Genomic DNA, 72089 nt, shown 5'->3' on the forward strand with positions numbered 1-72089 from the left:
GTGATGGTGGTGAGGAGGAGGCTCGGTCAGGTGCAGGTGTCAAGGGAACCTGGGCTGGCTGTGGCCGTAGTGAGGACCCCTGGACTGGAGGTGGCTGCTCCAGTGGGTGTGACACTATCATTTTAACATGTTTCTGCAGCTTAGGCCTTGGCTCAGTTAAGGACAGTTGTGTGGGGGAACATTGTACAGATACCTTCTGTGGGAGGTTGTGTTGTGCAAGGCCAACCCTGCTACCCCTCTTCCTCCTGCATGGGTGTTCCCAGGAGATGATTGTCTTAAGGTCCTTCACACGCTCTTGTGACTCATCATCAAAGCAGCGAACAGTAGGTTCTGCAAGCCAAGATTGGTAGAACCTACTAAGAGTACCTTGCGGATCATTTTCCTTTAATGATGCCAACACGCGTGCCTCTCCAACATCTAACTGGTATGCCTTGTGTATGTATGCCTCTAAGAGGTCTTGGAACCAGCTACATATCCCACCACGTTCATTGCAGCAAGCAATGAATTTAAAGTTGCTCTGGGTGCCCTCTGCAATAGGCAGGTACCCACAAGCTACCATCTTCCTTGCACACGCGCTGCACTAAGATGAAAATTAGCGTCAGCACCAAACTTAAATGGTAAACAAACCTTACTTGATAAGAGCATATGGTGATAAACCACCAAATGAAGTTGGGCTTGCTAATATGAAACTTAGCATCCTTTAGAAATGCAGGGGTGAGATCATTGGCAGTCCTGTACACGACTGGTGCTACTAAGGAAATATGAGATGACATGTTTGTGGGATGAGGACATTTTAGCTGGGGCGGGTTGTCTTCAGAGTCGGAATCCTCATGTACTTTCCTTTTGCCCGCAGCTCGGACGCATTGTTGCTCTTTCACAGTATCGCTCTCATCTAGTCCATCCACCAGTAGCGCAGAATCTGCCATGCCTCCAGAACCACTGACTCCACCTGTTATTTTCACAGCCTTGATGTGTGCCAACAGTGTTGTCAATATCCTGATAAGAAGCCCTGCGCTTTGGACATTCCACTCCCTGCCTTTACAGTTCCATCACCCTTCTAGTACATCCATCTTTTGATTAGACATAGTTCTAAACACATCGACCTCATTAGAACCCTAGACCATGCTACCGTCTACGCATGGGGTGAGACTACACATAAATACCCCTTGGAAGATACTCGGCCCCATCCTGATGCCTTCCTGAACCAAAGTTGGGGCCTTCTGCACCAAGCTAGAATCTATACCGCTCCTCACCATGACTCAAATGACCGCATCACATTTGTCAAAATCATGTCAGGCATGAAGATGTGGGCCATTTACGACCTGGAGGATGCTTCAGCATCTCGTGATGAGGCAGCAGACACATTCTACAGCCTCTGCAACATAGACAGCAACCTTTGCCAACTTCCGAAGGGCTTAGCGGTAGAGGTCGTGGTTCTCTATGTGGGTGACATGCTGTAAGCTTCAATGGATCTCCTGTAGCCTACCCTGACCCTCATGTCTCAGATTCATGCCACCTGGGAAATTTCACAAGGTCTATATGCTGCTGATGACATTTGCTGTGGGTGGGCACCTCCTTTCTTACCTCACCATGCACCTCTCTGAGTGGTCGTGCTTTCTGGATCAACTGCATGGGTCTCTATTTACCAATCAGGAGCATCAGGACACCCTTTTAGTCCTCCATCGCATGGTGGTCGCCATTCCACGGCTGTCCCATTGTAGTAGGTCACACTTGACTTCACTGGTGATTAATATTCATGACTGCCTCGTTGTCGTTTAGAGCTCTACCATCACACAATGGTAGCACTCTGTACTATGGTGCTCAACCCGGGTCAGTATATGCCACAATGTACTAGTGAGGATGACGACCTACCCCATCGGCCTGGCAAGGGGGGGAAGAAGGCCAAGGGCCGGAAGGCGGTCAAAACTTCTAAAAATAACTTGGATTCAAAGTGCTGCATTAACCAGGCCAATGAAATTGCGAACTGCGTGCTGCAGGTCCTTAAACTTGACAGTGCAGGTGCTGTGTCAGTCTTGGACGACCAACCATACAATGAGGTAGGAGATGAGGTCGAGCTTGGAGGTGCACTCGCACAGTTCCAAGCATACTGAGTCACCACGGTCTGGTGACATGTAGCCATCCCAAACCGATGAGACCTGCTGACATATTTTGATACTCGTGATGTCTGCACCATCCCCTGACATTTTTGTTCCTGTGCAGTGTTTTGCTTATTAAGTTGCAAACCAAGACATGGGACTAATCAACATTGTCAACTAGTAGTGGTACATCAAAAGGTAGAAAACACTATATGTTGTCTATTACAAATACCATGGTGGGCAAATCTTGTGTTGAGGTTATGAACCACAAATCAATTCAACATTCTCTATGGTATGGTTCTAGAAATTTGTGTTACAGAAAGCTAGACCACTTTTACTGATTTACTGTAGGTTCACGCTGGATTTAAGTGTCTGCAACATCTGGTGAAAGGCTGCTTGCCTAGAAAGGCATCTGGTCTATAATGAGGTTGGTCTGAGCATACTTTGGACGGTACATGGTCTGGTAGTCTACATGTGTGGACATGTCATGTCTTTTTACTTGCATAATGGCCCTAGTACTGGTAAAAGTGGTGATGTCTGAAGGCATTTAATGGGCATTTGCACTGGATGTCCTTCCTGCACAGTCTGCAGATGGGGTTATGGTGTGTTCGAATGATATAATTTGAGCCATGAAGAAGACCAGGGTCTAGATACACTTTTAGGTTTGGGAAGACTCTTGATTGCAGGCACGTGTGTCTAGGGTGACCCCCATAACCTATGCACTGAAGATGGCTCAAGAGTTGGATCAGGGATAAACTGTGTCGACAGCGGAGCTTGGTGGTGAGACTAGCAAAGTGCCTTGATTGTTTGATGCTTTAGAGTTTGGGGCATTCTGGATATTATAATTGGAGAGTTGTTTGAGTGCTGATGACACGCATTGCGAGTGTGCATCACTTAGGAGTAGTAGGGGTATGCAACATGGTCCCTTGCTGGGCTCATGTCTTCCCATCTCTTTCATGTGCAGGAAAAGCGGTGCCTACACTGTTCTACTACTGGTGATATAAATCACATGCACATACTGGTGACACATGGTTACTATCTACTGGTGACAAGGTGTCACCTCTATTAACAAGGATACTGGCATCATGAGGTAGACTCATAACAGGTCTGACTATGCATTGAAATGGTGAAAATTTATTGATGCAGTCAGACTGGTCGATCTCAGAGTGGCAAAGTGAGGAGTTTGAGATTTGGCAGGTGGGCCAGAGCACTAATCATTGATTAGGGCAACATGCCTCGAGAAATCAATAGCATGGGGCATCTGAGCTGGAACAATTTTGGACATTGTAATCCTTGGGAAAGAAGATCGTAATTTCTTGTGCATTATGAGTGTATCGACTGTATTGCAATCTCATATAAGCAATGCCTGTATGGCCTTGTCTATTTTACCTGTATGTATTGCAAAATGTATGTATTTGGTCACCAATTATTTGCTTATAATCCAACCCTGCCATCTTCATCCGAACTGGGTAAGTTAGATACTGTCCAGGCTGGTGTGAATGACAAACAACAAGGCCCTCAAGCTGTTGTCTGCGACAGGATTGGGTGTCTGTTAACCAATAGCATCGCACATGTGAAATCTTTTCTCTTCATCCAACCAGTCTACGGTAGACTTTTACTCTATCATTCCTCACATCCATTGCACTCATTATAAAACCTCCTGGTGAAGATGAGGAATCTAAACTGTGGGGAAAGTTGGTGCTAAGCTAAGCAAACACAGATAGACCCGTGCGCGAGTGAGATCGTCGTCCCAAGGGCAGCTAACTGAGTAAAGGAAACCTCTCTTTGTAAAAAGAGGGACACCAAACAATTAATGAAGTACTAGGGCTAAGTAATGCGTGAAGCAGAAACAATGTGATGTATGGAAGGCGAACGTGTGAGTGCGAAAGGCGAAGGTTGAGGTGTGTGATGCGAAGGTAGCGTGCACGAGCGAAGGCGAGAGACAAGCAAATGAGAGAAGCAAGGGAAAGACAAGGAGAGACAAGTATTAACACCCCAACTAAGGTTGGCTGATGCTGAGACAGAGACAGAGAACCGAAGTGCACAACTTTAGATAGTCACTTGCAAACAACAAGTAAAATTCTTAGTATCTAGAGACACACAGAGAGTGGGCGGAAAATTGACCCCAAAAATAGAGTAAAGAGATAGTATATGTAAAGATGGCTAAGCGCCGCTAGGCACACAGGTCTGATGTAGCAAGCCAAGTAAGCTAAATATAGTATGCAAGATAGATAATAGGGTCTCGGCTGCATGCGTAGCACTAGGCTGAGAATTAGTGATGGAAACAATTAGTCAAAATGGAAATATAGTGAGAAAACGCACCAATGGACATCTAAGGACATGGGGAGGACAGATGGACAGGTATGCGGACGATGCTAATGCGGATGCGCAGTGCGAGTGGCTGCACGTGGAATCTGCAAAGTAAAATATATGAAGCGCTACTGCACAAGATGTATCCTTGGGATTAGAGCTGGAGTGTGTAGGGAATGTGGGAGAATTCGAGGGAAGTGCCTGTGGAGACGCAAGGCTCTACACCAGTTCAGGTGACCCTACATGGAAATAACCTGTAAAATGCATGTGGTCTTGGTGTAGTCTCAGAGACCCTCAATCCTCCAGAGGCCAAACTTGCCCCCAATCTTGATCGCATATACAACTAGTTCAAAGCAGAAGAAGGATAGATCTGCAAGGAAGCTAGAGAAAATGATTGGTTGCATGTTTTCAGATTCACGAGGACACACTCGAATGTTGAAGTCATTCCACCCTCATGCAATCGACTATGTTTCTAGTGTTGTCAGCACTGGGATAGATTCTGTTAAGGAGGACCCACATAACACCTTTATTTCTGAGCTTCTTTTGACTTAGGATCGACAATAGATGGTGTAATCAAGCTCAAACATCTTGTGCGGGGAAAGGAGGTTATGAACTGCAATATCGTGTGGTGTGTTGTGTTAGAATCTTGAGATCTTTGAATTGGTAGCTCTTTTTGCTGTTCAAAGGTGGGCAACATTAATACAGCTTACTTCTTAACATGTCTGAGTGGTCCATTGAATTTGCAGGGTAGTGTGCACCATCCGTCAATACATGTCGGAGTTATCTATACCTGTCACTGCGAGAATTGGCTTGACATCCAAAGTCAAACACAGATTTACCAGTCTGTCTGATAGAGTCAAATAAAAAGTGGGAATCAATTCTTTTGTAAATGACTGGAAGATATACTTGGTGAGTGGTGACTTTTTTTTTCGAGTCCTTGTTTATTATCCAGCAATGCAGGGCCTTATGCTGGACAGTACCTACAGTATGTACTTATTTAATTAGTAATCTATGTATGTGATGTATGTGTAACTTTTGATATGCTTTCGCGAGGACAATGGACATCTTATCAGGGCATAAGCGTAGGATTTGGGTGGTTTTCCATGTAGCCATCCTATTCTCTGCTACATCTCTGGAGGTGGGGTATTTCCGAAGGTGTTTGCTGGGTGTCTGGTGCATGTGATGTACTTGAGCAGTGCTTTAATATCTTTCATGTCGTTCAAAAGGTACGTGAGTTGCTGCGCTTTGGGGTCTAGTTCTATTCTCATGGCATTGCATTGTCTAGTGTACGTTGGGCAGGCGAGGATATGGTGGTGGACTGATTCCTGTCATTTGTTGCAAGATGGGCAGAGTGGGGAGGGAGCTTTCGAGATGCGATGCAGGTGTTTGTTCAAGGGGATGTGTCCAGTGCATAGCTGCATTAACCATGCTGCATGGCATCTGGAAAGTGTGTATGAAACCTTCGCAAAATGATTGGAGGGGAACAAAGGGTCTATATCCTTGTGAGTGGTAACTGAGGTTTTGACTCACTCTGCCGATGTGTACCTCATTTACTTTGAAATCCAAGAGCCCAGTTGTTTTCAAAGAGAAACAATCACATTAGGTTGCAGCGTACTGTAGAGATATGCACTTAGCTTCAACATCATCTGGGTATGACCAATTGAACCTTAGCTTCAAATCAGTACCACTACCAGCTGCTGTCAGCAAGAGCTCACAGTTGATGGTGATAAAGAGAATTTTGGTCATGTAAAGTGAGATGCATAGCAAATACTCAGTACAAGAATTTTTGGGAATATTTTTGCATTTTTTTCATGTTTTACCATGTGTCACAATTTACCTTTGATGACTTCAATTTTGTGTGATGGTCACACGAAATAGCTTCAATTTGTCAGACATGTGATGCTGTGATGAAGCTAAGTGTGTATCTCTACAGTAATAAGGCTGTGAGTGATTTGCCTTTTGTCTTTCCCCTAGCTGTTTTACGGTCCTCCATCCGGACTACATAAATACAATTTGCGCATAAATTTACCCTTTTGGGGTGAGATGAGCCAGCGTGACAGAGTTTTGACACCATCATGCACATACTACAGCCGCTTCTGTATTTGGCATTCAAAATGAAGCTTAGGCAGCTGCTCACACACTTCAGACGTTGTGCTTTGGTGCTTCTCTGATCGATATCTTTCCTTTCCCTCGCTGTCTTTGGATCAGTCGCATTGAGCATCAACTGTCTGTAAGTGAATTAATTTTAGCTACATAGTAATTTATTGCTTGTCACATGACTCCCAGTGCTGATCAACTCTTAAATTTCAATAGGCATGCCTATACTCAAGCTTCAAAGCTTCCTGGTTCAGTATTTTGATCTTCTCAGAATTTCCCAGAGTCTCAGCTAAAGCCAAACACCAGTGTGCATATTCACTAAGGAATTCACAGGGTATCTAGTCCCCTTAGATGGATCGAGTGCAGAATGTCAAAATGCCTACCATCCCTCTGGAATGGCATGAGGTGGGTTGTATGGTGCTGGGATACACGAGCATCAATTTCTTATGGCAGCTTCAGTCAGACGACATTGTAGCTTACTCACAGAAGGACCCTCAAGTATGCATCATAGCTTTACTGTGAAATTAGAATTGACTAACAATTGCTGCACAGACTGGAAATTCCTCGGCTCCAAAGGTATGCTCCAGGCTTCAATTGCTTGAACTACTTCCGAATGTCACCAGGACCAGCTGCTTCACCATCCATATCTCGATGTCATCAATGTCATCATCAACCCTAATCTTCTTGTCTTATGCTGTCAAATTTGCCAAGCCATATAGGAAATGCCCATCCAGCAGTTCGGGTTGATGATGGCAAGTACTGTCATGCCATTGCAGACATGAAGATTGCCTTGGCTCTTCCACCCTCTGTGGCTGGGGGTAAGTATCAGACGGCTTACAGAGGTCTGATGGTATATGATGGATTGGCTTGTGATTCATGCACATTTTTCTGCGGTTCCAACATCACATCATCACCTTGCCTAAGCAATGGTCCTCTTGCAAGATGCAGCAACTGAATAAGGGGTCCAACAGGCAATTTTGGAGGGTGGCCAGAGATGATGATGTGGCATGTGACTATCAGAGGATCATTGACAAGATGTGAAAGGATATGGCTGATGTCACCAGGGTCAAACAAGTTCCACAGGAGAAATGCATGGTGAGCTCTTGGTTACTGACCACCAAGTGGCATGAGCATGTTGCCGGTCATGATGTGGCATTTCTATGAAAGCTTGTAGAATTTCCAAAGATAGATGATCCAATTATGCCTAACATTGCACGCAAGGTTGAGGCATATTTCGACAGTGCCCTGAAGCTGTTGGAGGTTACTGATGAACTGGTCCTGCAACGGTTGAACTCCCCCGACCCCCTCAAAGAGTAGGTCAGCCAATTAGCATACACACATGCTGATTCAACCGCCTGTAGAGGTGTGAACAACACACCTCTTCACTGTCATCAAGAAGCAGCAACACAGAGGGACTATGTGTGTGTGGTGACATCTCTGCTGGCTATGCTAATGAGGACAGATGAAGAAACGGACTACTCGATTCCATTGCTGGAGGACCTCATGGATGCAATCACGGAGCTGGAGGATGCATTGATGGAGACAGCAGATGTGTAGAAGGTGATTCATCACATATTACAGTGACATATTTCTGTATTATATGGGTCACCCGACCTACATAATATCCTGTATAAGACAGGCCAGCAGATGATGGGCCAATGTGATGTATATCCTTGATGTTGACGGATGGGCCGGGAGGGATATTATTTTCAATGGAGGTGGGTGGGCCCATAGATGGGTATGCTGAGGGTACTTGTCATCACATACATGAGTGGGCCCAGATATATACTATATTAGATGGGTGGGCTGGCTGAGGGTACATGGTGTCACATACACGGATGGGCCCAGATATACATTATCTTAGATGGGTGGGCCAAGTGTCAAGGAAGGTGGGTATCAGATAGATGGGTGGGCCAGCCGAGGGTACTTGTTATCACATACACGGGTGGGCCCAGGGATATATTATATTAGACGGGTGGGCTGAGGGCGGTATATAATATAGACAGGTGGGCACAGGTGAATGATAATTGTAAAACAATGCAGCACCAATTGCCGAGTAGCTAATTCAGGTGAAGTGTAATGAGTTTCTGCAGCTGCAGGTTCATTATTGTTGCATTGCCATACAAGAAGCAAGGTTCTGACTACCGAAATTCGAGTGAAGCATACCGAGTTCTGAGACCCAGATGTCAATAAACGAATATCTGATATCCAGCACACTTCCAATGATCTGGTATTTCATTGAGCAACGGATGATAATATATCTTCGACAGCCAACATCATGGAAGGTTCTCTTATCAGAACCTCATCATCACCACCTACCAAATGCCAAATGCCAAGTTCTGACTACCGAAATTTGAGTGAAGCATGCCGAGATCTGAGCCCTGGGAGTCAACAAACAAATATCTTATATCCAGCACACTTCCAATGTTCTGGTATTTCGGCTCCCTTATCTGATCCTGACTATCTACACTTCCTTTAACACCAACCTCTGGGCATCCAGCATTCAGCTTCTGATTTCCCAAGATCGACTTCATCATGAATGGTTCTTCCACTTCTGCAATTGAAATAAGCCTCTGGTGCACCTGGGACCTGACAGTCACTCATGAGGCATGTGAATATACTGCACAGAAATTCAATGCAGAGAAGACAGGAGGAGACCCGGTGATACCTTCTCCTAACCTAGACACTGATCTAGTGATGGCCTGCGATCAATTGGTAGATAGCCTCATAAAGGCATATAAAAATCCGAGTGGGTCTTCCTGCAGATTCAGAAAATTCATTTGATCATTCAAATTCCTTCATCACAGTTCAGATGAACATTGACATTGCAAGATCTAGCAAATTGATCTCCCCAAAGAACACCAGGCACAATGAGGAGAAAGAGGAGAAGTTGCTTAAGAGATATCCTCCTGGCCATGAGGGAACAAGGTTTGTGGACATACCTGCCACAATTCTAGATGTGTCCGGCACCATCATTGCATGGTACCTCCCAGACGCCCTGACAGCCAAAACACAGGTGTGTGATATACATTGTTACTCAATATATATTAAATACCAAATGGTAACCACAGAAGGAAATTTGTGCAGCCACTGATTTGCTGTCTCCGAGTCTGGAAAGAAGGATGAAGGTCAATGAGAATTGGCAAACCAATCTGGAGTGGTTTGAAAACAGCTCGGAAGATGTTGGCTTACCTGCTGGGTGCATCAATTTATCTCCGGCATGGTTTCAACAGGGGCACGAGGTAGGATCTGATAGGATGATGATTTTGGTAGTTGAACTCACCAATCCCATAGAATCTAGTGGACCCGGAGGTATCTGCATTATTAAGGGGACCATTGTCTGAGGGAATCCTGAACACCATTGTGAGGCTGGCAGCCATCACATCAGCGGCACTCAGGATCATGCATCTGGAGCAGTACTGGGCAGGGTCACAAACATTTGCAAGCCTCGGAGAAAAGGCAAAAAGCAAGGAACTGCCTGTTACATACTTGGATAGTATCTGTCGATGACGCTCAAACAGAGCATGTGTCGTCAATGGTCAAGGACGTCCCTGGGCTAGCCCAAGGTTAGGGGTCTTACTTGGCAAAGCTTCGGCAAGTAAGATTTAACGCCTATGTCCAAATTGGGTAGCTTATGTCAAGCGAAGCTCGACAATAAGTGTATCTGCCAAGGCTTACAACACCTGAAGGTTAATCGTAAGATCTGCATTAATATAAGAACAGAAGTCCAACTAGTAATAGGGGCTTTGCTCGTCAACGAGGTCGATGAGTAAAGATCGAGACTAAGGACTTATCTGCGATGAGCAGATAAGAAGATAGAATATAGACTGCTAGCTAGGCAGAAAGGATTACTCTTGTTAGGAGTAGGAGGTCAAGAACCAAGTAGATTAAGTTAAGGAACTAGATACATGGTAGCAAGTTTATATAGAGGAGAGGAAGTGTATTAGTGGATGATAACTCGTACTACCAGAAAGGGAACTAGTCAAAGGGTGATACTAGAAAAGGAAGGCACATTCGAGGTGAGTCATAGGTGAACTGGAATGTGCAGATAGGAAATGAGTCAAAGAACAGAAACAGGAAGTGAAATAAGCAGGGGCACGATCGTGCAACTGTGGAGCTAAGTATAAGTACAACGTACGACTGCTCACCGAGTCATAGATCAAGAAAGGAAACAGGGCAAAGGGGATGCGGTGTGCATCATATCATAGGTTACCATTGGGACGGTAAGGGTAAAGGGGACTGTCCACAGGATCAGTCAACGGGTGGAACAGAGCATGGGTATGCTTTGTCAGAGAAAGGGTCCGGCCAAATGTACTGGCTCTGCTGGAGTGACAGGTAGAGGGCGAAGGGAAATGCAAGGATGATGAGGATAACAAGAGCAAGGTTGGGGTAAGGGTGTGATGCAAGGGCAGAGACAAGGAGGATGAGGAGAAAAATGGTAGGCGCCCAAGCATCTAGATGTTCTTGTAACACTGCCAAGAATGTCCGAGATCCTCCAGTACAGGGCATCCATGTTTAACACGCTATCTGTCATTTCCAATTGTCAAACCCCACATCATCGAGACCATTTATCAATTCCTGAATGCTTCAATATTCTCACCACTGTGGGGAATTATTCTAATGCTTGGATGAGTATGCCAAGCCTTCAGCTAGAGTTTAGGTACGATCCCGGGTGTATGATTGGATTTTCTGGAAGGATTGTCAGACATGGGGTTCATGAGGTGGAAGGGAATTGGGTTGGGTGGGCATGGTATATGAGGGATTCTGTTTATATTTATGCTAGTGTAGAGACTCATGTGTCTCACCATCTGATATAAGACCTTCAATCTGTCTAGAATGGCAGTGTAGATTTGTATCTCTGCCATCTTATCACGGATGCCCTCATGTTGCTCCTCAAGTAATGTCAGGAGGTGTTCTCTAATCCACCTCAGTCCAATCAGTGATGGAACTGCGAGTCCAACATGAGTGAGGCAATGTTGCTCGAAGAATTGACCATTCCATTGACTGATCCAGTGGAAAGGATTGCAACAATGTTGACTCCTGCAACATCCCGTGCAATAGAGTGGCTCCCCAAGACAATCTTGACATTTGTAGACCCCATCCTGGTCGCAGATGACACATCTATCTTCTGGAGGAGCTTCTGGATCCAGGAGGTGATGCAGATATGATTCCTGCCTTGGGAGCCATTGCCTCAGGTAGTCATTCTGGCTCTGCATTTGTTATACTTAGCAAGGTTTGAACCACACTCCAACAGTTTACCTTAACTTGCCATTGTTTTTGGAAGCTGCAAATGCTTGAATAAGCCTTGGTCTTGCTCATAAGTGTTATCAGGACAGTCTTCCCAAGTAGGTGGTACCCAAACAGGCTGAAGTGTTGGTGATTCTGGGGGAGAGTTAGGCATGGACCTGTAGGCATGTCGTCTTGCGCTTGCAAGCGGGACCTTGACCCAAGTTTTCCTACCTTTGCTGCCCCTTGCTTCTACCCTGTGGGATTTTTGCAGCGGGGTGCATAGACCTATCTTCATCTTATTTTTAAATGTTGCAAGAACAGCATTAGCTCAGGAAGGTCGTACAAATTGTTATTTCAATGTGATGTTATGCAGTATTGGTTGTTCATTACAAATTTATCTCCATTAATGGCATGATGTCCGATATGGGTTGATTAACCAACTGTTAGGCTTTGGTCAAAGTTGAACTTTGAACCAATATTAATTATGCCTTGCTAACCCTCAGCACATTCACCAATCAGAGTCACCATGGCAAGATCAGGTCATTCCACTCGCTTGTCTCCTGGAAAACATAGGGCACGTCAATCCCAGACACAGAAGCTCATGGAAACTGAAATTTCCGAGCTAAAGAACTACCTTCCTGAGTGGACTTCTGCAAAAAGGAGTGAGAAGCAGGCAGTTTTGACTGCAATTGCCAGGGCTGCCAGGTTGTTTGCGCCAAAGGTTGACCAAGGACAATGGAAAAAGAGGAAGCAGGTGATACATCCTTGTTGCGATGCAAAACAAAAATTTTAATGTCTTACACTTCCTTCAATGCTCAGATGTACAAGACTTGGTTGTTCAACAACAAGAAAAAGAAGGAAAGGAAGGACATTTATGGGTTTTCCGGGTTTCAGATTTCGGGCTCGGGGATCAGAAAATGACATGTGGCAAACTGTTGAAGACAATGTAACATTTCCATGTCAAAAATTTTGCAAAATGTGGGTTTCCACTCATTTCGTGTTTTGGATTTTGGGCCTTGGCACTCGGCATTCGGATCTCGTGTCTCGGCACTCAGTCAATTGATAAGTCACTGATAAGTTTCATGGTTTTGTGATTGGACCTCCATGAATTTTGTAAGAAATACCATATGGTGTATTGTGTCCAGTGTTGTGTTTCGAGCTTCAGGTTTCAGGCATGGGCACTCAGCGGTACTAGGTGATTCAACCATTCAGTTTCGGATTTCGGTGGTCTGGGAGTAACACTTTCATGTCAACAATTTTGCAACATTTAGTCTTCCACTCATTTCGAGTTGCAGGTTTCAGGCCTCGGATCTCGGTACTTGGCACTTGGTGAATCAATAAGCCAATGATAAATTCCAGGGTTTTAGGATTGGCACACGGTGAATTTTGTAAGAAATTCCATATTGTGTATCACTTCCTGTCTCAGGTTTTGTGGCTCGGGTTTCAGGCTTCGGCACTCGGCACTAGGTGATTCAATCAGTCAATGGTAACACTTTTGGTTTTGCAGTTCAGCTCTCAGCACTCAGTGATATGTCTCAGGACATTGATATTTCACACATTCCTGCAAGTATCCAGTTTCCAGTCTGGAGCTTCCGGTCATCAGGCATCCGGAATTTGAGATAGTGATTTCTCATGGAAAAATGGATGTTGTACCATGGGATTCAATTTTTGGGTATCAGGACTCAGTGATCCGTACATGTTAGACAAGTGCTTTATATATCTATATAGTAAACCAATACCTTGGCCTATACATCTACACAATATCTCCCTATCTCGGCCCACCAGTCTATATCATAAATAATTTCCTGCACTCTTGGCCCACCCGTCGATATAATAAATATTTTACTGCTCGCTCGGCCCACCCATCTGTACAATTCACAATGATTTCAGCCCACCCGTCTGCAGAATGATTCCTATACATCAGCCCACCCATCTATATAATGCTGATTGCCTCTCATCTCCCTTCAGCCTAGCTGTCTATAATATACATGTCCATCCTACTGTACATATTCCCCGGATGGGCCCACCCATCTCCATTGGTAAAAATATTCATCCTGGCCCATCTGACATCATCAAGCACATATATAACATTGGAATAGATGGGCCCACCTATCTCCATCAGAAATAATATTTCCCCCAGCCCATCCATCAACATCGGGGATATACATCACATCGGCCCTTAGTCCGCTGGCCTGTCTTATATGGGATATTATGTAGGTCAGGTGACCCATATAATACGGAATTTATCACTGAAGGGGCTCAATTGATGCAGTTCTCACCAAGATTTGGATGGTCAAATGGACAAAGCAGGAAGGAAACTCAGTTCCCTGTCCAACAGAGCAATTTATGGCCCTGAATACCTTGGAGGCTGATGGAGGCCACAAGCAGCCGGTCTATGTCACCAATCCTTTAGCAAGGCTAGAGTATTGCATATGTTTTGTCTGCCTGAAGGAGCTAAAAATCCTTAGCTCCTCAGTGTATGGCGGTCATGATGAAGCTGCTTGCAATGCCCTTCAAACTTGTTTCACTGAAAAGACCAACTCACCTTTTAGTCGCATCCGCTTGCTTCAGCATTGAGCTTCTGCAATCGCTTACAAGACTATGAGTCTGCCTTGCATGTGGTGGCTGGACAGACATTCATGGCATGAGATGCTATACCAGGGCAATAAGATACACATCAATTCATTGTGGCAGATGTTTGCTTCGATGGAGGAGCAGCTGGTGGAACTGTGGGAAAAAAAGGTTTTGGTTGGACTGAGCATACATGTGGCCTACTAGGACATTGCAGGTGACAACACTAACCACAATGTGGGCTATTCCTTCCTATCTGATCATTGGAACATGTGTTTTGCTAACAGAGATCAATTTCTCAAGGCTCTCACTGGTGACAAAGAGCTCTTCAGTCAATAGAGTTTTGATCCTTGAATGTCCGGTTTTGATCCAATACCATGTCCTGTTCCTGTACCTGTAATAACTTCGCTGTGCCTAAGAATTGAATATAAGAAGTTTAAGCGCGCGATCATTGGAGGAAGATTCAGAACTAAGGAAAAGTACGGATTGTACAGAGTACCATCCATCTTGTCTTTGTTGATTTGCTGTCAGCTTCTATTCCTTCGGATGTTCGGATTGTATTCCCTTGGTTCTGAAAATATCAAAGTGCGTGGCACACTACCTTGCATAAGAAGAAGGAGTCTATATGCTTGCGTGCGGATCATATGTGAGTGATTTTGGAATGTTCGGAGAGAGAAGGGAGAATAGAGATTGCCGGATGAAACCCGGAGTAAAACAGAAGCTATCATACTAGAGATGGTTTTATTTGTTGAGTCCAAATTTGTTATCTTCATCTTACGGCTCTTCTACCGCTTCACTCGCAATTTTGTCCAAGGCTTCACCGTCCATACCAGTGACTCTGGTGACTGAGACTTTGGTGTTGCTTCTCAGGTAGTATGGTAGCAAGCAAAATGCTGCATATCGTAACTCCAATACTGTTCCATCTAACTTGCCTAATATGTACAATCCTCTGAGAGTCCGGCGAAGGACAATCATTGGTCTGATGTACCTTGGCTTTGTCTCCCGGTTGAGCTCATACTCTATCTTTGAGTTCCGCACAAGCATGAGGGTGCCTGGAATGAAATCTTGATCTTGGATGGTGTTTCGGAACTTTGTCTCAAATTCTCGGATAGACTGGAACCTTGCTTTTGTGACTTTGTTTACTCCCTTGTGCCTGAGGTCATCATGTGCCTCTTTGAGTAGCTGATACCGCTTCGCTTTGGGGACAACGAGCTGATGCTTCCCCTGCATATGTTTCCTCCATAATCTGCCATCAAAGATGAAATACTGATGATATGCGCCAACAAAAGTTTTGGATTCTTCGTCTGAGGGTCGTTCTCAGTCCTCTAGGAACTTCTGAATTTTATTCTCGCATCTTGTGCTTTGGCGATCTCGGAGCACAGAATGCAGATATTGTCGGAACTATCTTTAAGTGGTACCTAAAAATGTGGAAAGGACAGGGGGGCAGGTTAGCGGGTTTGGTACAGACACGGTGTATAGGTAGTGCAGGTTATCGGAATCTATCCATGCAACAGCATAAGTGCGGTCATTGAGAATCTCCATGGAAAACAAGTATGAGTGGTCAAGCCAGTCCTCATGATCATCGCTTTCATCTGGATCTTTGGGTGCACAAGGTCTCCTTCAAAGTCCATCTACACCGGTGTGCTTCACTGCGGGAACATAAATTAGCAAGAACTGGAATAAGAGAATACCAGCAATTCATTGGTTGATTGTCACGTTAGGTTGGAGATTGGGGTTATTAATCATCTCTTTGATATACTTAGCATTGACCTCAACCGTAAGGTTGGTGACACCAAAAATAAAAACTCGGACTGTGCAAAGTGTGCAGAACTACCTGTATAACTCGAGTTTCGCTTGCGAATAGCAGCTCTCTACTTCCATAAGCATGATGGATCTGAAGCAGTTTGGGTAGTGTTTTCCATCTTCGCCGACCTGGGGAAGGATAAATCCTACAGCAATGTTGGAGGTGTCAATGGTGAGGATGACTTCATAACCACATTCATAGTTGATCGGATGGAGTGCAGGAGACTCTAATATCAAGTCCTTGAGTGTCTGCATCGCTTCCTGCTGTTCCAATTCCCATATGAATACTGCATTCTTGTGCGTAAGGTTGACGAGAGGTCGGGCGATCTTGGAAAAATTCTTAATGAAGATGCAGAGGACTCCGCATCTTCCAAGGAAGCCCCACACTTGCGTGACATTGCTACATTTGGGCCAATCTCGGATCTTCCGCACTTTGGACTCTTATGGAACTCTGCCTTCGAACGTGCATTTGTGACTGATGATGATAGCAGTCGGCACAGCTAAAATGAACTTAGTAGTGGATACAGTAACACCAACACCTTCGAGTCTCTGGAGTACTTGCTTGATTACCCCGCAATGCTCCCATATGAACCAGCGAATTCCTGAATGTATGAGCTTCAGTTCTTCAGGCCATAACCAATTTGCCGGGTCTAAGTCTAGGTTGTCAGATCTCTCTTGCGTGTAGCGGATGCCCAGAATGAAGTTGGGTGGAAAGAATGGCAGTGTAGGCATGCCAGCCAAAGGGTCATCAGGTAATTTTATTATAACTCTATATTTTGTGGGCATAGCTGTTTGTACAGTTCAGACTTTCTTTGTGACTGGCTTGTAGACCAGTGCGTGCTTGGTTTTGTCGAATGAATATACAATGTTAAAGGCACAGACAGATGAGCGGTTAATGACCAAATGGGTTGTTATGAGATAATTATAATGCGCCAAAGTGCGTGCAATGAAAGGAATGTGCAGGGTATTGGTGCTCCATGAGAGTGAGGTTTGCGCAGATAGCATGAGGCGGTGATTAGTTTTGGAACATAAATAATAAGGAATGACGGAAGATGCGACAGTTTGTAAGTCTCCCCGCGATAGTGGATCATCAGTACTTAAAAACCCTTCAGACTCAAATGGTCCACACACAACATATTGTGCCTACACTTGGTGCATTTCTAGCCCATGGGTCTGTAGGTATCTTGATAATTTTTCCAGTGTTTGGGTCAGTGAGCATGATGTCCTGATCGCCGTTTGGAATGTCAGTTGTTAGGCAACTAGTTAACGTGAGGAATGGTCTGCTGAGTAGTATGTCAAAATTGGCCGTTGGGACGATCTGAACCTGGAACATCATATCTCCTGTTCCGAAGTCTAGTGGGAAGTTTTCCATGACACCTAGTGTCGAATCCGTCGACATGTTGACTGATTCCATGGTCATCTGGTAGTCCGAGCAAAGCAGAACTCCACTGAGCGATTGCCAAACTGCTTGCAGCATTACAATGACTTTGGCGCCTTGATCGAGGACACAGGAGAGTACCCAGCCCCCTCTTGTAGCACCTCGGATACATCGCAAAGCTTTAAAATGGTCAGCGACAATACGACCATCATTGGCTCGCTTCATATGCTCGTCCCAATTGCTCCGTCTGGGGAAGACTACTGAGCTTGTTTACCAGTACCGTACCCACCATGACTCATTTAGACATTGTAAGGTCTTTTATTGCCTTCCGGATATCTGGCAAAGCTGCAATGATGTCCCTTATTGGCAAACTTACGTCTGTATCCAGAATCTTATCAATGACCCTCTTTTCTGCATCCTTGTCTTCTAGCAGGAACACATAGCAATATTGTGGTGCTTGCAATGATGACGCGGCAGTGGCCGGAGTTGCGGTTGGTGCCTTAGTAGCTGGTTTTAAGACAGAGATTCCGGGGTTCGGTGCTTTCCAGGTCTTTGCCTCTTTCACTTGCAGAGATACAATCTCCTCTGTTTGTTCTGAGGTTTTTGACGACGGACCTGGCTTCTGGCGTGATGATACATTGATGCCATCGAACCATACACCTTTACCTTTGTTTGTCTTCTTCGCGCGCTTGGCGGTGAACACCGCATATTCTTGGTTCGCTAGTCGGATCCTTTCTAAGTGCTCAAATTCTTCCTCATCTTCTGGTGGTTCGCTGTGGGTGTGCATGAATGCGGATGAGTCAATTTCCCCAACTATCTCAATGTCTGGAGCTGCACGGCAATATAACCCTGCCTGGACCTGAATAGCATTAGCTCCTGTTGCTGGCAATTGACCGGCGAACATGTCAATTTGTTGCTTCATCATTCCATCTTCTCTTCTGCCAGGAATCCTGCTACTGTCTGGCATGAATACCTTACTGTCTGTCTCAATCACTCTTCCGCTCATAATGTACTCTCGGTGATGACTGCAGTACCGAGTGATGTGGTTCCGACCACTGCAGAAGTAGCACTTGTATTGCACGTTCTGCAAGTTGTACTCCTGTTTCACAACAACACTGCCGGAAGGCTGTGTCATCGGAACTGTACTTGCAAACATGTGGGGAACTTGGCTAGTTGACCGAGGAGGTATGCTAAGGTCATCGTGATTTCTAAGTGTCTGCAGATGTTAGTGCTTGAAGTATTGTGAATACCCTCTAGGAACAAGCGGTCTCATTTGAGCTTGGTGAGCTTCTTCTTTACTATTAAGAACTTTGACACTTTCAAAAAGCTCCGGTAGTATGCACCAAATTCATCATGAGTCCAGATTGGGATCTGAGCTTGTTCTGCGCACAGGTTTTCTAGGTCAGTATGTGTGTAATGGCGGTCGCCCTCGCATCCTGGGTACAAGAGTTTTAGCGCATTGTAGAACTTACCCCAGTCTCTCAATCTTGCTTCTTCTAACATCTCCCATGTTTTGGACTCATCAATGGGTGCATAGCGAATGGCTGCTTTGATGCGTGCTTCGTCTCCGAGACCCGCGTGGTCAGCGAGTTGGATGACATCTTCTAAGTACAGGATGAGACAGGTAGGTGTTCCGTCAAACTTCGGAGCAGCATCTGTGCCACAGAGGGACATTCTAAATGGTGCAGATGACATGGCTGCGGGTTGTGAGATAGGTAGTGATACGGGTTTTGTTGCAGGTAGCTGTGAAGAGGTTGCAATGAGCAGAGTGATATTCAGAGTGGGGATCTTTGGTCCGGATAGCAAAGGTAGGGCTGCGACATGTTGTCTTGGCGAAGGTTTTGGTAGTTGCGGGGTTACATTGAGAAAAGGGTTATCTGGTGATGGCGCGTGGGGGAATATCGTGTTGTGGTTTTCCGAATCTAGGTAAAATAACAAGTGGATTGAGTCTAAGGGATTGTCTGTGTCTTCTTCTTCCCAAAGTTTGGCGAGTTTGGTAGAGCCGAGGGTACTTGGCAAGAGTTGCCGTATCACAATATTTTCGGATGATGGCGGATCTGGGATGACTGGTATCAAAATATCTGTTGGAGTAATTTCCAACATCTGGAGGAAGCAGCGAGGATTAATCCGAAGTTGTTTATCTCCGACTGTAAAGGAGTCCCTCACAGTGGGCTCCAGTTGAAAAGAGTAGATCTGGGCTGGGCTCTACAGAATGTGAGTCCCTAGTCCTGAGAGATGTGAGTATGCTTTGTCCCAAGAGACAACCTAAAGAACTACCTTGATAATGTAAGGGAAGTCTTATACAGTCAAAGAGTAGACAAGATATTGGAAGATAAACCTTTCTAATGTTTGTCTGAAGTTCCGAGACTATGTCTGAAGTACCAAGATACTTTTCCAATGCGACCAAAGGTCGTCCGAAGCTGTGAAAGTGTTGTCTGAAGTAGAGCAATGCCTTCCAAGGCTTGCGAGAACTGTCCAAAGGTCAATATATGTCAATGTGTTGAATAATATAAGACTTTGCAAGGGGTCCGAAGTCCGGAACGACACTAATCTATCAGAACTCAAGAATAAATGAGGTGCAGAATTGGCAGCGGTCTAGCCAAACAATTGTTCTGAATGAACAAAGATTGATTGCACAGTTACAAATATACCGAGGTGACTCTACTAATTACGACTTGAAGTATGGGAAGTGAAGTGAAGTATCAGTAGGCAGCGAGTGAGATTATATCCTACTTCTGTGAGAGACCGGAATCTGTAGGCGAAACTAGTAGTGAGATAAGCAAGTCCGAATCTATGTAATAAGCCATGAGGCAAGCAGCAATGCAAGTATACATGTAATAAGCTGTGATGTGTACTGTTTATATGTATTCTGAGGTTCCCGACAGGATGCCGATGGGATTTATCCATGTAGCACTAAGACATAGTCAACATATAGATAGAATAAAGGAAAACACACCAGCGAAGTCAAAAGGACGAGGATAGGACATGGTATGGTAACTCATGAGGTTTGGACAGGCCTCGGAATGTAGGAACTGCCTGTGGAAGGTTTGGACAAGTGTGTGCAGCCTTTGGAAGGTCAAGGGAGGTTGAGGAATGGTATGGGATGTAAGTGTTAGATTGACTGGTTCAGAGCCCAGCACTGTGACCATCATTACAGCATGCAAACCATGGGGAGTTAACCCATATCCTTTTCCAATGAGCTTGGGTGGTGTCACTGCTGCTATCTTTGCTTGCTTGTCAGCTTCCTCATTGCCATGAATATTTGAGTGCCCGGGCATCCAGTGCACTGTAACGTCAAAGGTAGCATGTTCATTAGCGATTTTCTGCATCATACGCCAAAAGCAGTCTGCCAGGTAAGATCCTGGCCATGGTCGGAAGTTGTTACCACATTGAATTGCTGCTTGGCTGTCAACAGATATTAAGATGGGGAATTGAAGGTTGCGTTCTGTTGCAATCAGTCTTGCTGCCAATGTTAGTCCTACTTCCTCTGCTTCGAATACCATATGCTCATCCTTGGTCCATAGAAAGTACTGCTACCTTCAGAGGTCTCATGCTCACATTAGAGGGTATGTCTTAGAGGCTACCTTAGACCATGGGAATGGGAGGAAAGTGCTTCCAAGGGTCCGCTTGAGGAATTTGCCGCACCCTGAAATACTTGACCCTCTCCGTTTCTCATCTTCCTGACACCCTCTTACCCCCATCGACACCTCTTAAAAAAATTATACCATGCAATCATCATCTCAGGAAACAAATTCAAGGTTAGAGGGGTCCAAATTCAAATTTTGGATTGTGGACTGGACAAAGTGGGAGACAGGGGATTGGCCTATTGACAAAGCAGTAAGTTTTTCCTGCATAATCTATTCCACCTTCCATCGATGTATGCCATAACAGGCTCTCGACAAAGCCATCCACAGTAGAAGACAGATGGTCAAATAGGTGGTTTGGAGACACCCCTATTGGTTCCTTAATGAAGACCTGTTCAAAACTGAGGAAGAAGGGCTTGGACGATGTTCACCCTATGAACGCAAAGGAAAAGGACAAAGCTCTACTCTGTAAGCCATATAACTCCATATGTTAGCCATCTGAGCTTTAGCATTAGCTGTGAGCAGTCCCCACCGGTGGCGAGCGATGGTGGTCACTCAGAGACAATTTGTAATGATGAGGAGTACGATGTGCTCACAATCGATCACAAGGCTTCTGACTTTAGTCGGTAGTAGACTCGTAACCTGTCAGACCGCCTGAAGGCCCATCGTGAATTTTAAACTCCCTGTCCATCATCCTTCAGGATTACGCGCTATGATGGACATTAAATATGTGCACCTGTATCATATAGGACAATTAAGGTTTTGTGCATCGAGTCTGATCCATGGAACAGCCCTAGGAATGTTGATGCCCATGTAAGGCAGGGAGGGTGGTATGATACCACAGTGGTGGGTGTCTCCTTGTTCTTTTTTGATATTCTGTGCATCAATGTGTATGAGTTGTGCTAGTGTGTGGCAGGGGTACAATGAGACAAAGATAGATACAGGAGTCATCTGGTAGCAGTATGAATAGCTACAGAAATCACAAGCAAAAGGTGTTGTAAAACTGGTGACACCTGAATTTTAATCTGGTTATAGATCATGTTGGGAAATGGCAGGTCTGTGCATATAACGAGGCTCTGGTGTCTCTGGTGTAAGACATAACTCCACATATATGTAACTAAGGATGTAAACTCCATTTAACAACAAATAAATTACTGTGTTGGTAGCTTGTAGGCTAAGGTAGATATAACCAGTGCTATTACATAATTACATGACCATTGCTATAGCTAAATCCCAAAGCTCAAAAATTCATAACCGCTATAAGGTGCATACAAGTCAGATGTGAATGTATCCAGTCCGTCGTTCTGGAAACATGCGGTCTAAGCATCTACATAACCCTACCACCCATATGCACACTTAAAAGATACATTGCTGCCATGCTCCAATCAAGCAGAAGTCCCTATCAAGGTGCTTTCACTGCTGACATCACAGGTACCATTCTCAAGACACGTGCTGAGCATGGCCAGCCTGCACAATATTGGGACCAATTAGAGTAGGAGTGGAGGCTGATGCTGGCCTTTGACAAATGGGTGGACAAAGGTGTTTGGGTCAGCTGCGGCACAAAATGTAAGTCTGATTTTAAATTTCTAGGCTACCCACTACTGAGACAGCTTAATAAGGTTTACCAGGGACAGCTAAAACATGTTCACAGAGGATGCCTCGAGCACAGCATCCAGGTTATTAGAACTGATGGGAGTCGTATTGAGGGATCTCACAAAGGGTAGAATTCCCTTCAGTGAGCACAGCCAAGTGGTGTGGAAATGCTCACTGAACTTGCCCATAATTTCTTCCCCTTTTGCAATATGTGAGTTGCTTTCAGCAGGTCCATGATCATACTATTTGTTGATTTCACTGATGGTTCACATCACCTTTGACTCTGTGACTGTGTGGCAAGGCTTCACAATACACTCCAGCAAGATGATGTGGCCTCTCAGCTGCGATCATGTAGCAACATTTTGCAATCTTCTGATCAAGGAGGAGAATGTTGAAAAGGACCTACTCGACTTCTTTAAATCCTTTGTCGACTCCAAAACAAGTAAAGACATTGACCTTGCTTTTCTTGCCAGCTGAAATGTCGTCATCAATGAGTGACAAATTGACCCTACACTTCTCACACCTCCTGCTGAGACTTCAAAATGAACAGTAACCAATACACTTCCATTCAACTTTCTGCATCCTCATGTTTTTTTTTTCCACAAAGCACCCTCCACCAAAGAGAAAGGCTGTCATCTCATTAGACTCAGATGATGATGCCAGCAGTAGTACAGCCAAAATATTATGAATGTTAGCATTGCCCAGCTCAGAAGTTCATACTATGGCCCCTGGTGTGAGGCAGCAGCAAATCCAGCAAAGAGGTATGTCACCAAACCTATTGTATAATACTTCAAACTGAGTTCTCTTGCAGGGTCACCTACTGGCTGCAGTTGCTGGTGTTGACATCAACAATTCACTCCAATCTGGTATCAACAACTCAATCACCCCCAATCAATGTTATACTAGGACTGGAAATATAAAGGTGTGTCCAACCACCCCTGACCAATGATATACGCCAAAACTTTCTCCCAAATTCTCACAGGATCACTTGGTGCTTCCAAGTGCTGTCACAGAGGTGAGTTCAATCACCTCCAATTAACGATACACATACAAACTTCCTCCCAAATTCTCACAGGGTCACCCAGCAGTCACCAGCACTGGCATCAACAACTCCATCACCCCCGATCAATGATACATGCAAAAATGTCCTTCCGAATTTTCACAGGATCACTTGGTGCTTCCAAGTGCTGCCACAGAGGTAAGTCCAACCACCCCCAATCAACAATACACACACAAACTTCCTCCTGAATTCTTGCATGATCACTAGGCAGTCACCAGAGATGGCATCAACAACTCCATCACCCCCAACCAACAATACACACAAAAACTTCCTCCATAATTCTTTCCCACAGAGGTGAGTCCAACCACCCCCGATTAACAATACATGCACAAACTTCCTCCCGAATTCTCATAGGGCCATCTAGCAGTGTCACCAGTACTGGCATCAACAACTCGACAACCATTTCAATGGGCCAGACCTCATCTCAGCACTTGTTTTCCATTGCCTGTTTATGGACATGTGGGCCGAGTTCAAATGGTTGTCCTATCAAATGACCTCGAAGCACTGGGTGCTGGTGATATAAGAGTACAACTGCTGTCTCATCAAGAAAAAGGGCCAGTCAGTCATCCAGAGGAACCCACAAGTGCTCCTGTGTGTACTGGGTGACATAGAGCCAAAGCTAATGAGCACAATCACCAGAGATGACTATACTTGTGAGTCTGTCTTTTCCTCTGCCTCTCACTGCTTTTCTGAAATCATACAAATAGCACCCAGAAACAGCGAGTTGTTTTGGCGCCGTCATTGTTCTGTTGTTGCACTTGTGAAGGAAGAACCAGGCAAAAATGTCAGTTGCTGTGTCCGTCATTTGTGCCCTATTTGCACTGACCATCATCTTAATTTAGGCTCAAAAGGCGCAGACATGCTCCTGCTGTCAGACCATTATGTATCTAGGCTTAAGAATTCACCTCTCAACCATAAGAGGGGGTACTGTGCAAATGGCATCAAGCAGTCCTCAAAGGCCACTGGCGAGGAGCTGCCTCCCTGCCCCCAGCCACGAGGAATATTCTCTGAGGGCCAAACATTCTACCCTCATGTGCTCCTGTCGATGGTCCAGCGCATCTACAAGCATGTCTTCATACTTAGATTGAATACAATTTCCAAGTCCCTCCATTTAATTTCCCCACAGATCACCAATCCAACACTTTCTCAAGAGATAAACTGGTACTCCATTTGAAAGTAGCTATGTGAAGATGGGAAGGATGTTGCTATTTATGACAACATTAGTACAGGAACTCTTTGGTAGGACATTCAGGTAGGTGACCCTCTCGATCATTTTGAGTCTTTGCATTTAATCACCTATGATTATGACCAGGATACCTTGCCAAAAGTACATGGGCTACCACATTGTTTCCTCCCTGCAATTTTTTGGCTCGACAAAGGCATGATAACAAAATGTGTCCGCAAGCACCCGATGCTCTTACATCCTGCATTTTTGCCCCAAGCAATATGAAATGGCTTGGGTAATGGAGGGGAAATCCTTGTTGGTTATATGCCTGTGGTGAGGGATGACATAAACTCTTGCTGTAACTTAAGTTTTCTCACCATGACTCAGATACATGATCCAAGTGACTCATCAGATTGTAACAGTGCAGAGAAAATTGCATTTGCATGCTTCAAGTGCAAAGTGTATCACAAAGTTCTCTCTGTTTTTGACTCTCTCTGCTCTCATGGACATCATGGGGAGGCAATGAAATGTGGTGATCAAATACAATGGATAATATATCCTAAAATTCTGATTGCCTCAGTTGATAGTGAGGAGAGCTGGGCATTGACATCAACTTGCGCAGGTCTTGCAGATTATCTGTGTCCAAAGTGTCTCGTTGTAATGACCATATGTCCTTTACGCACTGAACTGACTTAAAAACGAGACATTTGAACTTATGACATGTCCAAACACAGCCACATGACTCACTGATGTGAAGAGTACAACTCTTTGCATCCGAGTACATGGATACATTCCTCTATAATCCTTTTCTATGTCATTTCATACCTTACCTTGTGCTCCAACCTCACCATCCCTGTCCTTCACCAAGTATTTCCATGCATACCACATGCTACTTGCGCCCATTCTGGTATAGTAGAACTTGCTGTAGACATATAAATACTGCCCATGTACACCTACACTAATAAGAAGAAAAAGATGCCTTGAATCCTTCACTCAAGGAGCCTTCCTTAGAAGATACTTTCAAGACTTGGTCCTTATTTCACTCTATCCTTGTTCTACAGAAGTCTGAACAACTCAAACATTTCTCCATCAAACTCAAGGCAGCACTTAAATCGTCCATAACTGCAGTCAACATGATTTGGCCAGCGTGTTTGAGCCACGGACCATTGAAGGCATGATGCAAGGTTGCCACGACACCATGGAGTGTCAAACCAAATCTGGGTCTGAGCGAATATTACAGCAAAATGGGCTTTACAGAACCTTTGTAAGTGTCTTTGATTAACATTTTGAATCCAGTCATGACAAGCTTGTGCAGAATTTTTTTTGGTTGCTCCCTCATTCAGACCCATACCTAGTAATTTCCTACAACAAACTACATGCTGATGATCTCGGCAAGTTTGGAAAGCATCTGTGGCAGCTGTTGCTCACCATCCTGGAAGATCTGGATGTCAAGGGTCAACTTACCATCAAGTAAGTCCAGACAATGAGCACATAGTATTTGGTGACTCAATGACATATGACTTGGTTTTTGTTACTCAGCATGCGCGGTGTCGACAGGTGGTCGAGCCTCAAACATTTTCTCAATGTCACAACAATTGAGTATGTGGATGGCATGGCCTACTTTGACATTTTGAGAGTACGTATCATTTCATGAATAATTAGACTGATGTTCACTTGTATTATTGCTGCTTTGCAGTGCCTTCTACCTTGCATAGTGCAACTTTTGCCTAAAAACTCAGTGCCCGTAAACTGTCTCTGTGCATATGCTTAAATTTGCATGATGATCCAGATGAAGTGCATTACTGAAGATCATATCGAACAGCTGCAAGGATATATCAAGACTTACATGGATTACTGCTTGGTATGTGGACTATTTGTTTTATTACAACCAAGGTTCCATTTCTAACTTAGTCTTCGGCATTTAAAAGTGCGTCTCTATGCAATACAATAAAAACTTCAATTTCTTCAAACAACACTTGGCCACCCATATCATCCCAGATATCAGGCAGAAGGAAACACTCAATAAATCCAAGACTTGTGTTGGCGAAGGTTTCCATCAAGAGGTGCAGGAGGCATACAAACAAACAAACTATAAGGACACTGAACCTCAGGTGCATTTACTACGCTCACAAATACTGCAAATGCGCTGATGTTTCATCAGATGGCTAGGATTGATGAAAATCTAGAAGCAGTGACATGTATTCACATGCTTATAGACGATGCGAGCCAACATGAGAGCACGCTGGCAAAGACGACTGGATCCAACAAAGTTCAATCCAGTTCAAATGCGACTCAGATCTGCGGTACACTGGCAAGGTCTAATGAACACTGGATCCTGGGATCACCAGCTGCTGGGATCACAGATGCGAAGGGATTAGCGGATGAGCTTGTTGCTCATGGATTTGTAAATGAGGCTATGGAATTTCAGAACACCTTGTTCAATTTTCTCAGGAAGAATATCTCACCAGATTATGTGAAGGACAGCCATCTTCATGTATGTAAGTTTGGCTTCAAGTCTGAACTTATAAATGACAGTGACCGCATTCCACAAGGTTTAAGTATTTCAATGTCTCTACTTGACATATCAATCCCTGGAGGATTGGAAGGAAGGTCAAGATATCCTGCAATGTAATCCTGACTTTCACAGTCACGCTCAATACAACTACACAATGAAGGTATCAAAATCCACCATCCTCATCACCTTCAGTTGGTGTTAATGTCCTTACCCTGGCCAGGATCATTGAACGAGATCCATCATTTGAAACCAGAAAAATTACATACAGTACATACACGTAGGGCTTCGCCCCAACAGATAATGGACAAGGAACAAAAAAAGCAGCAACTATGTAATATGCATTGAAGCTGTGCAGGTTTAACATTTGGATATGGTGAGCTTATTTGTAGCTTTCCCTTGTGACCATCCTGGCCTGTTCCTGGCCTTTTTATGCTTCATCATTACCTTCTGGTCATTAGCATCAAGCAATGAAAGATGAGTCTCCACTGCCGCCCTCTCATGATGTGAAAACTTGCCACAAGCGCAAACAAACTTGAGGTCCTGTTCATGGTATATCCAAAGCCCCTGCCCTATCACATCAGGAAACCTACAATTCTGCTGATGTTGCTGTTGCCTACTGAACTGTCTGATATCAGACATACAGGTAATGCAGTCATGCAGCAATTGCTGAAATCAGTGCCATGCCTAAAATCAGTGGTGAACAGCTCCATAGACACCCAGAGGTACTGTTTGTGTATAATTCAGGATGCCAGTTTCTAAGGGATGTAATACATCAGATATGTAGTTTAGTTTGTCTAACAGCTCCACAGCACATAACATAACATCAGGACATTGCAATGGTCAAAATATCAAAAATATCAAAAATACAAAAATCATATTCAAAGTAACTACTACATTGGCATCTATACTACTGACTAAGAGAGACACCAAAAACACCAAAAATACGAAAATACATAGGCTAGAAGTGAGCAGAAATTCAGTCTTCAGAGAAGAGGAGAGAAGATAAGTGACTCACCAAAAGGACCAAAAATGCGAAGATATATAGGCTAGAAGTGAACAGGGTCAGTCTTTAGAGGAAAGAATAGGAGAGGGGATAAGTGACTCACCACTGCACCAATTTCAAAGTCCCATCCACACCAACCCTCACATCAACACCAACATACCCAACTTGAATATCCAGGAGCCTGACCTAAGAGTAAGGGTGGGAAAAGAAAAGGATTGAAAGGAGAGAAAGAGAAGAAGGCAAGAAGACTTGAATAATGTCAAAAGACTTGAATCATTAAACACATTTTTGATTACATAAGCTTTCCCACCTAACTTCAACCAACATCACATGACTGCTTATATAATCAAACATGCAAAATTTCACTAAGTCCCTACAACACTATGGTACATCAACATTAGTGTAATAATGTAGTATATATATTGTATGTATATAATACAATACAATAGAGCTTATTTTAATATATATCTGTCTAAAATAACTATTCAAGAATCAGTATTGTACACCATCAGATAATGAACAAATATGTTAAATATTGAGCTGATTGTAGTGTGTGGTGAGCAGGAATTTCCTAATTAGGCAATAGGGCACTAGTGCAGACGTCTGCACTTGCACCTGACATACTATATATGGTGTCATTTAGTTTGCAAACTGTCATTCATTGATTCTCAATTTAGACAACCTCAAATTTCTGGCAGTGATAAGTCACTGAGATCTACTAAGTACTAAGTGATAGGAAATTGTATACACTGCAGAATTGTATATCTGTACCTTCTGATAATCTAGAGGTTAGTCAAGCTGATATTGCTGAATGACTGACTAACTTTTTTGTTGAAAGTCTGACATCTCTGGATGTTCTGTAATTTTTTGGGTCTGATAATCTGATGTGTCTGCACAACTGATATGTGCTGATTGTTACTGATTGTTACTGATATCAGAAAAGCTGATGTTCTGAATGACTGCATAACTTTCTTTTGAAGTTTGACATCCCTGGACACTCTGTAATTTTGTTGATCTAATAATCTGACATATCTGCACAACTGATGTGTGCTGATTGGTACTGATTGTTACTGATATCAGACAACTGTAATACAGAGAAATCAGGATATCCAGCAGAATTGTAGGTTTCCTGATGCATACCTGCAGTGACTGTGAAACTGAAGATGTGTCAATTCTTCCCTGAGCTGTTCAATTCATCTGGATTACCTGCTAAGGGAATGCCCCTCATCCTTTCTAAATAATGCCCTTCTGCCTGATTCCAGGGTAGTTATTGAGGCAGCATGGCCATAAATGATGTTCAAAACATCATACCTCATGTTCTGCAATGTTGCCATGTGGAGCTGCCTTTTGTTTTTCCTTCCACGATATATGTGAGGCTATGGAACTTAATGATACCACACATTCACATACCTTGAGTTCCATAATCTGAGCGGTCAATGCACCACGTCGCAAAATAACATGGTTTGGTGAGCCATCGAGTTGGTAAGTTGGGGGTGATCTTGGTGCGCCCTAGTATACATGCAATCACCTATCTCTTGAGTATGGCCAAGCTGGGCATGTAGAACATCATCAGTTCTTGGTGATAGAACATCTGAGATCCGATAATGTTCCACAATGCCAGGCAGAATGTGTCTCAATGAGCTCATGTTGAGGCTGATCTTTCCAGCAAGGTGTTTGGAAGTTAACTTTTGGAGTATGCGTGAAAGCCATTCAGATGTCCATCATTGCCCCATGCTGGATAATAGGTAGCAGTGATGATGAGGGTTGACATCCTCAGGAGCAAGGACCAAATTGATAGCCCATGCGCTGATGCTAGCAACAGATGCTTGAAATCGCCTTAGGGTGGCTTCTAAAGGACGAGCAAAGAAATGCAAGGTCAACTTGTCATTACCAGAGCTCCGAGAATACTTGCTATAATCTCTGATGCATGCAAGGCGATAGAAGAGATACATGACATTTTGCCCTTGAAAGCTGGTATCGACGATCTTGGCACAAATTTCTTCTGAGCCTCATTTTGGCATTCCTGGAATTTGGTGCAACAGGAAGTATAGGTGCTCCTTAAACTTCTCAACCTGTTATAGGTATCTCTCCCATGCACCCTTTTGCAGCATAGGATTTCCACTCAAATCGATGCTGAAGTACTTTTTACAGAGCACATTGTTGCCCATGATAAATTTTACTGGATTCCAAGCAGCCTGCATCTCTGAAACTAGGACACCATGGCCAATCACATGCTTGTGAGGTTGGTCTATGATGTCTTCCAGATTCTTGAGATGCTGTAGTACAGCATCACCAGTGCCAAAAAGAAGACACTCGTTCAGAATGTGAATCATCTCTCGGTAGACACTGTGATACATACTGGTTATGGAGGTAAGAGAAAGGGGTTTTCCATCAAAGGTGAAGTCAGGGCCATCAAATGTGGTAAACTGAAGTCATGGAAGAGCAATGTGAGCCATGCATAGGGCATAGCACAGGTGTGAATATTATCGGATGGAGAAAAATGGTGTTCACATTCCAGGCTCCATCCATTGCTTCATAGAACTCATGATTGTTCTGCGTGTATGAAATACTCAGTGATTGCTTGTGTCAGAGAACGATGCACCCTTACTGGTATGGGTCAGAGGTTTTCATGACCTCAGTCAGAATGGAAAACATCACAGAGTATATTAACTTTGCCAGGTAACTAGAGATGAGATGTGACGGAACAAAATGTCCTTGCACGTCGATGCTGGTAGACATGACAAAGGAGTCTATCAGAGAGTGAAGAGGACCACGTAAGTCATTATTGGTGTTGGTGGTGAAGATGGACAATACAACAGAATGGTAGGCCTCAATAAGCCAAGCTTCTGATGAATTCGGATCAGCACAGCACTCCCTCAGTGTCTCAGCATGTTGAATCTGGACGCTGTTCAATACTATTGGATAAGCAGCATGGTCTTCTGATGGATCAAAATCTGCTGACTCCTCAGGGCCCTCTTCTTCTTCAACACCTGTATCGGGGGGAGTATATTCTGCCAGCATTGTCTTTGCCATGGTCATCCACCTCTTCCTCAGCATCTTCATCCATGGGGTAAGTGTCTCGAGCATTTGAGCCATCTGCAGTTCCTTCCATCGGTGATGATTGAGAGGAAATAGTGCGCAAGATCATGAGGACCAGCCGATCACAGTGGAGCCCATAAGTCTCAACAGAATCCTTTTCCTGTAATATTTGAAATGGGCGGCTTAACATTCTGTTAGAAATTATGGGTGCTATAGCTAGTGTTAAATCTTACTATCAAGTTCACTAGCTCATGAGAGCATCCAAGAGAGTAGGCTCGATATCCGATGTAGATGAAATAGTGGAAAGATATCCCTTGCTCAAATCCTTGATGCGAGTTAGGTCATAGATGTCCGGTGTCTCTATCTTAGAGTCAGACATAGCACATAATCCAGGCATGGAGTATCCCTCAGTTGCCTGGGCCCATCCAGCAGCGGTCAAAAATGGTGACAGGTCACCAGGATCTGATGTTTTTGACATATTTCCATCTATAAAAGCTCTGTCAATGTACTGGGTTAGCAGTATTGATAGAACTTAGAAAAGAGATGGTCCAGGCTAATGTTCTGCAGCATGGCATGTACCACAAAGTACTGCACCTTGGAAAAGAGATGCTGCACCAAAAAATGTTGGTCGTGCTTACTAGGGCAGTGGCCCCACCCACCCAGGATGTAATCTCTTGCTATGCGTTGAAATTGTTCCCATGGACACAGCCATGTAAGGGCAATAATGGCATTGGTACCCCTGTACGGGCTTAAGCAGCCAAGGCAATGGGGGTAGAAGGCATTGTAATAGGTCTACCTTTAATTGATGTGACTTCGCAGCCTGAAGTCTATTGCATGCTCATGTTACAGTGACATCAACTACCGGTTGTTTGACGTGTTGTGGTAGAAGCAACCTATGGTTATTGAAGATGTGTCCTGAAAAATGATCTGCCCAGACCGCAAACCGACATTGCTCGCAGACAAACAGCTTGAGGTCTGGTTGAAAGTTTATCATCAGGGACATCCCTGCAAGCTCCTCAACCTGGACAACACGGCACAGGGCATCATCACTATCCACCTGAAGTATTGAAATCTCCTTGGATGTATTTGTAGGAAGTATGGTTGAATGGGGCATAGGTTCAGATCCCTCAGAGTCACCAGGAAGATCCAAATTGCAAGTTCCATACAGTGGGCTACTGTTCATCTCATTGTGAGACCTGTGTTGTGGCTGGGATGTGGGGCTGGAATTGGCCCGCATGATGTGCTGCATATCACGCTCCAATGCAGCCTCAAAATTGTGATGATGATGCAGCAGGCTTGCCATAGGTATCATTGTCAAGGTCGGTGTCCTCAACTTTGCGGTCATGGTTGTCATCTTCGTTATTGTCAGTGGTGCTGGTGTTGGTATCGATGATGGTTGTTACAAGAACATCTAGACGCTTGGGCCCCTACCATTTTTCTCCTCATCCTCCTCGTATCAGCCCTCGCGTCATACCCTTACCCCGACCTCACCCTCGTCATCCTTGTCATTCTCGCATTCTCTTTCGCCCTCTACTTGTTGCTCCAGCAGAGCCAGTACATTTGGCCGGATCCTTTTGCTGACGAAGCATATCCATGCTCCATTCCTTCACCTAACTGATCCTGTGGACAGTCCCCCTTGCCCTTACCGTCTGGACAGTAACCTATGATATGATGCATGATGCATCCCCTTTGCCCTTTTCCCTTTCTTGATCTCTGACTCAGTGCGCAGTCGCACATGCGACTTATACTTAGATCCGCAGCTGCACGATCGTGCCCCTGCGCGTTTCAGTTCTTATTTTGACCTCTGACTCACTTTCTTATCTAGCACGTTCTGCCTCGCCCGTGTCTCAACGCGAACGTGCTTTCCTTTTATGGTTACACCCTTTACCGTTTGCCTCTCTTGGTAGTACGAGTTATCACCCACTAATATGTCTCCTGTCCTCTATATAAACTCGCTACCATGTACTATATTCCCTAACTTGAATCTACTTGGTTCTTGACCTCCTACTCTCACCAGAGTGATCCTTTCTGCCTCGCCAGCAGGCTATATTCTATCTTCTTATCTGCTCATCGCGGATAAGCCTATAGTCTCGATCTTTACTCATCAACTTCGTCGACGAGCAAAGCCCCTGTTAACTAGTCGGACTTCTGTCCTTCTAATTAACAACAATCTTACAATTAACCTTTGGGTGTCGTAAGCTTAGGCCGATTTAGCTTATTGTCTCGCACCCGCTTGACATAAGCTACCCGATTTGGACATAGGCGTCAAATCTTACTTGCCGAAGCCTCGCCAAGTAAGACCCCTAACCTTGGGCTAGCCCAAGGACGTCCTCGACCATTGACGACACACGCTCTGTTTGAGCGTCGCCAACAGATACCATCCAAGTCGTAACAATGGTGCAGTAGTATGGGCCTTAGACCACATCTTCTGTGGTGCATCATCTTGGGCACTAGTACGTTCCATTTCTCCCTGAACCATATTCAGTACATCATTCTGTGTACCAGCACCACACGGCATAGTATTTACCATATTTTTACCACAGGTTGAGCTCAAAGCAGCAGATTGAGCATCAAGAGCATCTACTTAGGTCTGGCAGTGCAGTGTTTTAGCCAAACTCACATCCACTGGCCTCAAACCCTGAATGAAATAAATATTTGGTAGTTGTAGCAGTGTAGAGAATTAGCACATATCGACCGAGTGCCAGCTGCTTCTCTAGCACTATGCAGCATATCTCCATAGACCGTCTCAATGTATTGACCCAACTCAGGTGGCCTCAAAGAAGCTGCATCTCCACCAACTGACTCAGGTGTGTGACCTGAAACAGTCTAAAGCTACATTGGTGCTTTTGAACAGGATCAATCTTTGCCAAAAAAAGACACCCATTATATCTAAAGGGACAGCAAAACTTCCCATCCATGAACGCAACTGAGAAACCTTTGTAATTTTTTTCAGCAAGAGGAGACTGTTTGGAATGATCGTCCTTAACTTTCCTGGCTGCTTGTGGGTTGGTTGGAATGGCATACATAGAGTTGCAACTGCGGCATGTTTTCTCTGTCATAGCCTATAAAATATTTTGCCAGATGAAATGGAGAAGAAGTTTCGCGTCGATGAGCACCTGAACTCACAGAGAAAAATCCTGCTGAAGTTATAACCACGAGACCTGGTACATGATGAGGACAAAACTTATAGTGAGAATGCAGAGTGTGGGAGGGGAACCCTTATGGCAGTGGGTCACCATGCTACGGTGCGCAATTGTAACATCACAGACTATTTTTTGTTTGAAGGTTTAGCTGACTTGATCGATCACATAGTCACGGCTGAGTTGTCTTCTTACTTGCTGTATATATGTAGCATAGTTAAGACTGTTGTTCGCTTAGATTTTTCCTCAAAATGCAGTAATGCTTAAGGTATGCTTCAGCGTCACCTTATGCATGTCATAGGAACAATACTAAGCCAGTGTGCTTACAATATGTATTCTGACTGTTCTTGACATGCTCACCTGACGCGGAAACATTGTCGTTGGTTTCTCAATCACCTACTTCTGCTCATTCAGGACTTTTAATCACCATCCGTCTACAGACAAAGCCTTTCCTGCACCAGTCATTGAGCTTGCTCACACCAAGTAGTTGTCACCAGACATTGTGATGTTGAGCTGCTTTTTGAATTTTGAATAAGGACTGGGTAACTACCACATTTAGTGCAGTTTAAATTCCTGTGGTGCAAATGGAGGTAAAAATTAGAGCATACTAAGACTGCCAGCTCTCTTAGTGCAACACATTGAAAAGCCATGTCTGACATTGCAGAACACTTGTCAGATCTTGTGCAGATCTTACCTAGGCAATAAATTCTGAGTCGTGTCTTTTCACCGAAATTTTAGTGAAATGCCAGCCTAGCATTTGACAAAGCTTATTACATATCTCTAGATAGCCCAAATTTTTATGAAGAGGTTGACGATAGTTTTGCACATCATTTAATTCCCAGCGCAGTAGCGGTTGAATCATATAGCATATAAAATTCAAATAAGTCAATATTTGATCTTTTGCAGCAAGGGCCATCTCTGATATTGTTTCGACACCCATCTTTGTGTGCGAACCAAAATGGTGAAGCATGTACAGTGATTTTAGAGAGATACAACATATTAATAATGAGGAGCAGTGGTGATCTAGGGACTTGACGGCCGTACCAATACCATCTAGGGCCCTGGCACCTCCATCTATCCAGGACCAATAGCATATTTGCACCTCCATCCATTTCAGCCAATCTCATTTTAAAACACTGTATGCATGATCTGCCATAGTCCTCTGTATCGATGGACAACAAATGAGGGGGAAAAATCCAGGGAGCGGCAGATCACCAGTAACATGGGAATTGAAATGTCACCAGTATTATGCAGGGAAATGGTTGGTCCATACCCCCGTCATTTTGCTCCCACCATTACATGGCATTTGAAAACATTTTAAGCTACAGTATGGACATGGTCAAACTGCAACTAAAGGACAAAACTTAAGAGATGACCAGGTGATGCGATCTGCACCATCTCTACATGGCCACAGATGTATGTAGCAAGTTGATAACTTCAAATGGCCTCAAACAAGGTTATCTTCATCAATGTGAGTAATTTGGCAAAAGAGCAGCAAGTTTGCGCAGAATGTAATTTTGTCCGTGAGCAACTTTGACTAGCTGGCATTTCATTGGATGAAAGTATCTGTCGGTGCTTTGATGGAGGATTGGATGTGAATAAATTCTACAGAAGACTCTGTTCCTTGGCTAGCTTATAAAGGAATTTTTTTTCTTTTGAGCCTTTAACTATGCCTGCAAACTGCACAAAGCAACATCTTCCTGTTGACCCCACTAAAAGAGGCCATATGATGCCCTCTGAGCCCTGTGACTTAACACCTAGCTTCCCAATGTGCGACTGCTGCATTCTTGGGGATGTGGAATGTGTGGGCCTCAAAGGGAGTGCATGCGACAGCTGCATAAAGGCAGGTGGGCACTGCACCTTGATAAGTGAGCCGTCTTCCATTCTACGTTATAATAATATACCAATTCACCCTGACATCTCATAGCGTATTCTGAATCTGAATCCAACTCCGACTCAGAATTTGACTTTGACTCCAAGACTGCTATAGCTGTGTCAGGCAAACACACACTCCCAGATTCGGATTCAGATGTTGAAGTAGTTAAAGCTATCCCAAGAAAGAAGATCAAGCTTGAGGATGTGAAGGAGAGAGATGGAATGATGTGGGAGTTAAGCTCTGCAGGTGATGAAGAGCCTGTATGTGTAGACAAAGATTCTTCCTGAGACTTAAGATTCATCTACCCTATCTATCGCATCCCTTGTCATATTTTTAACTACTGCCCAAAGATTTGCTGCAACCATGTCACCAGTATACAGAGTCTACACATGTGCACATGTCTGATGCACTTTCGCACATGTCTGAGCCACTCCATATCGGATCCGGTGCATAGTACCTTCAGACATCGCATCGGCCGATTGCACTTCACACACACTTGTCCATCCCGTGTCCTGCCCATCCGAACTAGCCTCACTAGGTGCGTAGTTATTCCCGTGCACATTTTCTGACATTCGGACCGTGTTATTACATGTCTGCAGTACCTTGTGTCTTATTACATAGGACATCGGACCCAAAATATATTGCTACTATCTTCGCCTGTAGTATTCCGAATTTCTACGTACTTACTTAAATACTCTGTAGTGACCCGTAGCAATTATCATCCAGTAGTTAGGAGCCGTTTCCTGACTCTGCAGATCACCCAGAATATTCTCGTAGTTCTTAGTTGCATTGCGAAATATTACCATTCATTCACCATCATACTCCGTCACTCGTTATAAAGTTTCCGACCTATTATCGTGAAGTCTGAAAGTCCGAAATCTCGGACATCGCACTTTGGCTTCGGACATTGGATAAGTACCTTCGGACATCGTTTCGCACCATTGGACATTCAGTTCTTTGCATTACTGACACATTTTTACTACTAATACCAATTAGCAATCCCTTTAGGATCGAACACACTTGCTCTGCAAGTATAGTAGCATAGGTTGTGCTAAGATCTACCTCAACATTGTTGACTAGGTAGTACAATTTCTGCTGAGCCCAGCAGAGATTTACTCTTTACAATGGTCTCCCAACCCTGAACTTATGGCTACAAGTTCCAGCATATGGGATCTCCTACACCCTCAATCCCAAACCAAATTGTGGCCAGTTTTCTGATGTGGGCATTGCTAACTTGATTTCCACTATTGCAGTTCGTAATGTTCTTATCTCTTTTGATCACATACTAAATTGCCTTGTCAGTTGGAACAACCTGACCAGATGATTGCTAAGGAAAAGCTCGTGAATGCCAAAGCAGATCTTGACGGAATCAGACATGTATCAGAAATGGTAGAAAATGCTGCCACAGCATCCGACAACCTACAATCTGACTAAGTCTTACACTTCGCAGTTCAATAACATTGTATGGGCGACAGATGATTCTTGACCAGGTGAACCTGGATACTGCTGTGTCCCATCTGCTCTCAAAGGTCTCAGACATCTATGCTTGATTAACAGAAGGGGAGGGGTTGGCTAGGATAGAATCCATGCTAGAGATATCTGGAAAGATTGTGCGGCAGACACTGAAGTGTGCTGACTTTATTGTCTATTACTCGTAAATGAAGAGTTTTTGTGCATTTTTTCCACCATATCATCGCCCAATACTCAGCTGTTTACAGGGAAAAGACTTGGAAAGCATGTCTTCAATGAAACAGAGATCACAATTAAACATCACAATGAGGTTCTCGACAACCTCATGCAACAGTTCCGAGATCAAATGGCCCTTACCTCCGTCAAACCCATCTGTTATATTGGTACGATGAACTTTAAGTTCTTTTTGAATCTCCTCTGAAATTCTATGCTGATGATTTAGCTGAGGACCTGGATATTAATGGCATGGAATATGTGCCTCATGCTGGATGGAATACCTCTAAGAATTGTCTTCCAGGTACTCAGGAACACATTTTGTCTGAGATCAAGTGCTGGATCTGTAGCATGGGTGAAGATGTACCACACATTTTATGATTGTCTGGAGCGGCAGGGAAGGGTAAATCAGCCATCGCCCATACCATAGCCAACTGGTCTCATGAATGCGGGGGAATGTGAGCTTGTTTCTGCTTTAACTGCACAAGGAAAGCTGAACACCTTCACAAAAATTTATTCACCACAATCATACGTGACTTAGCTGATTGTGATATTACCATGCGGGGTGCATTTGCATGCGCAGTTCATGGCGACAACAAGCTCAAACACACTGCAGATATTTCAAGACAATGGCAAGGGTTAGTTGTGGGACCAATTGGCGAGGCCTTGAAAGCAATCACTGCACCCGTACTGATAGTCATTGATGTGTTGGACGAGAGTGGTGACACCAAATCCCAGGAACAGATTCTCCATCTTCTTTCTGGTGACTCGAATAATTTTTCCCCCCAACTATCTCAACTTCCAGAAAGCTTCCATGTCATTATCACTTCTCATCCACTTGATGACATTGGGGATGTCATGAACGCCATGCCACATATCTGACATATCTCCATAAATAAGATCCCAACCAAGTCCACAGATTTTGACATCCAGCTTTTCATTTCCACCTTGCTAAAAAGCCTGCGCAATATGTTTGACAATGGGCACTTTAAGCCCTTTGCTCACAAATCTGACAGCCTGTTTGAATGGACTCGTCTTGCCTGCAATTTTATCCAGGGTACCAACAGAGTTGGCTTGGATCTGATGGAACAGTTTGACGCTTTAATCACTGGAACATCTGAAACAGAAACATGTCTTCTGGATGATAGGTATGAACATATCTTGACAGATGTTATTCCTGAGAAGGAGCGCAGGGAAGTGATTCCCATGTTTTGCTCTGTGATGGGGCAAATACTTGCATCATTAGAACTGCTTCCAATGACTGCACAACTGAGGGGGAATCAGGTATTCTCTGAGGTCATGCTGACCTTGTTTTGTCTGTTGCAATCTCGCCAGACAGAAACCACATTGTATCTGGTTCAGCTGACAAGACAATCTGGGTGCAAGATATTGAAAATGGTGGGGGATATCATCTCCGTGGCCACTCTGACTGGGTTCAGTCCATCACAGTTTCATTAGACAGAAAACATATGGTGTCAGGTTCGAATGATGGGATGATTTGGATGTGGGACATGGAGACTGGCAAGGCATTGAAAGCCCCTTTTCAAGGTCACACTGATTGGGTTCTCTCTGTTGCAATCTCGCTGGATGTATGTCACATTGTATCTGGCTCATTGGACGAAACTATCCGTGTTTGGGATATGAAAACTGGCAAACAAGTGGGCGCCCCTCTCCAAGGCCATACTATCTGTGTTAACACCATTGCTATCTCTTTAGATGGTAATCACATTGTGTCTGGCTCGGGTGATCAGACTGTCCGGGTATGGGATATGCAGACTGGCAAGGCGTGGGTCCCCCTTTTTGAGGGCACACCGGAGGCATTATGTCTGTTGCACTATCTCCTGATGGCAAGCACATCATATCTGGATCATCTGACAAGACCATCCAGATGTGGGATCTAGAATTTCTAAACCGGCACCAACCATTTGAAGCACCTGCACTATGTTTTTCATCTGACCCAACTCATGCCCTCCATTCCACTAAAGGTGAATCAACTCAGCTCTAGGTCAAATGGTAAATGCAAGGGAAGGGACACAAGAAGCTGATATAGTGATCAGTGCGACACCTAGTCTGCTATGCTTGCAGGGACAAGCGCATTCGATCCAAGGGGAAGCAAATAAGACAAATCCACAGTCGCGCAGCAGCTGTGCGAAGCGAGCGACGTGCGTGCGAGGCGTGGGAACACGAAATGCGAAATAGCGAAATAGTGAAAATGCGAAATGCAATGAGCAATAAACAAGGGCTCAATGAAAACAAAATACTGCTAATAAATTCAAAATCTGGCTATGGACATCATGAGGGAACTCCACTAAGGTAAGGGTGAAAAATGCGGACCTATATATGTGTCTCGCTAAGTGAGCCGAGTGTGAGATAATGTATGTAATAAGGTATGTAAGTCAGGGTCCATGCTCTAATATGTTGTCATATTGAATAAAAATGAAAATACATACCAGGGAGACTTGCTGGACAGTGGGTGGACGCTTCTGGATGATAGGGCGATGAAAGCACGAGAACATAATGCAAGGGTCGCGCGCATGGGAAAGTGTCGCCAAATATGGAAATAGCTGGGAAAAGGCTAGGGAATGATGCTGCGAGTTGGTGCTGCAAACCCAGGTGGTATGCACTGAAGTATAACACATTGCAGACCTGCAATAGTGCGAATCTCTACACCACCTCCTCCTTTCTTCAATATTGTCAAACTCCAGGCCCATTGGGCCCAAATGAGGAGGGATGGGTTGTGGGTCCCAAAGGATGGCTTCTCTTCTGGATTCCGCTTGCTTTATAGCTGTCCGCAATGTATAGCCCAGGCACCAAGCTGGTGATACCAAACAATGCTCTGCAGCTGGACTTGAGTAGTGTCATACATGGTACGTCATGGCACAAGTGTTGGGCACAGTAGCACTAGATTATATTGTGTTCATGGTAGTCCCACTTTTTGAAGAAAAAAAAACCTTGCCAGTCCCACTTTTGGCATGTACCTACATTGATTGGCTGAAGATATATGTACATTGCATATGATACAAGTTTGCCTTCTTGCACCTCATTTATTCTGCTATGTAATGGGCCTGTTTTCACAACATATTTTAGTGCCGCACGAAGAATTTACTCACTACGTTTACATTCCCTCCTCTGTAACTACTGTACTATCTAGAATTGCTTACCCATTTACTTCATGCAGGGGCGTCTTTGCCTCATTCAGCATCATCCTCTCATCAGACTCCATTGCCTCCCGAACTAAATAGATGGCTTGCCACAATTGAAATCCCCACCCTTCAAAGCCATGTCAACTATCACGGACTGTGATATCATCCAATTACCAAAATAATGCTCGACAAATGCTAGCCACAGAGCTTGAGCCTCATGCTTCAGCTGTTGCTTGAGAAGGTTTTACCAGGGAAGTGTGTCTCTGAAGGTGTTTGCTAGGTGTCGGGTGCATGTGATGTACTTGAGCAGTGCTTTGATACCTTTTATGTCATTCAAAAGGTACTTGAGTTGCTGTACTTTGGGGCCTAGTTCCATTCTCATGATGTTGTGTTGTTTAGTGTACATTGGGCAGGCAAGGATATAGTGGTGGTCCGATTCCTGTTGTTTGTTGCAAGATGGGCAGAGCAAGGAGGGAGATTTCGAGATGCGATGCAGGTGTTTGTTCAAGTGGATGTGTCTGGTGTGTTGCTGTATCAATGCTGCATGCCATCTGGAGAGTGTGTCTGCAGTCTTCACAAAACGGTTGGAGGGGAACGAGGGATCTATATCCTAAGTCCTTGAATCTGGCGTATCTGGGTGACTTTTGGGCGACTGACATTGTTTCTTGCTTAATAGTGTTATGGAATGCCTGTTTGAATTTGCTATGGGGTAGAGAGGGGGAGAGTCTGTAGGATGCAGAGCTTCCTCATCTAGTGGCTCTGTTTGCCTCTTCATCTACTTCGTCATTTCCTGGGGATCCCTGTCCACCTGATGGTCAATTTCTCATCATTATTCTTTGGTAGGATATGGCAGAGGTCATCATGAAAGGTGTTGACCAGGTGGTGGCCTGGTTTTGAATGAAAGGTTCCCGTTGTGCGTATCACCACTTGACTATCTACCCCAAAAGCCACTGTGGGAATTTCCCTTTCCCTTTTCCCAATCTTCTTCCTTAGGATCTACACCACCAGGACCATTCCCACCACCTCTGCTTCATACACCATATGCTCTTCAACCTTCTCCAAGTGAAATCCTCTCTCTTCGATCATTCTATCCCCTTCCATGAGCACTGCTGCTGCTCCTATGCCTCCTTCAATCACTGACCCGTCTGAGTACCTTTAATTCCTCCTCCGCTGCGGTGTCTTCCAGCTGCAGTTCTTCTGGTTTATTCGTGATTCTGATGTCAATGTTGAGGGACATTATATAGGATATTTGTAAATAGGTTAGGTTAAATATGTGGTTTCGTTACCCCCCAGGGGTCAAAAATGTAAGTATGACAGCTCTCCTATAACAATATGTATAATATCAATAGAATTATAGGGTATATCCAACATGAATTATAACAACAAATATCTGAACCACCTCCAATAAATAGCATGTGCATTGTAAATATGTGGTATGCACATGGATGGAACGTAAAATATCAGCATGTGTATCAGATATGTAATACACGTGCATGTACTAAATTATTTAGTGTATATGGATATATGCACACAGATGGAACATAAAATATTGGTGTGCGTCTCAGATATGTACTAAATTATACTGTGTATATGGCTATATGGATGCTGATGGAATACATTCTATAGGCAGACCATTATATACATGCATGTACATTAGTTATAAAATGTAACTATGTTATGTCTCCTATATAATTAGGATATCTTTAACATTAATTGATATATGGCTATATGGTGAAGATAGAAGTGTCAGGATGTGATACAGACACCGATGGAAAGCATTGTGAGGGCGTCGCTTATAACACTTCATCACAGCAGCTATTGCAAATCTTATTACAGTATTATTTAGTACTTAGTATGTATATATGCAGGTTATCATTTGCTCCTACAATATTATGATAGCTGGCTCTCTGTCCATGTAATTGAATCAAGGATGTCAGTTACATTTAAATATTATAGAAAGATATGATACAATATAAGTAATATACATGTAAATATACATACTAAATACTAAATGATACTGCAATAAGACTTGCAATATCAAGACAGCTGTAATATGAACATCATGTGACAACACCACGTGATATTTGTGGACATCAAGTGAACATGAGGCAACAGCAGACTGTAAAGGGTCAAGGGCAAAGCATTGCAAGGGAACCAGATAGAGGCAAATCTTAGTTAGATACCATCACATTGTTATATACAACAGCAAAAACTCATGTTAGAGTGGCCCCAAAACAAGCAAAAACAACGGGAGAGGGAGGCGGAGAGGGAAGGAAGGAAGGGAGGGAGGAGGATATACTGTGGTAAGTCCAAAAGATATATATAAGAGATATCATTAAGAAATTTACTGTTACAAGAATGTGGTTGATCAGGGTGATGGCGCATCACACTTACCATTGAATACACAGCCCATCAAGGCGCAAGCACCAGAAATTGACCAGTGTAAAGTGTAAATCTCCACTGAGCTCAGCAGAAATTGTACTACCTAGTCAACAATGTTTAGGTAGATCTTAGCACAACCTGTGCTGCTATACTTGCAGAGCAAGTGTGTTTGATCTTAAAGGGATTGCTAATTGGTATTAGTAGTAAAAATGTGTCAGTAATGCAAAGAACTGAATGTCCGATATTGCAAAATGATGTCCGAAGCCAAAGTGCGATGTCCGAGATTTCGGACTTTCAGACTTCACGATAATAGGTCAGAAACTTTATAACGAGTGTCGGATTGCGAGCGGTATGCACGAGTATAACAAGTGACAGAGTATGACAGTGAACAAATGGTAATATTTCGCAATGCAACTAAGAACTACAAGAATATTCTGGGTGATCCACAGAGTTGGGAAACAGCTCCTAACTACTGGATGATGAATGCTACAGGTCACTACAGAGTATTTAAGTAAGTACATAGAAATCCGGAATACTACAGGCGAAGATAGTAGCAATATATTTTGGGTCCGATGTCCTATGTAATAAGACACGAGGTGCTGCAGACATGTAATAATGCGGTCCGAATGTCAGATAACATGCACGGAAATAACTATGCACCTAGTGAGGCTAGTTCGGATGGACAGGAGACAGGATGGATAAGTGCGCGCGAAGTGCGATTGGCTGATGCGATGTCTGAAGGTCCGATGTGCCAGATCTGATACGGAGTGGCTCGGATATGTGTGAAAGTGCATCAGACATGTGCGCATATGTTTCAGGTGTTGACGTGAGTATGAAAATACATGGTTTCGAGCCCAATGCTGCAACCATCGCTACACTGGACCAAGGAAACACAAAAACTTGATATGCAACTCACAAAATGCAAAGTCGGTGTACCGTGGATCAATCTCCTTGCCATTGGACATCACCTGAAATTCAGGGTGTACAATGATCAGCCAGAAAACGATGCTGAAATGACAAAGTTAGTGGAATCATATGAATGGTCAGGCATTGTATCTATGAACAACAAGTCGGTGATCTGTATCATCCTGGACATGAAATGCCTCATGAATATTGAGTCACTCACCAATAATTTTGATGACCTGGTGAAGATGAGGAATCTAAACTGTGTGGTAAGTTGGTGCTAAGCTAAGCAAACACAGCTAGTCCCAGGTGCAAGTGAAATTGTCGACCCAAGGGCAGCTAACTGGTAAAGGGAAACCTCTTTTTGTAAAAAGAGGGACACCAAACAACTAATAGGGTACTAGGACTACAGATGCGCGAAGCGTGAGGCGGAAATGATGCAGTAAACGAAAGGCAGACACACAAGTGCGAAAGGCGAAAGGCGAGGTACGTGATGCAAAGGTAACGCGCACGAGCAAAGGCAAGAGATTAGTGAACAAGAGAGACAAAGGAGAGATGAGGCGAGACAAGTTTTGACACCCCAACTAAGGTTGGCTGATGCTAATGTGAACACAGAAGACTGAAGCACGCGACTTTGGATAGTCACTGGCAAACAACGAGTAAAATTCCTAGTATATAAGGACACAGAGAAAGTGGGCAGAAAATCGACCCAGTACATAAATAATAGAGGGGTATAAGTAAGGTAACTAAGTGGCGCTAGGCGTGCAGGTCCGATATGATGAGCTGAACAGGTTATAAATAGTATGTGAGGTATGTAATAGGGTCTTGGTTACACGCAAAGTGCAGAGCCGAGTATTAGCAATGGAAACCAATTAGACGAAAAGGAAATATATTGGGAAAATGCACCAATGAACTTCTAAGGACATGGAATGGATGGACGGACAGGTGTGTGGACAATGCAAGTGTGGATGTGCAAAGTGCGTAAACCCGCGAGGCCACACACAAAACCTGCAAAATAAAATATAAGTGCGCTGATGCACTAGACGTATCCTGTGAATTAGAGCTGGAGTTTGTAGGGAAACTGGGGGAATTCAGAGGGAAGTGCCTGTGGAGACGTGAGGCTCTACACCAGACTTAGTGAAGGAGCTCGAACTCAAGGACAATAACAAGATTGTCATTGCATTGAGACAGCACCATCTCGCTACTCTGAAATGATACACGCAAACCCTACAAAATCAGTACAATACATTGGAGACAAAGCAAGAGAGAATCATCAGCCTCAAAGGCCATACAGAAGACCACATCAAGAGTTTCAACAAGATGCAGGAGGAGATGGGTCTCATTAAGGGTTTCTTGGAGAGGACAGGGAGGTGGGGTGTAGTCATATATGACAAAGGTACATACAATCCCCACACACTGGTATGGCATTCCACCAGTGTGCATTTGAGCACTGTCGAAAGATGATGTTAGGATATCTACGCCCTGGTGACACGTAGCCACAGTGTCATGTTATAGAGGTTTTATCATTGTTAACACATTGTACTTACAGATAAGCTACTTGCTGGAGGCGATGAGATCACCATTCATGCCAGCCAGAATAGCTTACTGCATCTGGTAACGATTCTGAAGAAGATCAAGACGGTCTATGAGACAGCAGACGACAAAAAATGTATCCCTGCTGTGAAAGAGTATCTAGCGAGGATTTGATCGACACATGAGAAGAATGCACATTTACACAAAGTGCTTCACCAGGACACTCTATGTTGCTCTCTAGCTACCTGTCTCTGGCCATTGGGACCTCACATCTGATATTGATGTGAATTCTCCATCACATGGCTTGCAAAGGTGATAGATGTTTGCATGGGCATAAGTAAATATTTTGAATGTTGTATCAACACTATTTACTTGCCTGATGTTTGAACATAGATATATCTGGGATGGATACAGATGAACATCACTATTTTGAAGAACATGGTATCAAAGAAGGACTTTCCTACTTATTTGACCATCACATGCCTATTGGAGGAATCCAATGCAGAAGCCAAACAGTGCATCAGTGAGTTACACAAGTCAATCCAGAAGCACAGAAAGAGCGAAGATGAAGGCAATATGTCAATATGGAGCAAAGTGTTAGGACCGCTCAACGAGCATGCTGTAGAAGCATTTTCAGATGATGTGGAAGACATTGGAGAATTGTCGATGCAGAATATAACCACTCTAAGTGTCTATCAAGGGAATGTCATCAATACCCTGTGACAGATGTGGGGACTAACCTCAGACAGCGATCATGAAGAAAATGAGATATTGGTCCAACTCGATTGAGTTGTTGCCTGCATAATGCTTCATCTCACACCTCACTTTGCTGGCACTGGCATTGTCCCTGAGCTGTGACTTGGAGGATTCATAATGGCATACACATGGTCGTCGTTTATGAAGATGCAGGAAGGAATTGTTGAGGTAAGTATATCATTTGTACTTATGAATCATATGCGACAGACTTACTGTGTATAATCATTTAGGTGTGTCGATGGTTCAAACCACTTGTCGACCATTTCAGGATGCTGCATATGAAGTTGCACCAGATGGATGACTATTCCTCTGTAATGTTTGACAACATCATCAAGGACTCTCGCTTCCCTCCTCATAGTGGTATTGCCAACAGGGAGGTAAGTCACTATGATGGTTCATTCATTGTACTTGCATAGTGATGTTCCTGCAACCAGATCGTGAAGATAATTTGGAATAATAGGCGAACATTGATGCTGCGGTTGATGAATTGTGTCACAGAAGACAGGTGCTCATGCTCACCAAGACCTAAGGATGAGAAGTCATTTGAAGCAGCTTATAATGCCCTACCAGAAGGTGAGATAATCATGTGTGAGATGCTCACCAAATTATTGCATTCCAAACAGATGAAGAATGCTGCCAATTGTGGCAGCAGTGTCAATGATAGAGACCTTAATAATATGAAATATCACCTCAGCATCAGACTACTCCATGTTCCTGACTCTCCAGACATCACTTTCAACTAGTAACAGTACTTTCAAGAAGAAAAAAGCAAAATTGGACATGATGGAACAGATAGACAAGGTGAAAGATAAGATCCAGAGTATGTACTCTGATGCCATGTTCCTCCATGACAGCAATCACAAATGCTTCTTTGCAAAGCTCAATACAAAGAGGGAACATAGTCAGGACATGAAGAAATACAAGTGGCTTTTGTGAGATAGATATCTGAGTCCATGAAGCACATTTATTGGTGCTTGAGATGCCTTACATCATTGCATGTCTCGTTATTGTCATCTCATCTTGCTGTTGTTATTGTTGTTGTTTCGTCATTATCATTTTGTTGTTGCTCTGTTATTCATTATTGTTATATAGCTACATACATTTGTTGCTTAGGTGCTTAGGTAGTCCAGTTAAATATTTTCAAGGATAGCAAATGTATGTTCAACCCAGGAAGAGTTAAGGAGATCTTACAATAAATAACCTTTGGAAATGACTTGACAAAGGAAGAACAAGAAAAGTTAAAACAACTAGTGAGGGAGAACACAGACGACTTTGTGTTAGAATTGGAGGAAGTAATCCCAATACCAGGAGTAGAGCTGAACCTAAATGGTCCAGATAATGCAGTCTTCAATCTGTGTATGTACCAACAGCTGATGACACCAGAACAAGCATGATTCTACAATGAGAGAGTGAACAAAATGCTAGCAGCAGGAGTAATATAGAGAGTGCCACCAGAACTAATCAGATGCATAGCAATAATGGTCATAGCCCAAAGAGCACACAAAGCAGGAGGTTTATTATGAGATGAACTCAAACAAAGAGTTAATGGGAAGAAGGCCAACAACAAGAGATCACATAGGATAAACTTCCTAAATATATGACAGCAAGTTTAGACAATGCAGATTAATAGGTGATAACTCATACTGCCAAAAAGAGGAATGGTCAAAGGGTAATACCAAAAGAAGGTACTTATGTCGAGAAATTTACGGTGGCGCTCAGCCAAAGGGCCAAGCGAAGTCATGTGAGACCGATCACTTACCTTTTTTGGATGAGGTTCTGCAACCTCGCTGGCACATGACCAGGGTTAGCGTCACAGCATGAGTTTTGACTGAAAAAAACAAGGTGCACTGAATTAGAACGACGACGACATGTGAGATGGGTAGCTATAGTATGGTAGAGAGTATGGTACAAGTAGATCAGTAGTAGCGACTGTTGAATATTAAAAATGGAAGGGCTGCCATTACTTTCTGCGCAAAATGTACTCCCCTTGTGCAGTGCGTGCCTGGTTAATAGCCTTGAGCAGCTGCGTGTGCCCCAGCTCAGCATCTGGATAAGCTGCGAGGAATCATGTCTCATTCAAATCATACCTGGAGCCGAAAAAAAGGATGGTGAGCAGTGCGAATGGAGTGGATATCAGTGCGAACTCACTTGTTGATGAATTCCAGTGCTATGGTCGACCTTTGATGGTATTTTGATGCGAACTGTCGATTGATGCCCTGGTACCACTCCTTTGGCCAGTCCTTCAGTAGCGTCTTCAGTCCCCTGTTGGGATCGTCAACGAGCCAGTGTTCAACAATGTCCTTCCAGGACCTGTTCTTTGGGCTGGTTGTGCCATTTGCGCATGCAAATGGCACCTGTGGGATCACAAGGCCGTGGGTGGGGAGACGCTGTAAAGTAGTGCGGGTGGATGGGAGAGTACTAGTAGATCCCGGATGTCCAAGTCCAAGTCATTTGGATGCAACAGCACCATGGTTCTTGCTGGTGCCAGTGATGCCAGTGGAACTAGATGAAGGTGAGTGTGTTGCAGCTACAGGATGTCCTCCAAGTCCTCCAACTTGAAGACTCTGAGGCAGAACATAGTATGTTGGACTTGGACTTAAAGATGGTGTGTGGGAGGTGCGTGACTCGGAGCCGGGAATGACAGCAAAGCGCTGAGAGGAGTCAAGATGTTGAAAAGCAGTTGCTGTGGTGCAGGTGGCCTGCACCACCACATTCGTTAGTGAGTGGAGTGAGTTGTTGACGGATCCGATGTCATTGCGCAGGCGGTCGACGTCTGCTGTGACAGATGCATGGACCAAGCGCAACTCTTCTGTCGACGCCGGACTCACAAGAATGTTTTCTCCAGCAAGTGAGTTGTTTGCACCACGGGAGATGGGTGCAAGGGCATTGCTATAGTCAGTTTCATAGGCATGCAATTCATCGAGTAGATAGCAAATGAGTGTATCACGCTGAAAATGAGACGAAATCAGTGTTATTAGTGTGAATAAAACAAAACACGCACATGCTCGCCCTCTGCCCATCCACCCCACCAGCGAACTTTCGCAAGCATCCACCACTGGCCCACTGGAGCAAACATGAACCAGTATTGCACGGCCCCACAATGAAAGCAATGAGTTGAAAAATTATCAAGAATGCCGGTGCCTGCTGTCGACTCATTTATCCACTTTTGCACTGTATCATGCGAGATTGGCTGGCCGGGCTGAACAACACCATTGGCGCCCATTGCGGGAAAGATAAAGTTGTTGGGCTGAAGTGTGCATCTGTAATGAAAGAGCTTGAGCCATTTAATCCAGACTAACATCCAAACAAAGCAGTCACAGGCTGGAATGCTGGGACGTGGATATATTTTGTAATGGTTTGCTGGTGAGGTTGTTGTAATTAGTAGTCGCACATCATTCACATGACGGGTTTTGGACTTACATCTCAAGTCTGCTTCCCACTGACCTTTGTCAACCTTCTTCTGCCATCCTTTCTGGTTTGAGAGAAAAATCTCAAAGTATAACTGAGAGCTGCTCTGCAGCGTTGATGTATCGTTTTCAAGGTATGCTTTGAGGACACCATCCAGCATGGTAGTATCCAGTGAGATATCCTTTCGCTGTAATTTGACAAGCTCAAAACATCTGCAAATATAGTCAGTCAGATATTAGCGTGAGTCACAAATTAAATCATACCGTGTCCATAACATCCATGCGCCAGCTTCGAACGCAATTTGTTTGACATGACGAGTAAGTACTTTCCTTGTTTCCAAGTCCAGATTCACATCCAAAGGGTGAGCACTGCTCATCACCTTCTGAATGGTCCCCAGTGCTATATCCAGTGGACACACTGCGTAATGCCACCGGAGTGTGCGCTCCATGTAATCCTTTGTCATGGCCATCAAATGAGTCCGATCTCCACCTTCGGCACTGGCCTTGTGCTTGACAGATGACAACACGTCAAAAATCTCTGCCGACTTGGCAGGGTTGCCTTCCCAACATTGTCTTGCCTCATTGAGGTGCCACTTTCCACAATATCTGTCACCATCGCTGGGACACAGTAAGTCAGTCCTCATACCCTTCATTGATATAATAAGACTCACGACAGCTCCCACATTTCCTTAAATGCCAATCGAATGCTCTCCACGGTTGTTTTGCTGAGGTTCTGATGGAACCCTTTCAATGACATGAAGAGCGCCAATGCCTTGTCCGAGCACCTATTCGGTATGTGACTGAATGCGTCCTTGAACACTGGATCATTGTACATGTCTGAGTCATTCACATCTTCACCAACAGTGAACTCGGACTCCAAGTGATCAAAATGGCTTTCCAGCCACTCCCGTCCACAACGAACATGTCCGGCATAATTATTTTGTGTGTTGGTTGCCTGCAGGTGAGTCTCTATTCCATTTTGCTTACACTTTTGAACATCTGATAGGGCTGTCTTTGTGTGCACCATTGTCTTCTTTTGCCTAGTTTTTTGTGCGGTGCCTGGTGGCTGGGGGGCTTTTGGTGAGCTTTTCTTCAGGTGCACCATGTTTGTGAAAGCAAACCTGCTAGATAGTAGTATGTCACAGCTAGTTCAAATTTTACTTAGGGGCCTGTGACTAGTCTTGTGTTTTTTCATACCAAGCTTCGATGTTAATGAGATGTGGTGCTATGTAGACATGGATTATAGGCTAATATACTGCTGTGCTACTTCTGGTGCCATGTGGCCAAGTATGACTGTCGGGACGCACACATACATTGAATAGAATTGCCTGGGAGTAGTGTTGCCCAAGGTGTTGCGTCCCAAGTGCCAACAATCAACTTTAACAACATAAATTTTGATATCTCATCTCAATGCCATAAGCGTCAAGCGAGAAATGATTTGGGATGTTGGCCGAAGGCTTGGCTGGTCTGCTGAGTGTTTCGGCAACTGAAACACTGGTCAAAACTGACCGACAAAACACAGAGTGACTTACTTTGCATAATGTGCGCAGATATGCGCCCTCCCACACACCCCCGTACATTCTCTCAATAATGGTGTCTTCGTCCCAGCCGAAATTCTGACTGCAGAAATCGGCAAGGCCTGCAAGATCTGGCTGGCGGCATAACACATCCTCTTGCAGCATCATGGTACCACTCCCAGTTGCTGAAAAAGACGTGAGGGCATGGACATACTTGCTGATTAACAAATGCTGCGGGAAATCATGTGGAATATGATCCGCGACTACCTTGTACTTGTGCTCGAGGAGATCGTGAGGGTCATGAGTGAGCAGAAGACGCAGGTCCTCAACAAGGTCCTTGGCACGCTCCAAGAATTCATCTGGTGTCAGTGATAGGAAGGAGTCGAGCATCATCTGGCTGATTTGCTATGCTGCGCCACCTTGTAAGCGATTCCAATACCACAACCAGGCACACCTCCATCATAGTCACCACCCATGAGCAGTGCAATAAGAAGTCTGTCGCCTCAAGTTAAGGAGCAGCCGTGTTCAAGGCCGTCCTCAGTGGGAAAACGATGGCATACCTTCGGATAACGCACGGAGCACCAAATATCAAAATATTGCTATCCTCGGTCATCACAGCATCAATGACACCATGGGCATTCATGGCCGCGAGCTCGGCTTCACCTTCACTTGGAGCCTGGATGTGGACTGATGAGGCAACAACACCATGAGGGAAGCTAAGGGAAAGAACATACCTGTGTCCAGTGAAAGCCAAACAGCTCCAGCATGCGCTGGAAGTCATGCGTAAGCCAGTGGGGGGCTGCTTCTGGCCTTTTGACCTTTGTCTGGTAGGCGCTGCAGGCCATCAAAGACAAACACAGCGTGCAAGGGTAGCTTGAGCAGCGTGACTAGTTGGAAAAAAAGTGTGCGCAGCTCTGGTGACTTTCCAGCGCCTGCATGATTGGTGTGAAAGACGGCGCACACACTGTGCATCCATGCGCTAACAACACAAGTCAGTTCAACTGATGGACACAAGAAGAGAAGTAACATACCTAGCATCAATCCCAATCGTGAACAATTTGACACTGCGGTTGTTGTCAATGCCTTTGGTCTTCAGCTCTGACAAAGCAAGCTCGTTGAGGGTTCTATTGTCCGCAGATAAAGCGACTCGCTGCGAAGAGCATCAGCACCTCACCCAAAGCCAAAGTTCTCAGCTCACCTCCCACAGTCCAGGGATTCCCATGCTGATCCGTGATGATAGTACGAAAGGACAAAGATTATTCAAAAGGGGGGCAATAAGAAAGGGGCCGGGTGCAGGTGTCACCTGACTGCTGTAGGGGGCGGCGGTCTCGTCAGCTACAATGAAGGTTAGTCTATTAATGGTGATATAGAAGAGTTGAAACATACCTTTGTATTTCTCAGCCTCGCTAACCATGCGCTCGATCTCCTCTGCAGACAAATGACCCTTGTCATTGGTAATAGTGATGTGATTTGACTTGCTGGTAGTTTTGTTAGATGTGGAGATGTTCAGGATACCATTAGCATTGATGTTGAAGGTGACCTCGATCTGAGGAACACCACGAGGTGCGGGAGGAATACCAGACAGCTCAAACTTGCCGAGCAAGTTGTTGTCCTTCGTGCATGCATGTCCACCCTCGTACACCTGGATCAAGACACCAGGCTGGTTGTCTGAGTATGTCGAGAATGTCTCTGACTTCTTGGTGGGGACAGTGGTGTTGCGTTTGATGAGGGCGGTCATGACACCACCAGCAGTCTCAATACCGAGCGATAGAGGAGCGACATCGAGAAGCAGGAGGTCCTGGGTCTTCTCAGAGGTGTCGCTGGAAAGAATGGCAGCCTGAACGGCAGCACCGTATGCAACAGCCTCATCAGGGTTGATGCTCTTGTTGGGCTCCTTGCCGTTGAAGAAGTCAGATACGAGTTTGACAATACAGGGGATACACGTAGAACCGCCAACAGGCTCGAGCGTGCTGCAGAACAGGTCCATGCACAGCTCCTCAAAACGGGCGCAAGTGAGGGAAGTGTAGAAGATGATGAGATGTGAGTACAGCAGAGCCGCTACTGGGTGGGTGGGATGAATGGTGTGAGTGTGAGTGCAGCATCGTTGGTGCCACATCACATTCTGAAGCCCTGCAAAATATGAGTAAGAATCACAAAAAAAGTATGACTAAAATACCTCTCATCCAAGGGAAGCATTGTTGGTTGTTGTCATCCACAGGCCTGCAGCACTGCGCATGGAGTGAAGAAGTAGAGTCACGTGATCAACGTATCTAAGCCACCCATTTATGGTAACTGTGTAGGATGAGTGGGAGGGAGACAAGAGAAAGAGAAGAGGGTAAGGTAGAAGTGTAAATGTATGACGTGTCAAGTCAATGTAAAGTGCTGTAAAGTGTGTTTTTGGCAGGGTAAAGTGAGTAAAGTGTGGAAGAAGGAGAAATACACAGTAAATTTTGTAAATTTTGTAAATTTCAAACTTCTGGGCAGGCTCCCTCCCTGGGCTCAGATGCACCCGCAACCATTGTTATTTTTTTGGCGCTTCCGCCGCCTTGTACAAAGCATGACACACAGATTACTAGGTACCTGGTAGATAATGATTTTATTTTAATTCAAATTAGTTGCAGCAGGTTAATCGCTGTCAACACCTGAGGAGTCTGCCAATATTATTAATTGACATTTCAAGTTGCAGCAGGTTGATAGCTGTCAAAACTTGAGGATTTATTTTACAATTACGCTAGTAGTACTTGTAGCTAATTCCGTCCTGGGTCGTCATTGGTGGAAACACCAAAAAACACAGCCAACTTGCATCCTGAACCCTAAGTTAGGTGCACGTGTCAGCACAATGCAGAATTCCAACCGTGGGTTATGTGACTTTGGATTCCTTTTTTTTTTTCTCGATGAATCTTTGACTAATCCCCTTTACAGAATTTACATTAGCTAATCGTGTATTTTTCCAGATATCACGACTTATTCAATATGAGTCACAGATGAATGAGAATATGCAACTGCAGACTGAGTCAGAAGACAGAGAAAGGAAGTGAAATAAATAGGGGCACAATCATATAACTATGGATACAAAGATTTTTTTGCCTAATGAATCTGATGATAGCTCTTCAGAGTTTGAGCCAGCTTCTGATGCTAGTTCAGATCACTATAAATGACCAGGAAATTTACAACCAGTCCAACCAAAGAGTTATGCTATTTCAATAGAATCTGTTCCTGTAGTGTATGATGAAATATTCTGTCAATGTCACTATAGATTTCATACTGATATTTATACTACCAATATCCTACTTTCCCTTGTTACTAGTTACTGCAATATTTTAGCTAAAGAACTATAGCTCATTTTACATTTTTTAAATATTTAGCTAGTTACCTAATATACATTAGACCTATTATATGCTATATTTCAATAATTCTGTAGTTTGTACATGTTCATTAACAGTGTGAGTTCTAAGTCTACTATTTAAATAAGCAAAATCTTGTACTATTTGACCTATTTGCTAGTGAAACCCAGCTTGCTGCAGCCATAGAATGAAAGGATACTCACAAAGCTCCTTTACAACCTCTTAGTCCTTTTGGTCCAGCATGAAATTAAAACTGTCGACAAAATTACTTTCTTTAATGATATTTCTCTCTGTTTGAGTTTAATGGTCAATAACAGTATATTCAAGCTCACAAATTATATTACTGGAAGTTATATCATCTTACAATATAATTATAATTTTTTTTACAATTCTTTTCCAATATGTTTGTATTTCAGTATCTAACATAATTACATTTAGTTTTCATGAAATCAACAACTTTATAAAGCCATTGGCTAACTGAATCCTTTCTGATAGTCTTCTTATACCAAAAGATATGAGTTGAAGGGGATAGAGAAACTGAATTAGATGTGTAGCTTATGAAGAAGATAAGATTAGGAAAAAGAAGATACAGATAATGAGAGTATGATAAATGATGTGGAAGAGGAAGAGGAAAATCTAAAAAATTATAACTTGAAATATTATAACATATGTGTCTCAGCTATAATATAGTGCAATAAAAATGTAGTTGAGAGCTTTTTGAATAGATTTACTAAATTTTAAGTATCAAATGTTTCACATTGAAAAAATTTAAACATAACTATGAAAAGTTGTCCTGACATTATCTAACCCTTTATAGAACATCTGCAGTATCTAAAACATTTGAGCTCAAGCCATGCTGATCAAAGTCATTGCCCACTATTCGCAGTGTGTCTATCCTCTGCACAATCATTTGTTTGTGTCTACTTTCAGTTGTTCTAGCTTTTTCTACATCTACATATGGAGTTATACTGTAGTTACTAGTGTTATGTATATTGTCTGATCAAATATTAGTCCATTTTGCTTGTAACACTGTCCGATGTGCTGCTTTTTGAAACCCACTTGAAGCATTGGTATCAGCCTCGAACTTCATATAATTACATTAGTTATGTACAAATACAAAATTTCGATAAAAGTAAAGTTTTCTTGAAATGCTGCCCTGTATGTTTTTGTCAGCAGAAGTAGAAGTGCACAGTCCAAAACCACCCCTGGCATGGTCTGTGATCCAAAAAGCTTGACACCTGAGCTCTCTCATTTTCATCATTTATTGTGCCAGTGGCCAATCTCAGATATCTGTAGCAAAACCACACAACAAAAATATCTACAATTCACAATATGTTCATGTGCATATATAGAAGTCATTGAGTCACAGAAATTGTGGAGTCCACAACAAACAATACACCAGTATGCATATGGAGTAGTTCCATAATATTCAGAGTCCACAACATAACATAAGCAAACACACCATTTAATTAATGTCCATCACATGTCCCTCTCATATGTCCATCACACATCTATCACATACATTTCATATCTCCATCTACATCTACACTATGTTCATGAAAACAAGAGCAGAAACATACAGAGACATGATGAGTAGGAGAAAGATGGCTTGAATCATTAGAGTGTAAATATTGGTAAGTTTTTTTTTCTTTGTCTGCCTTATATGTATCTGACATATTGAATTAGAATGATCACTTGAAGACTCTATACAGAGACAGGCTGTTTTGCAGCACTTACAGCAGATGCTACATGATTCAAATTGACTATCAAGAGGAGCAAATTATGGCTGAAGTGGTGAGTCTATTTAATTCGTTCTGATTGATATATAATGTACTCATACATAAAATAGCCTAATGTTCCTACAAATGTAGAGCCTACAGAGCATGACATTGGGCAGGTCTTAAAGGCTGAAGAACTTAAACCTAACATTGGGACAGCCTATAAGACTGAGTCAATCAACCACAACCTTGGGACAGCTCTCAAGATTGAATCAATCAAGTCCAAAATTTCAAAAAGCAACAAGATCGAGCAATTTTTGAAACACAAAGACACTGATTTCAAGGATCACTTCAAGGTCTTGTAAGACCTGCCAGTTCATTGAACACAATCTGTAGTCAGATAAGTTGGTGTTAGATGTAATATAGCAAGCAATAGCCTATGTCACTATGAGTCCACAATGAATGTCAAATATGAAGAAGTCTTACTGAGTGAAGTATTTGAGAACAATTGAACATGATATAAGTTAATATTTAAATAACAATCTTGCTAAGCAGCAGGAAAAATATTGTTGGGTCATGCAATACCTTGCTGCTATGTCTATAATAGACATGTTCAACTCTAAAGGAAATTGCCACTGGAGTGATGATGGATATATGTGACCCAAGACTTACTAAGTACTGGAAAATGATGGATAGGTATATGTGAGGCTTCATGAATGAATGTGAGGCCACCCAGAGCATGAGAACATGTGGCCAAAGGTGCAGAAAGTGCGGAAAAGTACAGATATGGGTATGAAATATGTGAACTAGGTATAAGGAGTCAAAAACAAAGTTTAAAGCAAGTGAGGGCAAAGATATATTGCAAGGTAAGAGAGTCCTAAGTATGAACAATACTAAGGACTACTTTTAAGATAAACATAGTACAAAAATATACAGCAGGAGGAAAATAATCCTAGATCTATCCTAGAAATAGTCATTTTATACTATCTAAAATCTCTCTCGGAGAAGAAAGAGATAGGAAATATAGTAAATATATAAGAACAGGTAATAAGGCTGCAACAAGCCTTAAAGTAAGGAAAATACATACCCATAGGGTTAGGATGGATTATGGATAGATAAGGGACCTTCCTAATGCATATCTGAAGTGCAGAAATGCATGTCTGATGTAGCCAATGAAGGTTCAACAATTCTGATGGTGAGTCTAAACAATGTTGGGTCTGACTGTCTAGCTGCTATGTCTAGAAGACAGTGTTTGATCTTAAAGGATTTCTGTACCAGGCTCAAGGCTCAGAGAGAGAGGAAACTACAAAGACTTAGACTCATATTGGAAACTGGTAAAAAAATAACTTGATTATGTAAGCTACAGAATAGCAAACATAAGGTAAAAAGAGTGTCTACAAGCCTAGTTAGTTACAGTTATCATATACATATTATCAGTGCTTGTTTTATTTTTGCCATAAACTTGTATCTGAATCTGCCACTTGACAATTTAAGGACTACAGGCTTTATTGTGACAGGATTGTAGGGTTTGTGTAGTGATTATGTCAGTATGGTAACAAACATTAGAATGTGTCTTGATTCTTTTTTAATTCAGAACTACATTGTTGAAATCATCTCCTGCACCCCCTCTGAATCAGAAATATCAGCCACAGGCAACAGCTTGCTGGATATTGCTATCTGTGTTAATCCTATCAACAAGAATAGACACTTGAGTTTATAATTCTGTATTTATACAATTTAACAATGGAGCTAGTTAATACACTGCAAGGTCTAGGTATTATAGTTTAAATTTAAACAGTCTCTCATTTGTGATATGCAATTTACAAGTTTAATAAGTCTCTACATTCAGTTCTTCCCCACTCACTCATTCCACATCCTTAGACCAGCTCCATCTCTGCTCACTCCTAGATCATGGCCTTCCAGCTCCTTTAGTACTTGTTTCACAGCCTTCCAACTCCCTTGCTGCTCATTCCATGTCCTTACAGCTCTCAGTGCTTAGATTCATTCTATATCCCTCCACTCATTGTTGCACCTATGTTCACTATTACTCAATGAACTTGTCAGCTACTCACATTACTGGACACTATTTAATTGACACTAGTAGTAATTAAAATCTGGAGCCAATAGTATTCAGTATGTTTTACATTTTTCAGATTATTAGAGTGATTATGATTTGACCACTGCATCGTAAACTACCTATGACGACCAAATTAATAAAATCTTTATTTGCAAAATAATCACCATGTATTAGGATTACATCTGTTATAATATGTGACACAGATATTACAATAACTAAAACATGCAATGTAAATACATTATAATTGATGGAACACACTATGAGAATGACCAACATGTGCAATCCAAACACATATTGTAATGTATACAATGAAGATCACAATTATATTGAAAATATACTAAAAACAGAAATGCAATGAGCATTACATGTAAATATAATGATTACATTATCGTTGTAAATTTAGTAGTGCCATGGTCCGGTGTAATGATGATCCTCATGCTGGGCTCAAAAGGGCCAATTTTGATATATCTTTCTGATAGTCATTCCTTTACCTTAGGTTGGCATTTTTACTGCTTACCTAATCATATTCCTCTTGACCTAGTACTCTGGCACTTGCACTCTATACCTCCCTCAGGATTCTACTGAATACTCCCCATAATGTTCTAGACCAGTATGCCTGCTAATGTTGTTGAAATTAGTTACAGTTACTGACTACTCTTTACCCACCATCTACCTGCTGCCAGGGATCACTATTACACTTTCTGCCATCCTTTTATTTCCTTTGAGTTCAAACCTAGTCCAGAAACCCTTCAGAGTCAAAAATGCTTGTCTCAAGCAGTAGCAGGTAGAGCAAAACCCAGCAATATTCTGCAGAGCCCAGCATAATTATTGTACCTACAATGTTCTCTCACATTCTTAGAGGACCCTGACTACAACTATCTTCACTTGTTGCTGCTTGACATTTGTGCCATATTGCTTGCATCAACTTCATGCTTGTTGGATTTCAGCAAGCCTGATGACCTTATCATATGAACTTCTTTATTCTCTAATGAATATAAGGTGGCCAAAGTGGCACCCCCATGTTCATTGCCTCTCCATGGATCAACCCATATGTGAGTAGTTCTACTTCAACCTTTTGCTTGTGAACCGAAGATTAAGTTATCTAGCAGTTTATATTCATGTAATGGTTCCCAACCACACATACCTCATTCAGCTCCATGCCGCAAAGGTGGCCATTGTTGATAATGTTGATGGAATATAGTACTTATATCTGTACATAAAATGAATATGTGTATACAGTTTGTTGCTACAGTACCAGCATCACAGTCTCATTCAGTCTAGGCTGCAGGAGAATTTACCTGATTCTCCAATCATGAGTCTTCCATGTCATTATGCAGCTATAGAACTTACTGGTCCTGCCCATGATTTATTTATTTATGCCATTACACAAACCTTGGCTAATCTCATTCACATCACGGCAGATGAGACTTTTCACCTTCCCTTTTTTTACTTTATTGCATTGTAGTATAAATCCAGACTCTCATACAGGCTTCCAAGGCTGAATCCAAGCAGCAGGAATAAGGACATGTGGTCTATATTCAGGACTCAAATAAAATTTACCAACCCTAGAAGTTGCCATGCTGCATAGTTGCTCCCTGTACTGGGGTCTGGCACCCACACTCTATCATACAGTGGCTGCTGCAGTGCAGCATCCTTCAAAATTTATCAGTAAGTGCCCCAGGGCCAGAAGTTAGTACTACTTTCTATAATACCAATCAAGATGAGGAATCTAAACTGTGGTGAAAGTTGGTGCTAAGCTAAGCAAACACAGATAGACCCGGGCATGAGTGAAACATCGACCCAAGGCTGTCTGGGTAAAGGGAAAACTCTTTTATAAAAAGAGGGATACCAAACTAGTAATAGGGTAATAGGACTATAAGATGCATAAGGCAAGAGCGATGTGATATATGATGGGGGAACGCACGTGATAATGCGCAAGTGCAAAATGCGAATGAGCAATAGGAATGAATGAGAGACAAAGCAAAACGACTGTTAACACCCCAACTAAGGTTGGCTGATGCTGAGGCGAAGGACTGACAACTAATGTGTGAGACTTAGATAGTCACTGCAATCAATGAGTAAAATTCCCTTGTATCTAAGGACACAGAGAAAGTGGGCAGAAAATTGAGCTGGAATATAGAGCAGAGGGATGGTATATGTAAAATAACTAAGTGTCACTAGGTGTGCAGGTCTAAAGTAGCGAACCAAACAGGCTATAAATAGTATGCGAGATATGTAATAGGGTCTCAGCTGGGCGCAAAGTGCAAAGCCGAGCATTAGCAATGGAAAACAATTAGTCAAAATGGAAATATGATGGGAAAACATACCAATGAACATCTAAGGACATGGGAGGGATGAATGGACGAGTGCAGAATCTGCAAAATAAAATATTGTACACTACTGTGCAAGACATATCCTTTGGATTAGAGCTGGAGTTTGTGAGGGAAGTGGAAGAATTTGAGGGAAGTGTCTGTAGAGACGCAAGTCTCTACACCGATACTTATTGGCATTCTCTAGGTCTCCCTCTATATAGAAAGAGATTTTGTTGTTAGATCTTCACTACTATTAGTCTATTAACCAATATGTCACCTTGCTGTCATCTACCCAATGTTACCGCTACTACTACTACTACTACTACTGCCACTCCCATTCCCACTCCCATTATTGTCACTCCTGTCTCCACTCCTGCTACTGTTGCTGCTCCAATCCTGGCCCCTGTGCCCATCATCCCTATTGTGGTTGTGGCATTTATAAACCTGCATCAAATATGGCAGCTTCCTCACAGATATTGAGATGGTACTGCAGGTCCAAGTCACACAGATCCTAGTGTAGAAGACAGGGAGGTTTTCAACCTTGAAGATATCTCTGCAGATGAAGAAGCAGATGACATACCTGCACCTGTGGTCAGGGCACCTACAGGCCATGGCCCACTGCAAACTGCCGTCAACACCATCCATTCCACCCCAACTGAACCTTTGGCCACCAGTGGTCGCTGCAAAAAATCTAAGAGTTCTGATGATGTTCTTTTCTTTTTTTAGGGGAGATAAAGTTGCTAAGCACAGGATCTGCCTACCTTGTGAGTAAGTATTGTGTCTACATCAGTGCCAGACTTTTGTTTTTTCTAACATCCTTCACCAGGCAAATGAATCAGGAGGACACTTCATACCTAGTGACATTGTATACTAACTCCATTGCCTCTGAAAGTCATTGAATGCATTTTTTTAATTGTCACACTGACCTTTACTTGGAGGAGGCGAAGCACCATGGCTGGCAAATACAGATTAAGTCTTTGAACAATCTCTTCAATGAAGACTAGACCCTTAAGATGATCCATAAATGGCTCAAGAAGGATTTAACTTGAAGGAACTGGATGACAAATGGGAAGAAAAGAGGAACACCATGCTAATTTTGATGCTTAATCAAGACTCCTGCAAACCCAAAATCCACCTGCCAACCAACGACCAATCTCAATGCCTCGACGATGACCTACAGACCATCAGAACGTAATTGCGCACACTCACATTCCTGCCCTTGATCTCACATGCACATCAAAACTGCCTCTGCAAATGCACATGACAATTTTTCATTCGAGGAGATCACTTATGGCAAAAAGAAGCTGCGGGGCATCATCAGTTGGTCATATTTGGAGCGGATCACATGTACACACTTCAAGAAGCCCACAACCACGTTGGGCACAAAGGCATATACATATATCCTACTCATTGCACTGTTGCTGATAGATTCTGGTGGCCGTCACTCAATCAAGACTTAGCATGGTATCTCAAAATGTGTCATCAATGTCAACTCCGTTTGGTCAAAAAAGTCGTCATTCCACCCACCATATCCATTCCTTCGACACTATTTCACACAGTCTTCACGGATACCATGCATATGCCTACAGCTCATGGATACTTCTACCTCATTCAAGCACTGAAGGTGAATCAACTCAGCTGTTGGTCAAATGATGAATCAAGGGGAGGGACACAAGAAGCTGATATAATGATCTGGTGTGATGCCTAGTCTGCTATGCTTGCAGGGACAAGCACATTTGATCCAAGGGGAAGCAAGGAAGACAAATCCACAGTCGTGCAGCAGCTGTGCGAGGCAAGCAATGGGTGAGCAAAGTGCGAGAGTGCAGAAATGTGAAATGTGAAATAGCGAAAATGCGAAAATGCGAAATGTAATGAGCAAAAGACAAGGACTCAATGAATGACTACTAAAGGGACTGCTAATTGATTCTGACTCTAGCTATGGACATGATGGGGGAACTCCACTAGGGTAAAGTGTGGTAAAGGGTGAAAAATGCGGACCTATATATGTATCTTGCTAAGTGAGCTGAATAGGAAATAATGTATGTAACAGGGTATGTAAGTCAGGGTCCATGCTCTAATGTGGTGCCATATTGAATAAAAGCAAAAATATGTACCAGTGAGACTTGCTGGGCAATGGATGGATGCTCCTGGATGATAGGGCGATGAAAGCATGGGAAAGCAAGCAATGTGAGGGCATTGCGAGGCACAGGAAAGTGTCACCTGATATGGAAATAGCTTGGGAAAGGTCAGGGAATGATGCTGCGAGTTGGTGCTGCAAACATAGGTGGTATGGACTGAAGTATTATGCATTGCAGGCCTATAATTATGTGAATCTCTACAGTGCACTGTTCATTATCTAACTAGCCAGATTTTAAGATGTTAAGGAAGGAAACAGGGAGAACACTAGGAACATTTTTATTCAAAGATATTCTCTGTAGATGGGGAGCAGTGGAAGAGATAGTAACAGATAACGACTCACCTTTTGTCGCAGCACTTGACTGGCTCACCCAGAAGTATCACATTTGACACATCCGCATTTCTGCCTATAACTCCAAAGCCAATGGCGTTGTTAAACACTCCCATCGCTCTATTCATGACTCCCTTATTAAATCATGCAACAGCGACATCACACAATTGCCTACTCTTGCACCCCATATCTTCTGGGCAGACTGTGTCACTACTAAAAAAGCACAGGTCACATTCCCTTCTTTTTAGTGCATGGTATCAAACCAATCCTTCCATTTGACATCGTTGATACAACATTTCTCCTCCCCGACATCACCAGCCTTATCTCCACACAAGAACTTCTTACTATCCGCGCACATCAATTAGCAAAATGAGATCAAGACTTAGCCATAGCTCATAAATGCTTGCTCAAATCTCATTTTGCATCCGCCAAGGACTTTGAACAACAATTCACCAACACCATCCATGATTACAACTTTTCTCCTGGTTCACTTGTCCTCATACTCAACAAGAAAATTGAAGCCACATTGAACACCAAGTGCAAACCACGCTATTTTGAACCTATGGTTGTCGTCTTGCACTCTCAAAGAGGATCATATCATCTTTCAGAACTCAATGGCAGCATCTCAAAACTCAAGTTTGCAGCATTTTGCCTTATTCCATATCACCCTCACTCCCCCTCATCCATAAAATTTACTCAATACGTCGATCCTCAAACTCTTGCGGGTGCCAAGAACAAATTATACCTGTGTTGCTCTCATTTTCTGTTCATTTTTTTCTATATTACACTTTTAACTTTATAAATATTCTACATATTAGTTTGTTTTTTTACAAAAAGAGCTTTTATTTTGAAAGATCAACTAGGGACAGTTAATATTTGAAGTAGGGAGGGGATGTAAGGATAACATATCCTCTATGCCCCAACTACCACTTTAAAATCAAATGCACGGACATTGTGCCCAAAGCCACGTGACTCAATGATGCAGAAAGTGTTACACTTCGCATCAGAGTCATGCAGACACATTATTTTTCATTCTGTACTTTCATTATCTCACCATCATCAATGATGAGCACAGTCCTTTTGCCTCCCTTACATTCTCACTTTGCCAATATTGACCCTCAAACCCTTCTCTCATTACATTCTCACCTTCAAGTTGCCATATCAAAAACTGTCAAAACCACTATGAAATTCTCATCACTTTATCCAAACCAAACTTGTTCATACTAGCGCTCATTCAGTTTCTTTTGTATTCTCTCTCTTACTTGCACTACCCATCACTCAGGATCAACACCACTCCCTTCTGCATCTGTTTTTCACCTAATACTATGGACTATTCATACCCAAGGACCCTTATGGTTTTGTGCTTAAATACTGCCCATGTACACTCTCATCTAATAGTGAATTATATACTCAGACCTCTGCTCCAAGACATCTCAGAAGCCCTCCTGATTACACTTATCTCAAAACATCTCAAACATCATTTCACATTTTCCGTTATTTCTATCTACCTCTCAACTCGCTCACAATTCCCTTTGAACTTGTACAGCTGCCTTACAGTAGTTCTTTAGGTTGTCTCTTGGGACAAAGCACACTCACATCTCTGAGGACTTGAACCTCACATTCTGTAGAGCCCAGCCCAGGATTACTCTTTACAACTAGAGCCTACTGTGAGGGACTCCTTTCCAGTCAGAGATAAACAACTTCAGATTAACCCTTGCTGTTTCCTCTGAATGCTAGAAATTACTCTAAGAGAAATTATTGTACCGGTCATCCTAGATCTGCCACCATCTGAAAACATTGTGATACAGCAACTCTCGCCGAGTACCCCCCAACAATACTGAACTCACCGAAACTCAGGAAGAAGAAAACACAGACAATCCTTTAAAATTAATCCACTTGTTATATAACTTAGATTTGGAAAACCACAACACAACATTCTCTATGCACCATCACCAGATAACCCCTTCCTCGACATAACCCCACTACTACCAAAACCTTTGCCAAGACAACATGTCGCAGCCCTACCTTTGCTATCTGGACCAAAGATCCCTGCTCTGAATATTGCTCCACTCATTGCAACCTCTTTGTAGCTACCCACAACACTTTCCATATCATTACCTCTCTTGCAACCCACAATCATGTCATCTGCACCATTTAGAGTGCCTCTCTGCAGCATGGACGCTGCTCCGAAGTTTGATGGAAGACCTACCCATCTCATCCCATACCTAGAAGATGTCATCCAACTCACTGATCATGTGGGTGTCAGAGACAAAGTGTGCATCAAGGCAGCCATTGAATGGGAGATATGATGTTCCAGGTTCAGATCGTCCCAACAGCCAATTTTGACCTACTACTCAGGAGACCATTCTTCACGTTAATCAGTTGTCTAACAACTGACCTTCCAAACAGCAATTAGGATGTTATGCTCACCGATCCAAACATTGGAAAAATTATCAGGATACCTATGGACCCATGGGCTAGAAATTGTGTGAAGTGTAGGCACAATATGTTGTGTGTGGACCATCCAAGTCCAAAGGGTTTTTAAGTACCGATGATCTGCTATTGCGGGAGACTTACAAACTGTTGCATCTTCCATTATTCCTTATTATTTAAGTTCAGAAACTAATAACTGCCTCACACTATCCACGCAAACCTTGCTCTCATGGAGCAATGATACCCTGCACATTCCCTTTGTCATGCATGCTTTGGCGCACTATAATTATCTCGTAACAACCTGTTTGGTCATTAACTGCTCATCTGTCCATGCCTTCAACAGTGTATATTCATTCGACAAAACCAAGCACGCACTAGTCTACAAACCAGTTGCAAAGAAAGTCCAAACTGTACAAATGACTATGCCCCTCAAATATAGAGTTATAAGGAAATTCCTTGATGATCCTTTGGCCAGCATGCCTACATTGCCATTCCTTTCACTCGACTTTATTCTGGGCATCCGCTACATGTAAGAGAGATCCAACAACCTAGACTTAGATCTGGCAAAGTTGTTATGGCCCCAAGAACTGAAACTCATATGTTGGCTTGTTATTGTTATAAGAACATCTAGATGCTTGGGCCCCTACCATTTTTCTCCTTATCCTCCTCGTCTCAGCCCTTGTATCACACCCGTACCCTGACCTTGCTCTCATTATCCTTGTTATTCTTGCATTTTCCTTTGCCCTCTACCTGTTGCTTTAGCAGAGCCAGTACATCTGACTGGACCCTGTCTCTGACAAAGCATACCCATGCTCTATTTCACTCAATGACTGATCCTGTGGATATTCTCCTGTATCCTTACCGTCTGGAGGGTAACCTATGATACAATGCATGCTGCATCCCTTTGCCCTGTTTCCCTTTCTTGATCTATGACTTAGTGCGCAGTCGCACATTGTATTTATACTTAGATCTGCAGTTGCACAATTGTGCCCCTGCATGTTTCACTTCCTATTTCTGTTCTTTGACTCACCCCTTATCTGCACATTTTGGTTCGCCTATGACTCACCTCGAATGTGCCTTCCTCTTTCAGTATCACCCTTTGACCATCTCTTCTTTTGGTAGTACAAGTTATCATCCACTAATATGTCTCCCCTCCTCTATATAAACTTGCTACCATGTATCTAGTTCCTTAACTTGAATCTACTTGGTTCTTGACCTCCTACTCTCACCAGAGTGATTCCTTCAGCCTATCCAGCTGTCTATATTCTATCTTCTTATCTGCTCATCACGGATAAGTCTTTAGTCTTGATCTTTACTCATCAACTTTGTTATTGAGCAAAGCCTCTGTTATTAGTTGGACTTCTGTCCTTCTATTAATGTAGATCTTACAATTAACCTTCGGGTGTCATAAGCCTTGGAAGATACACTTATCGTCAAGCCCTGCTTGACATAAGCTACCCAATTTGGACATAGGTGTTAAACCTTGCTTGCTGAAGCTTTGCCAAGCAAGACTCCTAACCTTGGGCTAGCCCAAGGATGTCCTTGACCATTGATGACACACGCTCTGTTTGAGCATCGCCAACAGACACTATCTAAGTCCATAACAGTTAGAGTACACGAAATGGCTTTTGCTTGGGATGCAAGTGAATGCAGATGTCTCAATAAAACTTATTTTCCGCCATACAAAATTCCAACAATTCCGCATACCCCATGGTCTCAGCGCAACATCCCTATTCCCCCAGCAACTGTCAGCAAAGTTATCAGAATCATTAAGGAGAAAATCAACTCCGGAGTCTATGAACTGTCCACCGCCGCATACCATTCATGCTGGTTCTGCATAGTCAAGAAATACGGAAAGTCCCTACATCTAGTTCATGACTTCCAGCCGCTCAATGCAGTGACCATACGAGACTCCTCAGTCCCACCATTCATTGAGGACCTCGCTGAGTCCTTCGCAGGATACATGGTATATGGCATGATGTATCTGTACTCAGGTTATAATCAGCAAGCATTGCATGAAGACTCGCACAACCTAACAACCTTTGGAACCCCACTCAGACCCATCAGTTAACCATGTTGCCGCAAGGACATGCTAACACAGTCCAGGTATACCAAGGAGATACAGCATCTATTTTGCAGCATGAGATACCAGAGTATATTTCTCCGTTCATTGATGATGTCCCAGTCAAATAGGCGAAAACCCAATATCACCAAGCTGATGGCTCATATGAGACTATTCCAAAGAACCTGGGCATTTGCCGGTTCAAATGCCAGGAGCATTGTAAGGTGATCAACCACATTCTCCAGAGACTCAAATATGTTGGTGTTACCATATCTGCTACTAAGTTCATTCTAGCCACACTGACCACTATCATTGACAGTCACAAATGTACATTCAAAGGCAGAGTTCCAGAAGAGTCCAAAGTGCAGAAGATCTGAGATTGGCCCCAGTGTAGCAATGTCATGTAAGGGTGGGGCTTTCTTAGAACATACAGAGTCCTCTGTATCTTCATTAAGAATTTTTCCAAGATCACCCAACCTTTCATCAACCTTACATGCAGGAACGCACTACTCATATGGGAATTGGAACAGCAGGAAGCGATGCAGACACTCAAGGACTTGATATTAGAGTCCCCACACTCTGCCCAATCAACTACAAATGGGTCACAAAGTCATCCTCACTGTTGATACCTCCAACATTGCCGTAGGATTTATCCTTCTCCAAATCAGCAAAGACAGAAAATGTTACCCGAACTGCTTCGGATCCATCACACTTACAGAAGTAGAGAGCCGCTATTTGCAAGTGAAACTCGAGCTATACAGATTGCTCCACACACTTCATGCAGTCTGAGTTTTTATTTTTGGTGTCACCAACCTTGTGGTTGAGGTCAACACTAAGTATATTAAGGGGATGATCAATAACCCTGATCTCCAACCTAACGTGACAATCAACCGATGGATTGCTTGTATTCTCTTATTTCAATTCTTGCTAATTCATGTTCCCGCAGCAAAGCATGCCAGTGCTGACAGACTCTCAAGAAGACCTCGTGCACCTGAAGATCTGGACAAGAGTGATGATCATGAGGACTGGCTTGACTGCTCATACTCATCTTCCATGGATATTCTCAACGACCACACTTATGCTGTTGCACAGATATATTTTGATAACCCACGCTACCCATATACTATATCTGTACCAAACCCACTAACCTGACCCCCCATCCTTTCCGCATTTTTAGGTACTACTAAAGATAGTCCTGACAATATCTGCATCTCACGCTCCGAGATTGCCAAAGCACAAGATGCAAGAATCCTGAATATTCAGAAGTGCCTAGAGAACTGAGAACAACCCTTGGAACTCTCGGACAAAGAATTCAAAACTTTTGTTGGTGCATCTCGCCAGTACTTTATCTTCAATGGCAGATTATAGAGGAAAGATATGCAAGGGAAGCATCAGCTTATTGTCCCCGAAGCAAAGCGGTATCAGCTACTCAATGAGGCACATGATGACCTTAGGCACAAGAGAGTATTTACGATCTGAATCTGTCTTCCTCTCAGAAGATTACAAATAACCCAAAGGCGACAATGCAGTGGGTCCATTATTGGCACAATGTTGTTTCATGCTATCAAGTAGTAATAGAAGGATGGCCTGATGAGATCCCCTTTGACAATATTAGTAAGGCATCCCTGCTCTGGAGGTCCTCAGAGAGAGATAGAAGTCTGGAGAAACTGCCTGGAGACAGCTAGATGACGAGGAGTTGTAGGAGCTCATTGAGGAGCAAAATGGCAAGCTCAACAGCGGCAACATTGCTGCTAGTCTCACTCAGATAAGGACAAGAAGCGGTGCCATGCCTTTTCTCCCAATAAAAATGCAACCTCAAGGCCCTGTAAGAAGGCTCCATATATGAGTTCCACTACTGTTGACAGTGAGAATGAGATGGATGGCACTCTTATTGACACCTCCTGCATTCAATAGCATGCCTCTCATCAACACACCTCCTGCACTCAATAGTGCGCCTCTCATCAACACACCTCCTGCATTCAATAGCGCGCCTCTCATCAACACACCTCCTAAACTCAATAGCATGCCTCTCATCAACACACCTCCTGCATTCAATAGCGCGCCTCTCATCAACACACCTCCTAAACTCAATAGCATGACTCTCATCAATACACCTCCTGCACTCAATAGTGCGCCTCTCATCAACACACCTCCTGCATTCAATAGCGCACCTCTCATCAACCCACCTCTTGCATTCAATAGTGCACCTCTCATTGACACACCTGTCATACAAGAACCCACTATATCATTTGATGTTCCCTTTTACCCTTTGGTATCATTGTCCTCCAGTAGTGCAGGTTTTATTGACTCCCCATTCACTAAATTTGATTATGAAGTCAGCTGTTGCAAACTTGAATAAGCTGTGAAGTGGGCCTGCTCTCATCTGAACTAATGATTTTCATACTTGACAAACTTTGTGCTATGGAACTTCATACTTTAATCTTACTTGCACCATTCTGACAATATATTTTGAACAGCATTTCATATATTCCTTCTGAGTAGTACAATGACATGTATTAAGACTGTTATCATGGCACATGAGTAGGATACATGACAATCTCAGAAACAAAGCATGATGCAAGCACCAGAGCACCACAGGAGGCCATATTGAAAGGCATGTAGAGATGGGTGTTGGGGAGAAACAACGAGCCAATAGAGAGTGAATGGACATAGGGATGTGAGGTGGTTTGTGTAGTGTAGAGTGCACATATTACAGTGACATATTTCCGTATTATACGGGTCACCCGACCTACATAATATCCCATATAAGATAGGCCAGTGGACTATGGGCCGATGTTATGTATATCCCCGATGTTGACGGATGGGCCGGGAGGGATATTATTTCTGATGGAGATGGGTGGGCCCATCTATGCTGATATTATATATATCCTCGAAGATGTCGGGTGGGCCGATGTAATGGTTTATTGTATAGATGGGTGGGCCGATGTAAGGGTTTATTGTATAGACGGGTGGGCCGACATACTAGAATTATTTTGTAGACGGATGGGTTGAGGGAGTGGTGGAATATTCATTATATAGACGGGTGGGCCGATGGAGGGGGATGTTATATAGATGGGTGGGCCGAGGTAGTGAGATATCTGTCTGACATTCACAGATTACCGAGTCCCAGATGCCCAAAAACCGAATTCCATTGTGCAACATCCATTCCGGACACCCGAACACCCCAAGCTCAAGACTGGAAACTGGAAACTGGTGAAAATGTGTGAAATTTCTATTTCCTTACACCAAACACATGAACACCTGAACACCCAAAGCCTGAAGCTTAAAAGTCCAGTTATCAAATCACCGAGTGCCGAGTCCTGATAGACCTGAAGCCTGAGACCCAAAATCCGAAGCCTGGAACCCAAAAACATGTATGCAAAATGTCCATTTTTCATTCATTGCACAAATCACCGAGTGTCAAGTGCCAAAACCCAAAACTTGAAACCCGGTATGCAACATGCCCATTTTTCATTTACATTAAACAAATCACTGAATGCTGAGTGCCGAGGCCCGAAGCCCGAAAATATGTATACAACATATCCATATTTCCCTCACTGCACAAATCACCGGGTGTCGAGTACTGAAACCCGAAACTTGACATCTGGTACACAAATCACCAAGTGCCGAGTGCCGAGGCCCGCGCCCCAATGTCCGAAGCCCGAAACCCGAAGCCTGAAACCCGAAAATATGTATACAACATATCAATATTTCACTCATTGCACAAATCAGCCTGAAACCCAAAGATATGTATACAACATATCCATATTTCCCTCACTGCACAAATCACCGAGTGTCGAGTACCGAAACCCGAAACTCAACACCCGGTACACATGACTACAACTGGACATGAATTCTGTATTTGTATGTATTATCCATTGATGTAGGGTTCA

General features: G+C 43.3%; 12 protein-coding genes across 12 annotated transcripts; 8 read left to right on the forward strand and 4 right to left on the reverse strand.

The window, feature by feature from the left end:
* Nucleotides 1–193: 193 nt before the first annotated feature.
* EDB93DRAFT_1108850 (uncharacterized protein) lies at nucleotides 194–926 on the reverse strand (the record flags this gene model as incomplete). The annotated part of the gene is made up of 3 exons (XM_041447885.1): nucleotides 194–330; nucleotides 367–575; nucleotides 628–926. Coding segments are annotated over 3 exons (645 nt in total), but the record flags the coding sequence as incomplete, so codon positions are not given.
* Nucleotides 927–1289: 363 nt separating this feature from the next.
* EDB93DRAFT_1256470 (uncharacterized protein) lies at nucleotides 1290–2111 on the forward strand (the record flags this gene model as incomplete). Its single annotated transcript, XM_041453949.1, has 3 exons — nucleotides 1290–1456; nucleotides 1506–1720; nucleotides 1780–2111. The coding sequence occupies 3 exons, from the start codon at nucleotides 1290–1292 to the stop codon at nucleotides 2109–2111; spliced, it is 714 nt and encodes a 237-aa protein (XP_041301513.1).
* A 5592-nt stretch (nucleotides 2112–7703) lies between these two features.
* On the forward strand, nucleotides 7704–8060 carry EDB93DRAFT_1256471 (uncharacterized protein; the record flags this gene model as incomplete). The annotated part of the gene is made up of 2 exons (XM_041453950.1): nucleotides 7704–7816; nucleotides 7865–8060. The coding sequence occupies 2 exons, from the start codon at nucleotides 7704–7706 to the stop codon at nucleotides 8058–8060; spliced, it is 309 nt and encodes a 102-aa protein (XP_041301514.1).
* Nucleotides 8061–12258: 4198 nt separating this feature from the next.
* EDB93DRAFT_1108853 (uncharacterized protein) lies at nucleotides 12259–12653 on the forward strand (the record flags this gene model as incomplete). The annotated part of the gene is made up of 2 exons (XM_041447886.1): nucleotides 12259–12486; nucleotides 12552–12653. The coding sequence occupies 2 exons, from the start codon at nucleotides 12259–12261 to the stop codon at nucleotides 12651–12653; spliced, it is 330 nt and encodes a 109-aa protein (XP_041301515.1).
* Nucleotides 12654–17779: 5126 nt separating this feature from the next.
* EDB93DRAFT_1108854 (uncharacterized protein) lies at nucleotides 17780–18640 on the reverse strand (the record flags this gene model as incomplete). Its single annotated transcript, XM_041447887.1, has 1 exon — nucleotides 17780–18640. One exon carries the CDS (start codon nucleotides 18638–18640, stop codon nucleotides 17780–17782), a length of 861 nt encoding a protein of 286 aa, XP_041301516.1.
* A 5649-nt stretch (nucleotides 18641–24289) lies between these two features.
* On the forward strand, nucleotides 24290–24799 carry EDB93DRAFT_1049762 (uncharacterized protein; the record flags this gene model as incomplete). Its single annotated transcript, XM_041444664.1, has 3 exons — nucleotides 24290–24374; nucleotides 24429–24505; nucleotides 24620–24799. Coding segments are annotated over 3 exons (342 nt in total), but the record flags the coding sequence as incomplete, so codon positions are not given.
* A 1285-nt stretch (nucleotides 24800–26084) lies between these two features.
* EDB93DRAFT_1108857 (uncharacterized protein) lies at nucleotides 26085–27444 on the forward strand (the record flags this gene model as incomplete). The annotated part of the gene is made up of 8 exons (XM_041447888.1): nucleotides 26085–26150; nucleotides 26202–26356; nucleotides 26426–26522; nucleotides 26676–26747; nucleotides 26798–26813; nucleotides 26885–26997; nucleotides 27048–27384; nucleotides 27422–27444. The coding sequence occupies 8 exons, from the start codon at nucleotides 26085–26087 to the stop codon at nucleotides 27442–27444; spliced, it is 879 nt and encodes a 292-aa protein (XP_041301518.1).
* An 18446-nt stretch (nucleotides 27445–45890) lies between these two features.
* On the forward strand, nucleotides 45891–47795 carry EDB93DRAFT_1108859 (uncharacterized protein; the record flags this gene model as incomplete). The annotated part of the gene is made up of 7 exons (XM_041447889.1): nucleotides 45891–45966; nucleotides 46120–46211; nucleotides 46497–46626; nucleotides 46969–47027; nucleotides 47090–47236; nucleotides 47294–47432; nucleotides 47554–47795. The coding sequence occupies 7 exons, from the start codon at nucleotides 45891–45893 to the stop codon at nucleotides 47793–47795; spliced, it is 885 nt and encodes a 294-aa protein (XP_041301519.1).
* Nucleotides 47796–48055: 260 nt separating this feature from the next.
* On the forward strand, nucleotides 48056–48253 carry EDB93DRAFT_1095775 (uncharacterized protein; the record flags this gene model as incomplete). Its single annotated transcript, XM_041446723.1, has 1 exon — nucleotides 48056–48253. A coding segment is annotated over one exon (198 nt), but the record flags the coding sequence as incomplete, so codon positions are not given.
* A 750-nt stretch (nucleotides 48254–49003) lies between these two features.
* EDB93DRAFT_1095770 (uncharacterized protein) lies at nucleotides 49004–51371 on the reverse strand (the record flags this gene model as incomplete). The annotated part of the gene is made up of 6 exons (XM_041446722.1): nucleotides 49004–49213; nucleotides 49322–49807; nucleotides 49861–50219; nucleotides 50280–50479; nucleotides 50531–50884; nucleotides 50938–51371. 6 exons carry the CDS (start codon nucleotides 51369–51371, stop codon nucleotides 49004–49006), a joined length of 2043 nt encoding a protein of 680 aa, XP_041301521.1.
* A 1799-nt stretch (nucleotides 51372–53170) lies between these two features.
* Nucleotides 53171–53812, reverse strand: EDB93DRAFT_1267251 (heat shock protein 70; the record flags this gene model as incomplete). Its single annotated transcript, XM_041454265.1, has 1 exon — nucleotides 53171–53812. A coding segment is annotated over one exon (642 nt), but the record flags the coding sequence as incomplete, so codon positions are not given.
* A 16263-nt stretch (nucleotides 53813–70075) lies between these two features.
* EDB93DRAFT_1256487 (uncharacterized protein) lies at nucleotides 70076–70555 on the forward strand (the record flags this gene model as incomplete). Its single annotated transcript, XM_041453951.1, has 1 exon — nucleotides 70076–70555. One exon carries the CDS (start codon nucleotides 70076–70078, stop codon nucleotides 70553–70555), a length of 480 nt encoding a protein of 159 aa, XP_041301523.1.
* Nucleotides 70556–72089: the final 1534 nt, after the last annotated feature.

Source organism: Suillus bovinus (assembly GCF_016758785.1).
Source record: "Suillus bovinus strain UH-Sbo-P2 chromosome Unknown EDB93scaffold_124, whole genome shotgun sequence".
Taxonomy (NCBI): domain Eukaryota; kingdom Fungi; phylum Basidiomycota; class Agaricomycetes; order Boletales; family Suillaceae; genus Suillus; species Suillus bovinus.